The 72,089-nt window shown below is 39.4% G+C and overlaps 2 protein-coding genes and 1 pseudogene across 4 annotated transcripts in view; 1 reads left to right on the top strand and 2 right to left on the bottom strand.

The window, feature by feature from the left end:
* Nucleotides 1-225: 225 nt before the first annotated feature.
* EFNB2 (ephrin B2) lies at nucleotides 226-45,007 on the bottom strand. The gene is made up of 5 exons (XM_017501607.1): nucleotides 44,162-45,007; nucleotides 22,281-22,564; nucleotides 6,160-6,252; nucleotides 5,321-5,434; nucleotides 226-3,912 (listed from the first exon to the last, which is right to left on the bottom strand). The coding sequence occupies exons 1-5, from the start codon at nucleotides 44,281-44,283 to the stop codon at nucleotides 3,527-3,529; spliced, it is 999 nt and encodes a 332-aa protein (XP_017357096.1). The 5' UTR covers nucleotides 44,284-45,007; the 3' UTR covers nucleotides 226-3,526.
* Nucleotides 45,008-46,266: 1,259 nt separating this feature from the next.
* Nucleotides 46,267-46,424, top strand: LOC119467585 (annotated as a pseudogene).
* Nucleotides 46,425-51,899: 5,475 nt separating this feature from the next.
* Nucleotides 51,900-72,089, bottom strand: part of ARGLU1 (arginine and glutamate rich 1) — a 24,047-nt gene continuing 3,857 nt past the window's right edge. The window contains exons 2-4 of one of the 3 annotated variants that reach the window (XR_001817319.2): nucleotides 65,633-67,726; nucleotides 65,122-65,205; nucleotides 51,900-52,735 (exon numbers count right to left, since the gene is read on the bottom strand). Coding sequence is in view for 1 of the 3 variants with exons in the window: in XM_017501621.2 (XP_017357110.1) it covers nucleotides 52,571-52,735; nucleotides 65,122-65,205; nucleotides 67,501-67,726 (475 nt within the window). In the remaining 2 variants the exon portion in view is untranslated. Of the gene's footprint in view, nucleotides 52,736-65,121; nucleotides 67,727-72,089 lie in introns of all 3 variants that reach the window. The other 2 variants (XM_017501621.2, XR_001817318.2) reach the window with 2 other exon arrangements.

A 72,089-nucleotide genomic window follows, 5' to 3' on the forward strand; every position in this document is an offset into this window, starting at 1 on the left:
TGAGTTCAGTGGCTTTATGGGGAAACTACTGAGCTCACATCTCTTAGCAAAATTATTATTTCTGTTATGTGCACATCCTGATTTGAAAAGTGGGCATACGTGTCCATGGACAGAAGTCTCTGGATTACTGTAATTTTGGGGGAAATAGAGTAAAAGAAGGCAAATTAAAATAACAAACAAAAAGAAAAAACTGAAAAGAAAAGAAGAAAAGTACTTTAAAGGCACTTTTTCCATAGGAAAAAAATATTTTATTTTTTTAAGAACAAATTCAGTTTGAAACAGATGTGGAATGTGATTTCACGGATTTCATTTTCTGGGGCTAACTGCAATGTGGAAATAAAGCAGATTTAAAACTTATGACGGCTATTAAAATAAAACAAAGAAAGAAAAAATATTTATAACTCAAGCATAATACTGTGTTACTTACAAATTGGACAACGAAATTTTAAATAAATATTCATGGTACATAATTACGGCACAAATATGCAGCAATTTGGCAACCTTTTATACCATTTTTTCCTCATTACAGTGCAAAGGGGAATGACACTGCCGTTAAACAAGCTGTAGCTAAATACATTGCAAAATTCAGATTTTATACAAAACATCTTGCTTAGACTTTATAAAAAACCAACATTGCTCTATGTACACAATCTGGGTAAGAAAAGCCATTTCTGTCTTGATTTCATGTGTATTTTTATTAAAAAGGTGAATAAGGCTACTGTAACACCCCAAATCCATAGACAGTAAAATCTGAACCTATTTACAGCATCTTCACTTAAACATGATGGTGCAAATTCCAAAGTCGGGTGACCAGGGATGATCATACAAGCAAGGCATTTACAGTAACTTTCCAAAGCTAAACCAACTTCAAATAAAGGGACAGTTGGTAGATTGTCATATTCTGCACCAGACACAAAACAGACGCACAGAACACTTTTCAATTGGTTGCAGGGAACTCTTTTATCAATTCATCTGATTTTTCACAGTTTAGCATAGAACCAAAACGTAGCCAACTGATGATACATACATTTGATTTCATTAAAATCAGACAATTTCCCATTTTCCCCTTTTTGCCCCTCTCCCCCATCCTAAAAGTAACTTCTGATGGCTTACAAGAAACTCTTGTATGAATGCACAGAAAGGAGAGGTTGGGGTGATGGAAAGAATTACATATGTACTGTGGCTGGTTACCATGGCAACCCTCCACAGAAATATGATATAGATATATATAATATATATTGTAGATATATATTATACATATATGTACACATGTATTATACCACACACCCACTCACACATACACACACGCACTTTGGACCAACATCATTTCCAGGTTCAGGAAATAGGGAATCATAATTTCTGTGACAACTCATTTTTGCAGGTACTCACTGGAGGTCTGAGAACCTTAAAATGCTGTCGCTACATTTTTTTCCCTTCCAATTCAGAAAGCAAAGTGTTACCATAGTAACAGGACTATGTTAAAGATGTCTATTTGCATAGCACATAAAAAGTAGGTTTCCTGTTTACTCTTCTTGTTTCCCAGAAGGGAGGGGGTGTGGGGGAGGACAGGAGGAGGGAGCCAGAGCTAAATTGTCACCTGAAGCCCCCAATGTGACCTGCTGGAATCTAGAGAACACTTCAGCCCATAAGGCAAGGGAAAACCCAACGCAGAAAATAGATGCCGGAACATTTTGTCACCGTTAAATACATGATGCAGTCACATCGATTTCCTGGAATTTGGGGCTTGTACTTCCTAGTCTACGGTTCCGTGAGGTGCCTTTGGAGGACTTGGTTATTTTTGTATTTGCTCTCATTATTGTTCTTTTTGGAATGATCTTGTTTTTCCCAGAAGTAGCTGTCCAATTTGTTTTCTTAAGCACTGAGCATTGGGACCACTTAATTGCCACAAATGAATTTCACATCTTCTGGTGTGTACTGTGTGCAACCTTAAAATATATATTAGTAAAAAATCTTTCATTTTATATCCCTTGTGTTCTATATACCTATTATAAATACGTCCTATCTTCCTCCTCCCCCTGGACATCATCAGTTATTTCCATCTTAAGGACCCTAAGAAGTCTGCCATGTGTGCTTCACTGTGACACAGAGCACCAGGCGCTGCAGCCTCCATCAGTACCGACCCTGCAGCCCTTGCACCAGACAGCACTGCCAGAAACCGAAGTGTCTGTCGTAAGGCTCAATCAGGAGGGGAGGGGGGGGCCTGGGGGGAGGGGATCTGACCTACCTTTTATAGATGAGAATTCTTTAATAACGACAATGGTGATGGAATTGCAGCCTGTTTGACCTTTGGCTTTTCAACTTTTAGGTCAGATTTGGCTCTCTGCTATTCTCCCAAATGCTTTCCCTGTGTTTAATAAAATGTGATAAGTATAGCAGCTGAGTCTGCTTAAAAAATCATCCAAAGCAGACCGACTCTCCTACAGCTCGGAGCTGTATATCTTATTGCCAGTACCACAACAGTCCTGCCCGAATATATCATCAGCGGCCTACTTTCTCCCTCCCTCCAAGCCTGCTCCCTTCCCAACAATCCCCGTCTTTGTTCCCCAGAATGAAGAGGGGCTCTTTTTCCTGCACGTTGCTATTTGATAACAGTGACTGCCTCCCAGGCACTGAAATCCACTGTGTGTGCTGTTGTGTCTCCTACTTGCCTCTTAAATCTTAGCAAAACCAAAGTGCTGCGCTACCTAATTGGTTTTTTTTTTCTTTTTTCCTTTCCAACTTTCTGTTTCAGAGGCAGCAGCAGTGAGCTGCAATTGCAGCCAGCCCTTCCCCCAGCCCCACCCCCTTCTACAAACTCCCAGCCTTCCTTGCAGACAGCCTAGCGTCTGGCTAAAGGGCACCGTGTTAGCAAACACAATTTCTAGGAGCAGATCACCCCTGGACTGAAGCTGCTGCTGCAAATGGCTGGAGTGGGGGACTCCAGACACAAGTGTTCCATCACTGATGCGGACGTGAAGTGGAGGTCTCAGGTGAGGTGCTGCAGAGCCCTGGGTAACAGAACGAGTGACACAGTGAGGACTAAACGCTAGAGATCTTTGCAAACCTTAACTAGCCCGAGGTCCGTGTGACAAGTCCGGTACGTACTGCGGGGGAGACGCGCCCCAGGCAGAAGCCGGCCCTTCCAGACATGGCGTTCTGGGGCACCTGCCAGGATGCTCACAGCCCTCTCGCCCACAAACCACTGTCTTCCCTTGGCTTCCGCAGAGGCCTGAGTGACTGCAGCACATAGCTTCGAAGAGGAGACGTGGGCCGCGGCACAGCAGTCCGAATGGGCATCTTCTGCACAGTCTTCCAGCTTCCAGGGAGCATGTGTGTTCACCAAAGCCAAATGCTACAAGACTAGGTAAGCTGTCCAGCGCGACGGGCTCTTCCGAGAAGGAGTGTCCTTCTCCCCCACATGCTGCGCTTCAGTGAGTTCTCCAGCATGTGGGCTCTGAAACCCTCAAGGGAGGCATCGGGACAGTAGGTGTCCTCTGGGAAAGCGCAGGTACCGCCAGGGTCCCTCTCAGACCTTGTAGTAAATGTTTGCTGGGCTCTGGGGGGGCATCTCCTGGACGATGTACACTGGGTGCCCGTAGTCCCCGCTGACCTTCTCGTAGTGCGGACAGAAGACGCTGTCCGCAGTCCTTAGCGGGATGATAATGTCACTGGGCTCAGAGCCGTTGTTGTTGCCGCTGCGCTTGGGTGTGGCCAGCGTGCTGAGCGACAGCGTGGTCGTGTGCTGCGGCGAGTGCTTCCTATGTCTCCTTCGGTACTTCAGCAAGAGGACCACCAGCGTGATGATGATGACGATGAAAATGATGCATCCTGAAGCAATCCCTGCGAATAAGGCCACTTCGGAACCGAGGATGTTCCCCGAATGTCCGGCGCTGTTGCCGTCTGTGCTAGAACCTGCAGACGTGGAGAGAGAAAACGTCAGCGATGGTCACTGCTGTCCCAGTGCTGACGGACTGCTTTTATGACCCTTAAAACTGTGAAAAATAAGCCAGGCTTATTTGCCTGGCCAATACCTCATCGAAGAGCTCAACACAAGTAGAAACAAGAGGTATCTCTGGGGGCACTTTCATGCCCTCCCAGACACAGGGTTTCCTTTGTGTGTATGTACCATTATCCAGCAAGAACACAGACTGTGGGTGGCAGCCAGCCCTTGATCTTGCTTCATCTTCTAACCCGCGTTAGCCAGCCTGGGGCAGCCGCAGGGAAGAAAAAAGGAAGTGGCCAATTCCCCAGGTCAGCAAAGCGCGTTCACGTGGCATGGCTCTTCTGCCTCCTTTCATGCGAACCTTCAAAGGGCCTGCCTTCTAAAGAAGAGCCCTGCCTCCTGGCAGAACAGCTGGGAACGCGGAAGGAGTGAGGGGGCCTGGGAAAATGTTCAGCTTGTAATTCGTTTGTATTATTTGATTTACACCTAAAATATATTTGGAACGCAGCAGAAACTCTCACACTGAACAGACTGCCAGCCCAAATGTTAAGCACTAAAAAATTGCCTGGCATCATTATATTATCCATTTATCAGTTTGTCACAAGAATTTGACACATCTTGTCATTGAAAGTTAGAAATAACAACTTCCCTCCTTGACTCTTGGAAAGAGACGGAATATTGCTGCAGATGATAAACTCACACAACTACCAACCAAGCACACAGATCCCTAATACAAAACTGCTGATGTCTGCTCAACAGCTCCTCTATGAAACATTCATTAGCATGGTAACAAATACAGAGCTATTTATTTCAAGACTGTTAAGAAAACGAAGGTCAATGACGGGCAATTTTATCTGGTGCTCTACACTTTTGTCAGTGACCTGTTTACTTTTACATGGAAAATGTAAAACAAAATAACGATAACCACCTGAAAAAATACTATTATGCGATATTTTAAAACGTTACCATCTAAAATTTAGAAGAGGATCAATTAGGCCCTCAGTGAATTAGATATAATTAGATGAGGGATTAGCACATTAATTACATATACATTAAAAGCAGCTTTAAGCTGGTGTTGACAACCAGCTTGATAAAATGTCAGCCAATGAAACCTTTGGCCTGACAGAGTAATTCTAATAACTGGCATTTACAGCTCATGAATTCTCCTCTTTTGAATGTATGACTTTCACTGGAATGAGTTTTTGTTCTTAGTGAGTGTAATTAATTGTGAGTCACTGAGAGCAAAGACTCCTGATCACTGTAACGACCAGCTAATCCTAACTGGTAAGAAGTCCTCGGACTCTGCCCTACCTTTTGAGATACTACTAAGAATGCGGTACCCACAGGCCTCCACACACACAGATCACGCTGCTATACCTGGATTTGGTTTTACAAAGGGACTTGTTGTGGAACTTCGTCCGTTTGTACCAGCTTCTAGTTCTGGACGTCTTGTTGGATCATTATTCCTGGTTGATCCAGCAGAACTTGCATCTATATGAAAAACAAATGATTAATTACGGCACAGACATCTGACAAGATCTAGCTTTAGGAGCTGTGTATTTATTTCAACAGGCATGAATAGCAATGAACATAAGAGTCTTTATGCAAAGTACTGTGAAATACAAGAATATAATTTTTCTTTTAAAACAAAATGGTTATACTAGTTATTTCAGAGGTTTAGATCGTGAGGCCATCTGTGGAAACTATAGGGATTCTTGCATTTGGCAGGCAAAGCATTGCAGATGACATTTCAATTTAACTGAGCAATTTGATTGACTACTATACCAATTTTTAATTAGAAGAATAATTATTTCTTTCTGCACAATAGGTTATCTATATTGGAAAAGGCACAATGAACAAAACTCTTCTGTAGCCAAGATTCAGAAATGAGCAAAACTGCACAAGCTTTTAGTTTTCATTCTGGGTATTTTGATTCTGAACCAAAGAGGTGTTTTGTTTTTTAAAAAGAAATATCTATCTATCTACATATGGCAATAGACATTCTACCTTGCTGACCTTAACTCTTAGAGAGATCTCCAATAAAAGCTTAGTACATTGACTTGAGGAAATCTGTCAGTGGCTCAAAGTGCAGAAGGATTTGCTTGGAAAACTAAAGAGAAGAGCGAATGAAGGTGAGTGTCGGCCACATTAGCACCACACTAGCTGGGGGCTACACCAGGTCACAGTGGCGTCATGAAGCAGCAGATGGTCTTTACCTTGTCCAACTTTCATGAGGATCTTCATGGCTCTTGTCTGGCACACCCCTCCCTCCTGGTTATCCAGGCCCTCCAAAGACCCATTTGATGTAGCTGATTAAAAATAAAATGGACAAAACAAAAAAATAAAGAAAAATCAGGAAATCAATAAGCCAAGTTTACATGAACATGAAATGTCTGAAAACAATTTGAAAAATAAGAATTCAGTCTTAGTCACAAGTTTTCTGAAAGTATGGGGATGCTGAAAGCCAAAAAGAAAAAGAAAAAGAAAGAAAGAAAAATGGATATCGGAAACACTGCCGCATGTACGCTATCTGGTTCCAAATTTATTTAGGCACTTTCTCCTTCCTTCACAAATGGCTGATTTAATATTAGTCTATAAATAAAAGGGATGGCATCTTTTAAAAAGTCTACTGACTCTTTGGGGGCCAAACTCAAAGAGCAAAATAGTTAATGCAGCCATTGCCAAATGTGGTAATCATCCCACGACACCTGCTTCCTCCACTGCAGATTTCCTGCTTCAAGAACAATTAGCTTGACGCTCTGTTTGTCAAGCATCCAAGTTCTGTAAACACTAGAACAGGAGCCTCCCACAACCCTTGTCTTCTTTAAGAAGTAGACTAGAATTCAGGTCTTCAAAACCTCCCCTTTTTCCTCCAACATATGCATTATTACTGCCAATGTCAACCTTAGTCAACCTCTTCAACCAAGCTACCTGTCGTGGGAAAACTCTGGCTGAATGAAGGGTTAACACACATGCCCACTACTCATTCTGGGTCCTGTGGCAGCCCTGGAGAGAAAGTAGGGACTTTTACCAGTCACTTGCTGGTGTTCGGCAACAGAATTCCCTTTCTACCTCAGGAGTGGAAGGAAGGACAGAATTATTTTACCCTTTTCTGTATTTTTTTTTAACAGCCTATGCTCTACTCTATTTAAGCACATCCTTGTTCTGTCTCTTTAGACCAGCGAGGTCTCTGAATAGCTTTCTAACTAAAGCTGTGAAGTGATAGGCTGCCAGGTACTTTAATGAGAAACCGGCTTTGAATTACAGTTCGAGTTCCAGGAGAGAAAAGAAGGTGGAGAGTGCTAGACATTTTCATTCCCCTCAAGTTCAAGGGGCAAGGAACAAAAGTGTTTCATATACATTTCTGCAACTTTAATCCATTTTCTACTTGATTATCAAAGTTCTGTCTTGTAACATTGTACTTTGCAAGGGACTGAAAAAAGGATTGATTTTCTGGTAAAAATAAATCCCAATGACATTCTTTTAATGGGACTGTTTTTTTTCCAAATAGTAGGTCAGCAAACAAGTTCTATGTGCATTTACAGTAGAAATATGCATTCCATGGAAATTATATTAACTACAAAAATAAGGCACTTATTTACTTGTCTTTGTGGTCTTGAATTAACTTTTACTTTAACTGTTTCCCTCCAAACAAAGGCTGCCTCCTCTGTGCATCAATATCACTGTGCTTCTCTGAGTGCTTGCTTCAACTTTACAGTCTCACAGTTGCATCTCATTCTTTCATTACTGTGGATATTACATTTTTCCTGGGAACCTGAGCAGTAGTTGCCTTAATAATGATAGTTTTGGAAGGGTAGTGAGAAGCAGACAGTATCTGTTTGTAGATACAGATATTGAAGACTAGTAAGAAAATGTTTGGCAGACAGGTTAAAAAAAGAAAGATACCTAAAAACTCTGTACACGTTTGTGAATCTAAAAAAATCTTTTTTTTTTTTCAGTGATTCATTTTGCTCTTTCCCTTTTCTCTCCTCCAAATATGTGCCTAAATTTCAAAGTATCCTTTCCTCCCAAAGCTTCAAACAGTATGGATTTCTATGAGCAGACCCTATTTCTGGACCTTTTCAGAGCAGTGCTATAATCTTCAACTATTTGTTGAGAATTTTCCTATTTGATTTTTTGAAAAAATTAGGATATGTCTGCATATAGAAAAAGTTAAAAATTAATGTCTCAATTTGGCTGATAGTTTAAAATGTTCGGTACTCAAGTGGAATCCCAATGTTTTTAAATTCACATGCACATAAATGAACCTAGATGCAAAAGTACCCTCAAACTCAAAGTTAAAATGAGTTACTTTTTGTTGCTAAAAGTTTCAACACTAAGCTGAAAAATGACAAAATGAGATCTGAAGGGCAGTGCACAGAAAAGAAAGCGGAGGAATATGCCTTTATTTATTTTAATCTTGAGGGGAAAATAAAGTCAAAGATTCAGATCCAAAAGAAAAACAATTAAATGAATACCAGAAAGGGAAATACAGACACAGTAGGGCAGTTACTTGTAAACAGAATTCAGAACTGCATCTGCAGAGGGAGAAGCTACTGATGACTTCTACTTTGTCAAATTGGAAGCCCAAGAGGTGCACATTATTTGACTTTTTTTCTTTTAATTTGTAGGTCAATGCCTTTTCTGAATATCAATGCTTTTGTGTGGAGCTCCCTAGCTTTACCCAAAATGATGTCTTGACAACCACAAATGTACAATCTTTAGAGTATTAAAATCCAATTGCAATCTATAATTTAACATCCACAGACTACAAGACAGTAGGAGGAAGGCTGCGTTGCATAAGAATGGAACTGCTTTGCACTGTTAAGAGTGAAACTTTTTTTCTGGGTTTAAAAAAAAGGGTTGGGGGGAGGAAGGAAACTTTCAAGTCTTAGAGTTGAATAAGGAAAAATCGACAGACGCTGCCTTTGCAGGTTCTTTAGAAACCACCGGCTACTGCTTGTTGGAGGAGGGTGCTTGCAGGGTGGTGAGCAAGAGTGGGCTGAACAGTCTGAGTGAGGACAGTTTTTCTGCTACATTCGGGAGTTTGATTGTTTTCCTTTTAGGTCAACATGTACCTTGCAAAGGTTACTGAAGTTATTGAAAAATTCACTACTAATATTATAAAATAACTTCCATAATGCTTGGCTGCTTATAAAGGAGCATTTAAAATACTGTTACACGTTCCACCAGAAAAGATTTTTGCCATGAGTTAGAAGTAAGCTGAGTTGTCATGAAAACTGAGTTGTCATAAAACATTAAAACTCTGTTTTAACCAGTTAGTACGCTGGTACTAACAAACTCCAGAAGGTAAACTTCACAAGTATAACCTAATTCAAAATGACTTCAGTCTATTTTATACTTGACATAAGAATAACTTCCCATAGTGAAAATCACCTTTCCTCTCCCCTGCTACATTCTCATCATGGAGTGTAATTCTTATGCTGAGGTTCCAGTCCCCTCTCCTTGAACAATGACACAGGTTAAAAAAAAAAAAAAAAAAGTCTCTTATCCCAATTGTACCACCTTCCTGGCAGCGAACTCTGAAAGAAAACTGTAAGATTAATATTCTGATTTCTCCTGCAATAGTCGGTCACCAAGAAGCCTGGAAAGGCTTGGTGGCTTATTTTGAAAAATAACAAGAAATTGCTAATGCTTGGAAATAAATCTATTTCCATTTCAGGAGACAATTTTGCAATTATTTTCATTGTTCATTTGAATGTACTGGGAATTTTAAACTTAGAGAGAGAGTGAAAATAAATTGTTAGTTCATTATACTTAGTTTTTCTTTGTATCTCTCTATCAGCATTATCTAATGCAGCCACAATCATAGTATTGCTAAATAGATGAAATCACATTTAATCATTTAGAGACAGAAAAAATAACATTGTTATATCTAAGCTTTTAGTGCCCAGATATTTTTTTTCCCTTGACTCAGGAAAAAAATAGACTTTATAAATTTAAAAATTACTAGAAAAGTCTATCCAGTTGGAAAATTGGCTTAATAAAGATACATGGGCATTTTACAGCCTGCCTTAAAAGCTTTTGCTTCAGGGGTCTAATTGCATGTAGTAAGCATATAGAAGTCACTGTATTCTTTCCCCCAGGGCCTAATTTCCAGTGGGTAAAAATTACTGCTCAGCAAAAAAGTTCCTTTCACATCCTCTTAACAGTTCTGTAGCACATCTGAAACCACAGAGCCGACATCTGCGGTTTGCCATCTATTTGCACCTATACTTATCTGTAGCTCTCAGTCACTGGGAAGAGTATACTGGTTATCTGAGTAGGAAAAAAACCTGAGAACCAGTGAGTAACTGTAAAGCAGACTCAAAGGGCAAGAATATTTCTGGCTGTGCTTTTTAGCCCATCCCCACGGAGAGGAAGTAGTATTCCATCTTCACATGCCCTCATCTGATGATCACCGCTCTGCTCCCCAGGAGGCTAAGCTGCAGCCCCGCACCTTGGCTGTGTTTAGCCCACCACATCGGTAAGAGTGTGCTAATCAGATGGAGAATCAAACTTCTGGATTTGTGCCAATATACAGGTCTCATTGGCATAGAGATTTGAAACGGGAAGACACAAAGAATCCTACAAAATAATGGTAAGTAATTTTAAGTTCTTATGGAAAGAGAGACGCACCAAGAAATAAAAATACTATGGAGGGTATTTCAAATTATCTAAAAATGTAGCATATTTGTATGGGGCCAGGATGGAGTAGAGGGCCAATGGACACTTGAAAGCAAAGAAGTCCATCAGAGAGACATCTTCAGCATCCAGGTTCATGAAAACCACAGAGTCGTAAGACTAAAAACGTTGCCCTTATATACAGCGGCACTGGACACAATTCGCTCTCATGTGACCACAAAACAAACAGCATTTTATGAACATTCTGTCAATATCTGTGGGAACTATTCTTTTCCAGCATGTTCTCACATGCTAGGCTTGCTAATTTGGATTTCTTAGGCTAGTCTTCCTACACATCAGTTTCCTTAAGCTCGACACAGACTTCTGAAGATCGGAAGACTGTTATCTTGCCAAACTGAGGAACTAAAGAAAGCATAATCCAGTAACAACATGGAAAGCAAAGCGTGACTTTAAAATAAACATAAACACGACGACATACCAAACTGTATTACTGCTTTATTCTACCAAGGGCTATCAAATCTTTGAGTGTCAAAATAAAATGAATAAGGTAAGTTGAAAAATAAGAAGGCTGATAACAAAAATAGTTAATTAATGTGAATAAACAAGCCAGGAAGCTAAGATTTATCTATTTAACACCATGACATCAATTCAAAGTATGTACTCTAGAAACAAGAATTCAATTTCTGAAACTCAAATTAACGTAGTTGAATGCCTTGTTTCACAGTTATCTTTTATGATGCTAACTTAGATGAAAAGTTCTAAACATAGAAATGATAAATGTTCACTGAATGCCAAAAATAAATGACTGTTTCTTTAAAGTTAATTAATAAAATCTTCTGAAACAGAAACATCTATTTAATTTGCCAACAGGAAAAAGAGAATTTCATTCATCTTTTTCTAACTTCTTACTTTTTATGTGTTTTTTGCTGTAGCTTTAAAATGAGAGAAATGAGAAACATAATCATGACTTTCCAAGGGCCTCATTATTCTTGTTTAGCTTAATATATTTAAAAGTTTCAGCATTACTTCAGATCACATAGCACTTCATCTTATAATACCAAATTTGCCTTATCTTAGAGCAAAAGTTTTATGGTATACTTCCTTAAATGGCCTCACTTGAAGAAAGAAAAATACAAAGGAAATTATTTTCAAGCAGAAATATACACTTAGCAAAGTTAATTTAAATAAAACAAAATAAGCCCTCTACTTGATGAGACAGTTCTCATTAACCTTTCATTAACTCTGATTTTGCATGTAGGAAGCCACAGCTAAAACACTGTATCAACTATCAGTGATGTAGGATATGTTGAGTTTTTCACCTGTGAAAACACTGTTTAATATGATAGGAAAAATCACTTGAATTAATACCACATTGCTATGGTTGTGTTTTGAAAATTTAAAGCAGTAAATCATGCATTGAGAAGTAATAACTGGCCTCAGTGACTTTTCTATGCAACACAATTAATTAGTTTTCTGCACTAAACAGAATAATTTGGAAAAAGTAGATTCTAAAATAGAATCACAATTTAGACCTCCCCTCCTGTTTGCTAGCATTGAAATATGCCTGAAAATGTACCAAGTACAAATGGATGCTCTTAAAGAAAATGGTACAGCTTTATTTCCTAATTTCAAATATTCATCATGAACAATAATAGGATATTCTACCAAGAGTTCAGGAATAAGAGGAGTGTTAAAAATGGAACAACTTTGAAACACTTTGGTAAGTTGTTTTTGTTTGTATGTGCACTTAAACGGCTTTGATGACATCTATTACTTAATTACTTCTACTTGGGAAGAGAAAGGATACCAGGATACAGAACTGAGTTTACAGATGCCACCATGCCAGGTGAGGCTTGGACACTGGGGGAGGTGGTCAATCTACTGAGAGAACAGTCACAAAGTAAAGCAATAAACATCACATCTAGAACAGGAGAAATTCTATCACAGCTTTTGCATATGGCCTTTTAACTATTAAAAACCAGATGAATGTCAAGTAATCATCAGTGAAGACACTCAGGGCCATAGGTATTGTTGACAATACAGACCTGAAAAGTTACTGACTACAGACACCCAGAGTGAAAAGACAGAGCAGAAAGCAGTAATGGTAGGTGCACATGTAGGTGCGTCTACCTGTGTATGTGCAAGCAGGTGTACATGCACATACCCTCCAGGCTCAGTGACGCACACTGACACTTTTCTGAGAAAGATCAGACAGTACTGGTGATAAATTTCACTTCCTCCAATCACCCCCCTGCCACCCGCTTTTTTTTTTTCCAGCTAGAGATGTTTTTAACCACGTAAGATTATTTATGGAGTTGTTTATTTCACTTCCCCTCAAAATATTACTTGTAACACCTTGGAGTCTTAAGTTTTAATGAATTCTGTTGAGGATAAACATCACTTTCTAAATCTAAGATCTTATTGTTAAAAGTTACGACGATTTATGCAGGAGAAATTTCTCAGTTTAAAAAGACTTCAACATGATTTCAAAAAAAATGAGAAAAAGGCTTTTCTAGTATACTTTAAGGGATTGTTTCTTATTGCCACAGTAATTCAGAAAAACTTAACATAGTGGGAACATGAGAGTCAATGGTAAAAGAATAAATAATTTCACATAAAAAAGCCAGACTTTAGACACATCTGAATGTGTGCCCCGAGCTAGGAAATCTGGGAGTGGCCAACCTGGAGAGTCATTCTTTATCTATGAGGAACATCTGAGCGCTCGTTCCATCCTGTGGAACGTGGACTGTACAGGGACTAAGGTCGTAAGTCTGGAGTAAATGAAGGTTGCCACATGGAAGGCGTTAGAATGATGGTGTTAAGTGAAAATGCTATAGCTGGCCAGGCGTGGTGGCTCATGCCTGTAATCCCAGCACTTTGGGAGTCTGAGGCAGGTGGATCATGAGGTCAGGAGATCGAGACCATCCTGACCAACATGGTGAAACCCTGTCTTCACTAAAATACAAAAAATTAGCTGTGTGTGATGGCACGCGCCTGCAGTCACAGCTACTCAGGAGGCTGAGGCAGGGGAATTGCTTGGAGCCGGGAGGCGGAGGTTGCCTTGAGCCAAGATCGCGCCACTGCACTCCAGCCTGGGTGATGAAGCGAGACTGTCTCAAAAAAAAAAAAGAAAAAAAAAAAAAAAAAAAAAAAGCTATAGATAAACTACATGCTGTTTGCAAGCAGTTACGGTCTTCCTGCCCAGCTCACTGTTTCAGGGCCATGCGGATATTTGCCCAGCCCACTGCCACTGGACTCTTTCTCTCCTATATATAAGCCCCCAATAAAACCCCATGTCTCAAACAAACAAACAAACAAACAAAAAAGAGTCTGCCTTAATATAACATGGACCAAAGTCTACTAAGAAAGAGGAATTGTGTTTTAAAAATAGGTGGCCAGATGACCACTTCAATAGCAATGACTAAGCTCATATTTTTAATGAAAAGAATAATGTAAGAGTTCCAAAGATAAAACATAATTCCCTATTGTCTATATTAGCTATACTTAAGCATCAGATTTTTAAAAATGAAACTTCCCAGGGAAAGGATAGTGATAATATCTAATGAAAATATTCTGAACCACGAAGAAGCATGTGTTTGAGTGAATTATTTCCAGCACATCATCCAGTGCCTGCTCTAAAGATTTTAACAGTCTCAATCATTAAAATAGCCTTGCCAAGATATGAAAAGGTCTAGCTAGGAAACGGTCAGAGTAAAAAGTTCATGGAGGGGAGGGTGCACATCCCACAACACTCTAGCTCATTCTACTGTCACTAATTGCATGCAATGATATTAATGACCTAGTAATTCCAAGACAAGTAGCACTGAAGTGGAAAACAACCAGTGGAGGCAGAGTTCATCTCTAGGTGGTTGGACTTCAGTAGCGACCAAATTAATGTCTGCTGACAGTTTCGAATATAACACTGCCGATGAGAAAATGTGCCACTCTCATGGCACCATGGTTTGGATGGGCATGTTGTTTGCTTTGACCACTCAGAGACCAGCAGTAACCCCAATAAGGTGCCCCTATCTAAATTTGCCCTACACAGGAACCTTATTCTGTTCAGGGGACATGTTCTATACTCTTTAGAATCCAGAGCAATTTCCCACATGTTTGCTCCAATAAAAGAATACCTTCATCTCCTGTTTAACACCAGGAACAACAAAACGGGCTACTTCACCAGTGCAAAAAGCCACTTGCAAAGCAGAACTGTCACCCAGCCTGGCTCCTCTGTAATGAGATCAATTACACTCCAGCTTGAGGGTCTGCCAATCCATCAGTCCAGCCAGCCAGCCAACAAAACTGTAGCACTTATACTGGGCTGAGAAAATTTGAAGTCTAATACTACCTCTACTTGTATGTTTGAGAGATTTTTATTTTTAATAACTACATTATGTGGCAATTTTCTATTCAGGGGCTCAAAATACTTGCTAACACAAAAACACAAAATAGTATGGACTTAATAAAAAATTGGAATTAAGAGTATGTCTTAAAAAAAAAAAAGAAAATTAATAAGATCTAACAAATTGCCATCATAACCACCTTTCCCAATGGCCTTCCTTTCCTACTACCCTGTAGGAATTTCTGAGTTTAACTTTGGGGTCAGACGATTGCAAGTTAGTTATTTGCTACACAATACATGACAAAGTGTCAGTACCAAAATGCCTGATACAAGCATTGAGTCCTTCCTTTATAGTTCATGAGCTTCTCTGCTGTTGTTATATATGCAACATGTGTGTATGTACACTCCCTTTGCTGTCGCTACATGTGTGCTACGTATGCATGCATACTACCTTTACGATTGCTACATGTGCACTTAGATGTCTGGACCCAGGAGGCACTGTTGTAAACTAATGATGCCAGTCTAAGGGTCCAGTGGCCCTGGATTGAGTTTGTCTCTGATACTTGGTGGCCAACTAAATTGTACTAAGGTACACATACTCTCCAAGTTTTGGCTTTCTCACAGTGATAAAAATTGCTCTAGGATGTGTGTTTCTAGACTTCAAAGTGAGACAAGTATATGTGAAGGTCACAACACTTCCCAGACTGAGATTTTGAAACTTCAGGAACAAATGTGTATCTCTTAAGAACTATATAAATAAGTTTTCTCAAAGTAATATTTGTTATGTTTGTCTATACATCTTGGCTATTTTCATGTGTTTTGCTTTGCTTTAAAGTTTTATCTGCTTGATGAATGTTTAAATGTTACTAAGAAATAAATTTGTCCTCTTTCATACTTGTACTAGGTCTCTAGTACTGTCCAACTATTTGTAAATCCCAGTGAACTTTTAAAAAGCCATAAATACAGGTGCTAAAGATACTAGGATATTTTATGAAATAATGAAGGTAGTTTTATTCTGGGCAATTCCTAAATAATTACTGCTGTCACGATGGCTTAGGTGATGTCATCTAATGTGTGAGCAGAGTCTCCATCCACAATAGCCTTTTCCTCTTACACACTGAGCCACCCAGGACAAGCATCCCCATGGTCATGACTCCATTATACCTGAGAGCCAGAAGTTTCTCAGTACAATCTCAAGTTAAGCAGAAGCTGAGACTTTATTCCTCAAGTGTAAAGAGTTTATCTGTATTCATATTAAATTCAATAAGGAGCCTCACTGATACACACTGGAAAAACCTTGAATACGGCCAGAAAGGGAGCTCACATGATGTTAAGAAATAACAGAAACAACGCTTCTAATTATCAGACTAATGGACTGATCTACTTTCCCAGCTAGCCTCAGAGATAACGCAACTCTGACACATTTTCTTCTCTGGAGGACCATTTATACCACATTAGGATGCTGCTAAAATTATCAATAAAGACACAGCATTTTCTTTCTGTAACAGGGAACTGAGAAAAAGTCCTGGCAAGGCTGGTGACATGGAAACTAGGAAAAATGATTATATGTATCTGAAGACTCCTCCCCTGTCTGTCTCTTTCGGGTCTTACAAAGGATCTGCTAACAAGCTTGGGCAATTCCAGGAACAAAAAAGATACATAAATGCATGTTTCTTGGTAAAAGAAGCTCAAGGACAAAAGAGCTTTTATAACACTCAAAGAAGACCGAGAGAAGATCTTATAATTAAGTTATGCAGCATGACTGAAACATGTAAGCTCTTTGGAGTTCCATCTTATGGATGGACTTCAAATCGGTGAAGCTTTTGTGGGCCCACCCTCCCCAGCTTGCAGCCAGCACAGGTCTGCCTCCAGCCTGCAGCCTCATACTTCCTCCCTGCTCCAGAGTTAACTCTTGGTTGTACGTATCTGGTGTCAAGGGTGGAAGTACACATTTTATATCTCCCACTCCACTGGACTCCCATCAACCCTGTGAAGCAGATGCTACCATTATTCCACTTTACAGATGAAGAGACTGAGGCAGAGACAGGTTAAGTCACTTGCTGAAGGGCACTCAGGAACTTGGGTCTTCCAGACCCTGAACTCTCAACCTATGATGTTGATCTGTTTCTCTTGGACTGGGGGAGGGGTGATGGTGCTGTATCCCCCAAGCACCCAAATGCACAGTCTCGGGCAAGATTCTGATGAATATCCTCTTACAAAGATGACAGCTGTAGGTTAAAAATAAAAGTGTGTTTAAGTGCTTGAACTCGGCCATTATGCACAAGGTATCAAACATAAATCCTCACCCCACAGTCAGAAGACCCAAGTGACAGGCTGATGTTGCTGTATCACCAAATGGGATTACATTTAATGATGGAAATGTGGCTTTTGCTACATTTACCATACATAAATAATTCATCAAATAAAGCACATAATCGCTTTATACAGCCCACACATTATTCTATATTCTAAAAGCAATCCATAGGTAAGAGGACATTTGAAAGCTCCTGTAACTATTTTGCTAGAGAAAGAACAGTGCACTCAGTACATTTCAGTGCTACTTGCCAAACCTACTCCCTGGAAATAAGTAAATCAAAGACAGAAAAAATAAGAAAACAAATATATGCTCAACAACATAAGCAATAGACTCTAAAGTTCTTCTGTTTTGATTCTTTAAGAATACTGTTTCTTTATATTTGTGCAAGCATTTTACTTTATTTTGTGATTTTCCTTAGAAGTGGAGTATATGTCTAAAAAAATAGCAAAGCTGTTTGTAGAGCCTTCCAATTTTACATGCTCTTTATTAAAAAAAAAAAAAAAAAAAAAAGCTACAGAAGACTAAACCAATGAGGGCCCTAAGAAATAGTAGCTTCTCCAGACTCATTCAGTGTCTCAAGGAAGACTTTGCCAAGGCATGGAGAGTGAGGGAGGCCTCCAAGAGGGATGCTGTGAACACCACAGGGTGGATCTCACTCAACAACTTTTAATCAAATAGTCCTTAGTAAAGATGACTTATGGACTATGCCACAAGACGTGTCTTAGCTCTCTGGATTTGCAGCAAAATAATGCAAAGGCCATTATGAAGCTAAACTGGGAGGTGCTTCATTAATATGGTTTTCTTTGTCTAACGGCTCTGCTATAGCTACTGTTCACTTGAAAAGTATGAACACAATGGCACTCACTTTTCATCTACCTCTGACTCACATGATTTTGGTAGTGTGATGGAAACCTCTTTGTGGGTATTTTGCATGGTTTTATGCTAAGGTCGAAGAACCAGCCCACAGAACCTTGCTTGGTAAGGACAGCTGTTGCAAAGGGCCAACACACCAAACCTGCCAACAACTCCTTCAGCTCTGGGTGTCACCTTTGAAAAGAAACTGAAGCAGGCACAGAAAGTGCTGCAAAGAAGATTCTGTGGATAAAGGCTAACAAGAAGGCTTTTCCAATATCAACTAAGAGAATTTAGTAAGTCAAAGACAAAGCTTCCCTTGAAAATGGGCAATTTCATAACAGACAGTTATTTACTGAACATTAAAAAAATCTTTAAAAACATAATAAAAATAACTATAGGTTATGTAAAATACCTACTCTTTTTTTAAGGCAGTTAAAGATCTAAACATAATAAAGAAAAGGTCTCTTCAGACCACATGGCCATAGTATCTCCATCTTTGGATCACTTGAAGATAAGAAGATTTCATTATGCAAATTAGGTCCATGGCTGATTACTGAAATAGGTCACTTGAAAAAGTCAATTCTAAACAAGAAGAAAAACCCATATGCATATGCTCCTTGACTTAGGTGGGACTATATCTTGATACTTAATAAGCACAAGGTAAGCTAAAAATACCATTAAATTGAAAATGCATTTAATACTCCAATAAATCCATCAGAAAGTTGAAGAATTTAAGTTGAACCATTGTAAGTTGGTGACCATTTGTATATAATTTTGCCACAAGTTAAAAAGCAAATAACCATCTATGAGAAGAATTAATGAGGATGCATACCAGTTTGCCACATCATCTCCTAAGCAGATTTAGTGAATACTTAGGTTTAAAAAATATAGTTCAAATTAAAAATTAATATTCACTTCTGAAACTCAAAAGTGTGATGACTATATTTTAAAGCAGGTAACACCACAAATCAAGTTAAATGTTTTTAAAGAATTTACAGAGGATCCTGTCCATTTGAAATCACACTAACAAGTGATCCTACATAGGATTTGTATGCCCAACCATAAGATGGCTTGAAATTGGAGAAGACCTCCATCATTAGCAAGAAAAATGACAATACCGGAAGTGTTTTTTAGAGAAGTAAATTAAAGTTTAAAGAAATAAAGTGACTTTCTCATTAAGCTCAGACAGCAGGACTAGCAAGTAAGACTCGAGGTTCATGTACGGTGCTCCCCAAAGCAAGTCAGTCCCTTTGGACTGCTCCTCATTGGGTAAAGTCAAGCATGCCTCCAAAGCATCAGATCTTTTTTTCCTTTCCATGGAAAGAAATCAGCACACAATAACATAATATTTATTATAACACTGCTCATTGTAAAGGCACTTATCAACTAGACACTCAGATTTAGGGTTAAACCCATGTAACACTTATTAAAGCAACTCAAATGCCAATATTATTTACTGTCTCAGAGTGAACCAATGATTTAAAGTGTTAAAAATATACATGTAAATTTTAATACTTTCCATCAAGCTACCTAGCACTATTTGTAAATGTACTAATATAAAAATTGCTAACTTCAAAAACTTTCCATCTTAAAAAAACCAGTACAGAGCTTGACTGTGTATATGCACGTGCATTTGTCTGATATACAAAGTAGCGACTTTTTAAAATCCATTAATTATTTTGGTGTCTTTGGACTTTTGAAGAAGCAATACAAAGCCAATGTTAGTTTGTAAAACTATTTTAACATTTGTTCTCTGCATTTCTCATTTCCTTTCTAGGGAAACTTGTAGATCAATAAGCTTTGCTGTAGGGTGGGTGAGAAACTGGCTTCTATATTTTCCCAAGTATCTGAAACACCTTCCTCTGCCTACGCCATCGTGGATGTCTTTCAACTCTGCCGAAAGTCTCAACAGGACTTCCTGGCACACTTCTAAGCCCTGAGTCCTTCACCCACCCCTTATGACAATGCCCCAAAACAACATCCAAATAGCCTCTCATAGTTTCAAACTTGAGACCCGCAACTCTATATTAAGAAAGATTCATTTATCCTAGATTACCATATGCTTTTGCACGGTAAATCTTAACTCTAAGGAGAGCTCTGATGGCCAGAGTAGCACAGTAACTGCAATGAACCTGTTAGTGTGGTATGAAGAGTTTCCAAAAAAAGAAAGTAAGGGATGCCATTATTGTGTAGATTAATATTATAATTACAAATTAAACTGTGCTTCTAAATACAAATCTCTCATGTATCGATAAAAAACAATTATTAAATGTTCACCACATTAAGCAAAGCGATGTTGGTAAACCATTTCTTTATTTGCATATCTTGCCTATTATTTCACACTAAAAGTTAAACTCTCAATGTTTACTAAAATTCCACTTTCGCTCAGTGGGGACTTAGAATTTGCACAGCATTCCTTATGAAGTCCTAAGCTAAAATAAGGGGAGAGACCCTGGGTCTGTTGGCTTATCAGTGGACCTGGGCTGCATCCACGGGGTAGGCACATGCAGTCACTGCCCTAGAGCATCTAATCTCTAGTGTGTCCACTCTTCCGGTACCACTACCTTCTTTCTCCCGCCCCACCCAGGAGCATTCACTTTCTTCATAAATTCATCTGATCAGTTTCAATTCCCTGTAGATGTCATGCTAAATAGTAGCTTTCACTGAAAAAGTCTTACTTTAAAAGTCTTTACTAATATAAACACATTGTTAGACTTCCAAAAGCTTAAAGTTTCCATTTATTGTTTCTGATAATTATTTTACATTTTCAAATTTCCCTATTATTCTGTATACGTGACCACCCCCACCTAACTGTTTCATTTCAGAATGCTTTTATTTTTATTTTATAATAATCATTCCTTTATTAAGTATATACTCTACCACTCTTTTTTTTTTTGTTGTTACTAATTCTTGGTAAGCTACTCTATGTATCAAGTTGGCTTTAAAAATAGGTTTTGGTTCTGTGCTTTAAAGTACAGCTCTCCAGCTGGGTGCGGTGGCACATGCCTGTGGTCCCAGCTACTACTTGGAGGCTGAGGTGGGAGGATCACTTGAGCCCTGGAGTTCAAGGCTACAGTGAGCTGTGATTCCGCCACTGCACTCTAGCCTCAGCAACAAAGCTAGACCTCGTCTCTAAAAAAATAAAATAACAATAAAGTGCAGCTCATAGGTTGAGCTGCAAGAATTTCAGTTTCATCACCAAGAGTCTCCTACCTAAAGTTCTAAGAGTCCACCTTGGGGCAAATAATAAACCAGTGGCAGACAGCAGTTCCCTAATAAACGGGAGTCTACGGTAACCAAGCAAATGGAAAATTCAACACAATTATAATTTTAAACCAAGGAGATTAAGAAAAAAGACTTCATTGCTTGAATGATACGAACAGCTGTCTAAGTCACCTAGACTTTAACAACATCTGGGGCCCTGGGAAATCATGATACTGGCCTCGTGCCAGCGAGGGATCTGCACATAGTAGGTGTGGGCTCCGAATGTGCTCATCAGCCAACTTCACGTCCTTATGAGTTAGCCTCAGATATGACCCAAAGGATACGTACCACCTATTCCCGAAACAGTGTGTCAAACTATTTTATATATATATAGGAAAAAAAAAGAGTAATTCACTGAGCAAACCAAGTTTTGTCTTTTTCTTCTGAATCTGGTTTTAATGTGACCTTTGCCTGTCATCCCCATCCTTTCTGGATTGGTAACTTCTTGAGGAAAGCATGCTGTTATACTACTTTGTTCACTGCTGAATCCCTAGCATTTACGCACAGTCTCTGCCACAGAATAAATACGAAATGAATGAGTGAATGAATGGATGGATGGGTGAAGAGAAAAGGCATTGCACAAGATTTACCTATCAAAATCCACCAATGGTCCTTAAAAATGGTTTTGTCAGTAGAGATGCTGAACATATTCATATAATACATTTATTTCAATACTATGAGAATTCTAGGAGTTTTTTTTCTCTTTGGGGATGTATACTTAATGAATACTGGTAGCACAGGGTCCCAAATTCAATGAAGGTTTCTTTGGGAAAAAAAAAAGGGGGGGGGACAATTTTTCAGCAAAGATTCTCACCAAATTATTTGCCACAATAATTTTAAGGAAACAAAAATTGATACAAACCTATACAGATTATCCTAATTTCTATAAAATAAACGAATAAAATTATACTTACATATAATGTAATAATCCTTGTTCTTCTGAAATTCTAGACCCCAGAGGTTAGGGCTGAATTCTTGAAACTTGATGGTGAATTTTACGTCTTGGTCTGGTTTGGCACAGTTGAGGAGAGGGGTATTTTCCTTCTTAATAGTGCATCTGTCTGCTTGGTCTTTATCAACCATATAAACTTTATAATATTCATACTGGCCAACAGTTTTAGAGTCCACTTTGGGGCAAATAATATCCAATTTGTCTCCTATCTGTGGGTATAGTACCAGTCCTTGTCCAGGTAGAAATCTAAAAGCATAAAAAAAAAAGCCATTGAGTTGATTAAAAATTAACAGTATTAATGATAGTTACCATACAGCCAGCCAATGCCAATAATCCCAAACTACAAATTTTCAGATTCACGCTTTTATTTACCAAAAGTCTCTTAGTTCAGATCAATATGGGATGAATGCATTTTGGAATTAAGCTTTAAAAGAAAAAGGAAAGAGAGAAAGAAACCACGTTGCTTACTCTACGCCATAGGATTGGGCTACCTGCTGACATTTCTTCACCACCCCCTCACTTGCAGTATTTCAGTACTCCTTTGTGTAACTTTACAATTAACTTTTCCTCCACGGTGAGTCACATGTTCCCACATGTTTGTTATTTTTTAACCACTGGCAGCTTTAGTTTATTGGGCATGCCACAGAGAGATCTCATCAATTGGAGGGAACAGTGAATCCACTAATACTTTGTTGTCCTGTTAGTTTCCATTTGCTGTTGATGTTAATTAAGACAAGTTTCATCAAGAATGTTTCAAATTACTTATCATAATTAGTCACTGATCAAACAATGGGTTTTTTATTACACTGAACAAAAGAAATGTCTGACAAACCCATAAAAGATAACCAGAAATAATTAGTTGTAGTATTGATTCAGCTGCAGAATGAAGAGTCCTCTACTTGCAAGGACAACAACCACTGTCCCTGCTCTACAAATCTTTTTTTTCTTCCCTTAAGATGTATTTGCTCCAATTAATTCTTAGAAGCAAATCTTTAGAACTAAGACTACTGATACAATATCCCCTTAATGCTCATAGCTAAAAGCCTCCCTCCTCCCTTTCCTCTTTCTTGCTAGTCATGCTGCTGAAAGCTCTTTCTTAATGGGGAGTTTCTCTGAAAAACTGAAACAAGAACTTCCTAATGAACATCCTACAAGTGCTAACACTAACAACACACTTAGAAATCCCAGCTCCGTTCCTAAGCAGCCAAGCCTGCAGGCTCATTAAAATATTAGAGCCTGAGAACAAAGAATCGCCTCTGAATCCTTCCAGTCCAACCCTTTCTTTAACCAGAGACGCCCACCAGCCATGATGACTACAGGGTCACAATTCACTGAAAGATAAAGCAAAGATGATAGGGCACCTCCAATTTTAAACCTATATCAAGGTAATAGCTTATGATTTATGCTAATGAATGGTATTAATTTTCTGAAAAGTGCATGATGAGCGTGGTTATGAAGCAGCACAAAACATAAGAGAAATCATATTATGGATTCATATTAAAAGCCTGCACTCTTTATTGGCAGGAAAAATGTATGTGGCTGTTACCTCTTTCTTAGCCATGTGTTACTAGACAACCCCCAAAAGAGGGGTGGTCCCTTTCTTTTTAATTGAGCTCCTTTAGCAAGGACATATGTCATTCATCCATTCAAAAAAAAAATCTTTCTGTGAAACAGAACTCAAAATGAATTTTTATAACAATGATATATTTAAAACCACCATGTGTGTACTGTTGAAGAATTCTCTAGAACTTCTGACAAATGCAGATCAGTGAGAGCCTCTCCGTGGTATCCCCTCAAACCTTCTGAATGTCAGTGTATTGTCTCTAGACAATGTCATCTTCTTTATGGACAAAACACAATTCAGTTTCTCAAGTAACAGGCCGAATCAGAATGTTTTTAGATGAGGCTAATTTCTTTACCTCCCCCAAGCCCTCCAACACACATACAGTAATTCTGATGTGCTGCTGAGGTCACAAACCTCAGGCAAGATGCCAGGCAGTAGGCGCAAACTCAACTCCATGATTAAATTGATCATCTTCCTGACATTTCCTTTTTCTCCTGTCTTATTCCTTGATCTTTTTTGGACATCTTTAAGGTTTACAAACACCAGGGGTCAGTTCCTGCCTAGGGTTTCTCACACCACTCCAAACATTTTCTATCCTGAATCTGCTCCTTTTGTAACATGCACAGACAGCACTATATAAGTGTTAGCTACTGTTAGAAGTATTCCTAAATTACAAGCCCTTGGGGCTTCCCAGGCTTCAGAGATCAGGATTCTTACCAAGCCAGATGTACCCATTTCCTCAACCATTCATTTAGCTCTTTTAAGAAAATGCATCACACCCCCTCCCAAGCTGTACATCACTGCAAATCTTAGAACTCTCCCACATTACACCCTATGTCTCAAGTTTGGCTCACTAAGCACTTTCTTCATTCAAAATGCTCCCAAGATCCTGTATCCTTCATGAGGATTTTTTTTTCTCCTGCTTAACTGAAGACTCACAGGAGGTTTCCTCCCTGGCCATGCAAGTCACTCCTCTTGACTCTCATCACTCACTGATGCGGTGAGGTTGAGAGCACGCGACACAGGGGTCGGTGGTGCTTCAGGGATCTCTGCCTTTGAGATCATACTTTCAGGAGGCATAAGTCACATAAATAATTTAATGAGCCTTTTAATTCATTTTACAAACAAGCCAGGTCTTCCTTGATGTAAAGTTTTCGTTCAGCATGTACTGTCCAACTTTGTTAAAAATCTGTAACGGTCAGTGAAGGCAACCCAGGAGAAGGCTTATCAAAACAGAAGTTTGGCAGAGAGGCTCACATTTCAATACACATATTTAATATGCAAATCCCGGTAAAACTCATCATTCCTGATGCTTCCAAAAGCATTAATTCACCTTTCAGAACACATTGTGGCAAAACATGAGGCAAGAATTTGATCCTCGGCTCTTCAAAAGTAATTGTTTCTAGAGCTCATTAAAACAATGATTGCTTCTTTAATTAAATCAATACAAAAGGCCCCAATACTTGAGTGCTTTAGTAGCTTACTTTTTAAGCATATACCTAAACAGCCATAGCACGCCAGTCCCTTTAACTGATGAGGTTATGGCTTCTCAGTGGACAGAGTGCAGTTGAGCTGAGAGCCTGAACCACATTCTCCTGGCCACGTGTTCACGATGTACAGTCTGCGTTACTGACTCTGCCTCCCGGGAACTCTCACACTTCCTAAAGCACTGTGGCAGCAAACAAGAGTGCTGTGACTGTAACAACTACATATTTTGTGCCAGACGTTGTGAGTGACAGAAAAGTAGAGATCACTGATCATTAGGAATTTATAGTCTAGCTCCCTGAGGGCAGGCAAGTCCCACATGTGACTAATTCAGCATTAAATGCCCAAGGGGCTGACACAGACTATAAGCTCTATAAATAATGTATTAGTTGAAAAAAAAATAGGAATGAACAAATAGAAGCTAACATTTATACAAACTGAAGTCAAATTAAGTACCACTATTTGCAGATCACAGGCATGATAAGAATTCTGAAGATAGAACCACTTAGAGTCAGGGCAGGACACACCGAGGAGGAGAGACTGGATTTCCGCAGATGCTGTGCCAGGCACAGTGGTGTTCCTGGAGAGCAAGGGGCCCTGCAGATGGAGTTTCTGACCCTTCCGCTCAGAAAAAGTTGTAAGTATCGGCACTCTTCTACACTCCCTCTCTACTTAAAATGCAAGGCAATCAGCCACTTCCAGAACCACTAATAATACAAACACAGCTGCTTTGAAGCACTTGTTGGCTCAGCACTGTCCAAAGCCCCTTACATCCCATGTTCTTCATTTAAGCATGACACATGGACCTAACACACAAAGCAGGTGAAGACATGCTGCTGTCCAATGAGCCATGACAGGAAAAGTCCCCTTTCTCTGCATACTTTTCAGTTCTCACTGCAGCACATTAAATTATAACTCTGGCCTTGGAAAACTCCCCCACCACCCCCAAATAAAGCTGTTCAGAGATAAGCCATGAAGTTAAGGGAAATCGAGAAAAAGCTAATACACACGCACATGTGAGCATCACATGGAGAGCCAGAGGTCTAGCTCCACGCCAAGCACACATCAGTGGTGCCTAAAAAGAAGAGGCTTCTTCCGAGGAGGTCATCTGAGACCATGGCTCAGATATGCAACCCTTCCCCAGGAGGCCAGGAACTAAAAGGTGAGGAAGAAACATATCAGCTACATGGAATTTCAGTTTTACATTTAATATTACAGATGGACTCTGGACAATTATGCAAACAGCAGACTACAGATGAAAAGCAAATGGACTTTCCTAATACTATCATTTTTTAATGGAAAACAATGAGTTCCATATGTTACAATCAAGTCAGTAAATGGAGTTCCTATTTTTGAAGCGATGGGGTTTGTATCTGAATCGTCACTTTCGATTGCTTAGGCACATTAAAATCAAACTACACAGCACATCTATCCATGCCCTAAGTATTTTGTAATATTCAACAATATACTTATCCTATGCTGACTTTGAAAGTGTTAAAAAGAATTATGATGATGACAACTGGCTAATTTTAAATTACTAAACTGACTTTCCATTGTGGATGCCAAATATAGATTTCTTTTTGTGTGTTCCGATAATGTTCATCTCGTAACCAAAAACAGCAGAGGAAAACCACCACAGTTACCACCCATAACGCATGGGGAGAGGCTGTTCTTGTTAAACTTCGCCCAGACAGAAAGTGGTTAGAGAGAGGTCTCATTTAATAAAGTCTGCTGATTTCTAATCCCAAATAAAAAGCAAAGACCACCAAAAGTGATTCATGTCTCACACAGGAGAGAGGACTGAGCCAGACTAGTCCCATCTCTGAGCAAAGTCAGAGCAGGCTCTCTACTGTCTTCCTGGGAGGGGAAAGCTGCCTCTTCCTTTCCATCAAGAGAATGTCCAGGTTCAGGACTGCTTCCCACGCCATGGCTTGTGGCTTGATGCATTTTCACTGTAGGGCCTTCCTGGGAGCCATGGGAAGCCGCTCTAAGAGTGGGGGCAAAATGGGTGGAAACAGGCAACTCCTCCAACGGTTTTCCCCAGTGAATCAGTCCCAAGCAAGACAATAGATGCCCTGCCTTTGAATCGAATACAGAGACAATATAATGTGGAAAAAACTGGAAACACTCAAGTAGGGCCTCCAAACTTAACATGCCTCTGGTGAAATGATCTGATATTAGAATCTATTTTTACTCTTGAATTACCTATTTAACTTAATCCAAGCTTTTACAAATTTTTCACTAATCTGGACTCTTAATATTTCTACATGTATACTTTGGCTAAGTCTAATAATCTCAATTAGGCATGAATATTTAGTAATCTAAACTAGATCTCTAATAATTTAAATTAGACATTTCAACTTCACAGTCATAATTATAAGATCTTTAAAAAACAGTCATTATGCAACACAATATTCTTTAATATTAATAGACTGGAACATAGCACAATTAATGAAGACAGCAGAAAGTTTTAACCTTCGCTATGAGCACATGCTTTTTAAAACACAGGCCTGAAACACTGAAAACATAAACCAGCCACTTAGAGATCAGAAGTCACAAAAAATAATTAATTAATTAAAAAAGATCAGAGGTCACCACATGTGATTTTCGTTCACAGACCAGACCACGGCACGTTGGGATGTCAAGTCTGGACTTTTCTGCTGACCAGTATTGCATTATCAGGTCTCACAGGGTGCCTGGGAAGGAGACAGAGGCAGTAGTTGCCTGATCTATTTCTGCACTTTGCCCAGTGTAATAGGAAGATCTGTGGGAAGCCAGCAGTAGAGATGTTTATGGAGAGCTGTGTAGTGAACCTGAAATTGCACTGCCTGCTCCCCCTCTCACCCACAGCTACTCCATTTTCCCTGCTTCTTTCTTCCCCTGACCACACTACATGCACCTTAGCACAAACATCTGATGCTTTCATACAAGTTTCCTCAAGGTTGGCCAAAGCAGTAGATTAACCGAGAAGAAAACCCAAATCGCTGGGGGGCCACTTGACGCTAGTGCGGTCTCTGGAAATACACACGAAATGTGTGAAAATATACCTGGTGGCTCTCCTGAGGGAAGCCACAGATCCACAGAGGGAAAGGAAGAAGGATGAGTTAATATGTCAGTAACTCACTGCAAGAATATTAAGCTGACACAGAATAAAGAGATCAGAACAAAAAGATACAAACAGGAACTACCAGTTTCTATGTCCAGACAGATAACTAGGCCAGGTAAACTCCAAATCTAGACAGATACGATGACAGTGCTTGGAAATGCTGTGGGAAAGCTTCTATTTAAAAAGCATCAGATCAGATCCAGAGCCACTTCTACCTAGTATTATACACATACAAATCTATTTAAATAAAATATTGAGTATCTGTGTGTAATTATGGCAGGTATCATGCCCTTGAGAAACAGGGCCACATGACTCACATAACAGGACAAGGTGTGTCCCGACATGGATGCTGGTACACCTGCAAGTGGAATAAATGCAGGTCGGGGGACAGGACCCTACATAAAGCTCTTCTACCTCTGGAGCAAACTGCCCAGCAGTCAATTCGCAGTACTTTCCACAAAGAATTTTTATGTTTCTTTTCATTTCAAAATTATATCATTAGTGTATATGATCATTGTAAGTAGACGGCTAATTTCAGTTGAAAGCATACACATCAATAATATATGGTATGTTGTTCTGTTTATTTTGCTGACTACATGGAGACAACCATAAACAAATGGTCACACATACCGCCTTTACCTGAGACCACTTTGGGCTACTGAATGGTGGACTTAGAATGATTTTTAGCTTTCTGTGTTTTCTTTGCAATAAATAGTCAATGCTTTTGTGATTAAGACATTATTTTTTATGGAGCTTCAGAAAAACTTTGTACTATCTTTCATAACTGACTTTAAAAATAAGCATTTAAAATATTTAATGCCTATAGACTTCCTAGCGAGCAAATAAATAAAAGTATCCTAGTTGAAGTCGTGGCCTGATTAATACATACATCTTTGAGTCCACAGAAGCTGTAGTAACAAACTTGTTTACTCAAATAAGTGAAAAGTAGGGAATACATACAATTTATGCTTAATCATTGAACTGTACAAACATTTCAAATATTCTAAACCCCAGCTTTAGAAAGTGGCTCAGCCTCTTGTTACAAACCAAAAGTCCTATGATAAAAGTTTACTCTCAAGCCAGTAATCTGTATGAAGTACACTTTGAATTTACCCCATTTTGGAAAACAAGTACTTTTTCCATGAAAGGCTTTAATTTTTATTTTAATTAAATGCCAAAGCCTACAATGAAGAAGAGAAGTCAGAGTACAAACCGGTTTGTCTGCAATTCCGAATGCGGATGAACAGTCTGCAGCTCTGCTGTAATTGGCTGGTGTTTCCAGTCAGCTCCTGACAAAGGATGCATGCTGCTCTGGATAAGCCCAAACCCTTGACCCTTCACCCCACCATGTACTTTGGGCCTGCCATGTCTATATGGAGCTAGAAGACCATTAACACCAAAGACCGAGGCTCCTTTCCGAAGTGCTCTGTGCACCTGGGAATGCAAGTACTCCCAAAGAATGACTCTGCATCATGAGTGTGTGAATGTGATGGCACACTTCATAAACAGGCAGGATCTTCAGTCCTGCATGGCTTCCATTTAATGCTAGATTGCTACTACAGCTTATTAAGCTATTCTCTCAATGGCCCTAAAAGAAGAGCTTTGTTATAAAAGGAATAAATAAAGGCAAGGCCTAAGAAAGACACAAGCAGTAATAAGAAATACTTGGACATTTTTTTCCCGTTTTTGTGGATAGCACTTTACTGCCCCCTTTTGCACTTTAACATCAGAACAAGTTTCTGCACAGACTTATTCTGAAACCAGAGAAATATTGGGGTGTAGTGATAGGATATCAGGTTTATATGGAATTAGGTTACCAGATACCACTGCTTAGAGTAAAAAGTAATTACCTTGAAACTTCCAGCGAGTGCGCCACTATCTTCTCAGTGGCTTTAAACCTCCAAGAAATAAGGTAGTAATTGGAGGCTTTAATTGACATTTTCTGCCTTAATTTGAATGTGTATGTGTGTTGGAACAACTGCCTGTTTTCACAGGTGCCCCTTCTTTCACACTTTCCTCAAACAAGTATCATCTGCAACATGAACCTGATTTATTCAAGGCAAAGAAAAGGGGTCTAAGAGCAGCCTATACAATTTGGAACCCTTAAAGTGTTATAAATCTGAGAGCAAAGACTAGGTGGGGTGGGGGTGGGGGGTGCAATTCACACCAATGACAAGCAAAAGCTTTTCAAGAAAAGGAAAGATGAGAAGCACAGAAATTCAAACACAGGGTGAGCTGATAGGCATACAAACCAGTTTAGCAACTCTTCAAGGTATTTGTGCCTCTTCATCATGCATACCTTTGACAAAAAGTAATTAAACTGCAGTCTAAAGGAAGGTTCTATTTGTCAAATCTGAACTGCAATAACAGAGCTAGAGGGTCCCCAGTCCCTGGCCCAAAGACCTCAATCTGCATTTGACAGAGCTGCAGGTGATGCTGTGTATACTTTCATTTAAACGTAATCCATTTTCCTCTGTCATTTTACAATTAGCATATGAGTCAAAATAATATTAAATTTCACAGCCTACAGTGCTGCACAATTGAATGAAAACTGACTCCTTTTGATGTTAATCTTGTTTTTTATTTGCGATATAATGCTCAAAATCCTGGTGGCTAAATTTTATTTTAAAACGCTTAAAGACGGTATTCTCACGGTTTAAGCATTTTTTTCAAAAAAATAACAGAAGTATTTCTTTCATTTTTATCTGTGCCATGATTTTCACTGTCATAAAAGCCTCCAATTCACAGAGGGGCAAACCTGTAACAGGCTGAGGCTGAAAAATCATCTACTTTTGTATTAATCATCTATAACTCAAACTTTAAGAGTGTGATCCCCAAATATCATTGTCTTATCTTTTCAAAAGTTAAAAGACTAGTTAAATCTCTGCCATGAAATTAAACACAAAACCCAACCACCTACCTCAAAATAAAAAAAAACAGGTCTTTACTTACCAAAAAAAAAAAAAAAAGAAAAAGAAAAACCCACACACACATACACCAAAAATGGCCCCATGAATTTTGAAGCTAGATAAGACAAAATGTGGAGATTTGAAGAGTAAGGCTGGGATGCTCTGCAGGGTGGGCAGGTGAGAAGGGGTGTGATCTCACAAATGCCAGATTTCATCCTGCTGGCTTGACCAGGCCGGCTCCATTACTAAAAGGAGGATTTCATAACCCTCAGAGACAAGATGCACCACAGGCTTCTTTCCCAACTGTAATTTGTTGCACCTGTACGGTCTTGTTCCAAACCACGCTTTTACCAAGAGTCTACATAGGAAGGTGGAACTCCTGTTATTTATAGGTGAGGCACCCGAAAGAAAAATGGTTTTCATAGGGAAAGAAATTCAAAGGGCATTTCCAGCTGGTTCTCTCTTGTTTTAGATATGAGCTTTCAAATCCATTTGCTCATTTACCTGAGTGGGAAAAGTTGCAGAGATGAAAGGCTCACATAAATCATATAGGGAATGCCTTGGCATTTAAAAAACTCTGAGAAATTGAATTAAGATACAGTGAAATGCAGAACAATATTACAATCTAGATTTAGGGAGAGTATATATTTCATTTCAACCCTCTCCCCATCCCTTTCCTTGCTACCATCGCATTTTTTAACTACAAAGAATTTTGCCTATTTACAAAAATGATTCACCCATGTTTTATTAAAGTGAAACCCTTCCCTTTTGGTGGGGCCAACAGCCCGGCAAGGGACGGCCATTCCTGCTCCTCCAGGATTGAGTGTTTTGTTTACCATGGGACCCTCCCCCCTGCCCCCACCAACCACCAGGTTCCTTACATAAATAGGTGTCTGTGTAATTAGAGAACGAACAAATTAATAAGGCATAAGATGAGACACCACTCTCCCAAGTTCTCTCTTGCTGTAAGATTCGCCTTGCCAGTCAAGCATAATCAGCCTAGTAACACAGTTTACAAGGCTGTGTGCAACTGCTTGACAAGCAGCTAAATGGCTGCCTCACAGATTCCTCCTTCCTGGGCTCCAGAGGAGGGTCAGGGCTGGGTCTGCCGTGGGCGTATGACAGAGACATTTTCCTGCACGTCTCAGGGCTTTGCCACAGCCAGTGAAGTTGGGGAAGAGAAGGAAGAAAAACAAAGCAGACTACAAAACAACCAGGTCTATACTGCTAACATCAAAAAGGAGCAAAGTCAGACGGGGTTCCTGACTTCCATACAGATCACCCCCACAACTGTGTACCTTGGGAAAATGGAAACAACGCTCCACTGTACCTCTGTGGATGATCCATTTATTTCCTGCTTAGTCACCACATCCAGCCTGGAATTACCTTGACCAAAACCCAAAAACACCCCAGAAGTTAAATATTGTAAGTGATTCAAACAAGCAGCTACTGAGAACTGCATGAAAGGAACTGGACGAGGAGGGGGAAGGAAGATATGCTGGGGCCTGCGTTCTGAAAGGCATGAAAATGTGGTTGTGGAGACCTCTGGCCGGCAGCTGCATGCTCTCCAGGTAGGCAGATGCTAAGCATGGTGAAAATGCAAACCAAGAGGCACCACTTGGAATCAAGAGAACCCCAGGCCCACCAATATTCACCGCCTGGCTTCCTTAAACAAATGGCTCCAAACTTGCAGAACATCAAAAGCCAGATGGGCTGTACTGAATGAATCCACAGGCAAGAAGCCAGAATCCCAGTTTGCTGTAGAAATAGGCCTGGACTTGATTTGAGTCTTCTCAGCTCTGACAAGCTGGAAGCTGGCATGGATCCCAAAATCCAAAATAAAATGGCATTTAATTGTGACTAGACTCTAAAAAAGATGTCATACTATCTCCTTAGCTTGACATACACTCAGCATCTCACCAAATGGATCTCCCCTCAAAAATCTGACCTCTTTTTCTCCCCACAAGGAACCATCAAATGTTTAAACTTTTAAAAAGAAAATGTTAACAGTCAAAGGAATAATAATATACGCATGACCATTATATATTGTAATAACTCTCTAGTCATCCTTTAAATGGGCTGATCATTATTCTGTTCCATTGGGTATAACCTTATTATACCCAAGATTTGATATAACCTTATTATATCAAAGATTCAAAGGCTCCATTTAAAACTACACGACCATCATAAGAAAGTGACTATAAATCAAAATGGATAATGAAAGAATTATACCAATTATACCCCAAACTTTTTTATCCATCATGTATGCACTGCTTTAAGCAAATGAATGCTTAATTTAGATATATGATGATGAATACTCCCTGCAACAGCATAAGCAGGAGAGGCAGAGGATTAAGAAGAGGGCCCCAGAGTAGCTGGGTTTAAATCCACTTATTAGCTCAGTATGACTTTGGCTAAGTTAATTAACCAATTTGGCCGCAGTCTCCCCCTTGGTATTATGGACATAATAAAAGTACTTTCCTCACTCATATGGTTACCATGAAGGTTTCAGGAGTATTTGTCAGGCAGTTAGAAAAGCAGCTGTCGTATAGTGAGTGCTATAAACAAAATGCTGTTACATAAAACAACGTCCACCAGTTAAGCAGTTTTCTAAATAAGAAATATCATGAATATCAATGTAAAAAATGCAACACTGCCCATCCCTACAGGTTGAATTCATGTATTCATTCAACAACCCAACTGCTCACAGTACCTGTACTAGAATACACAAAACGAATTCAGACAGAGCCTCATCTCCATCCATAGTTGCACAGCTGAATGAGAAAGTCCAGGGTTATAAGTGTTATAACAAAGCACCAAAGGTAGAGAAGTATAGAGGAGATGAGGAGACAGAACCTAATTTAGCAGGACAAAAGAAATACAAAGGCTGCTTCACTTAGCAGATATAAGGAATGAGTAGAAGTTTGGCAGGTAAACAAAATAAATTAACATCAAAGAGTTTAAGGTGGAAGTATTATGCTACAGTCTTTATTAACAGAGTATTTTAATTTTTTCCTTGTAAACAAAGGCAAATTGAACCACAACCAGGCACACAGTACATTCAATTGATTTTTATTGGTAACAACTGGTATTGTATTGCAAGGTTCATTGTGCCAATCACAGAGCGTAGCTCCTTACGTACGCTTAATGTTGACCAAAATTTTGTTACTCTTTTATTCAGCACCATTATGTCACTGTCCCTATTTTAGAGATGGGACAAGTGAGAGACACTAAGGATGCTGCTCCTAAAGCTACACAGCTAATAAATGGCTAAACTAGGACTGAACTCACACAGCCAAACTCTAAAGCATGTGCCCTTAAACTACAATGGCACTTGCCCTACTGTCTTTGCGAAACTGAATTGCTTCACTAAGCCATGATCATACTCATTTTGAAAAGCAGTAGGTACTGACAATTCTCACATGAAAAGGTAGCTGAATACAGTGGCTTAGCTGTCCCTGTGTGGGATCTGTCTTTGAGCAATGGCCTGATGTAGGGAATCCTGGAGCAAGTTTGCAGGTGGACGTGATAGGCACACACTGCCCTTGGCTGAAATACTGTTTCTTTGGCATGCTTACTATTTTATTTATTTCAGCTGTCTACTATGACTTTGCTTAGAGATGCCCACAGTCTTTCAACACTCAAGCTCCTCCTCCCCTGGGCTGTTTCCAGACCCTCCAGGGGTGAATCCCATTCCCTTCTTCCGTGTCCCCACCGTGCACCAGGCACCCACCTCTAAATGTGCTTGCTCCCACCTGGGCTTCTCTCTACTGCCTTAGACTTATAATCTAGAGGGTAGAGGTCACTCTGCCTTGTATTCTTAGAGCCAAGTAACAGGCCTAACACTTAATAGTTGCGTGTTAAATAAACAACAAATTCTCCACCATCAATGGTTTAGATCCCTGATGATCCCTGATGTTCAAGAGCAAGAATGGAGACCACAAGTCAAGGACCAGAGATTTCTTCAGAGATCCCAAACAGCTTTTAATGTTACGCTGTTTTCCCAGAAAGGCTGGTGTAGGGTGAGGATTCTCAGTGTGGCCTTGAGGCAGCAGTGCCAGCGTCACCTGAGAGCTTGTTAAACTGTCCATCTTCAAGCCCCACCCCAGACCTTGGGGGGGGTGGGGGTAGGGGAGGGCAGAAACCCCTGTTTTCTCAAGCCCTGCAGGGGATTCTGGTGCCCTAAATTTCAAGAGCCACGGACGGACCTCTGAGCCGTCCCATTGTCTCAGGTCTCATCCATCTCTAGTAGCAGAAGGATGACAGTTAAGACAGGGTAAGCTGCCATTAACACAAATCTGGGTTGCCTGTCCATTCCACTAATACTGGATGCCAGTGCTGGCCAGAAGTAGGGACTGACGAAATGAAGAAGGTGTGTCCCTGACTTTTAGGACAGGGAGAGTCGTGAAGACTTACATATCAATCATGATGTACTGTGTATATGGTTCTTTCTATGTATGAGGCATCTAAGTACAAAGTGCTGTGGGATTATGGAGTGACTTAAAGAGGTCATAAAGAGAGAGAACATGTCTAGGAGAAATTATGAATTCCATTATAATAATGATCCTTTTCCCAGAGAAAGGGAGGATTCAAGGCCTACAAGAGCTTGCTTTTTTAACAAAATCTAAAATGTACCCCAAATACAGTTCTGGTAGGTAAGTAAAACGTGGCATTTTCTAACTTCTTCTGCAGCTAGGTACAGTCTTAGCTGGTCTTGAACATGATTTGCCCTACCCTCCTCACTTATTAGGCAATTCTGATTCTGGGCAAATGTTTCGGGGCCACGGTAAGCCAGGTAAAGGTGTGGAAAGAGCAAGGATTATAATTCATCAGCTATAACCCAAGGCTGGAAGAGATCAATTGAGAAACAGTTCTGGCTCTGAAGGTCAGAAATTCTTCGCTATGTACACAGGTTAGGTGCCCTGCAGGGAGTGTGGACTGGGAACAAGGGTAAAATAGGCAGACGGTAAGGAGTTGCGCCCACCCCATTTACACACACACCCCTGTCAAAAACGCAAAGGCCTTACTGGCTTTCCTTAAACACAAATATGTTGACTCTACTGGTTTCAAAAGTCTGGGGAGCACTCACAGTTACTCTGGGGTCATACGAGAGTGTACGTGGAAGACATGGATTAAGGCCTCCGTGGCAACAGGGACGCAGGTAGCAAGTATTGGAAGACAGACACAAATACTGTAATAAAAACTGGATGCAATATATTTAAATTGAAAAACCAAACTAGTAATATAAATAATTATAATAACATAAAACAATAAAATAATAAAACTAATAACATAAATTAATTAATAAAGGCAGAACACCAGTGGTTAATTGCCAGCACTCTAATTGTATGCCCACCACAAAGGAGTCTGAACGCTTACCTATTCATGCTTCAGAGAATGAAAAGAGCACACCATTACTACTTCACTACTCCCCGCTTTTTCTTCCTATTTTGTTTAGAGAATTACTAAAGGCAGAAACAACTTGTTTAACAGAGCTTTCCCTTGCTATGTTTTCTTATTTGAAATCAGCAAGTATGTACTTAGCAACCACAGAATGCTTTGGACTAGAATTACATATTTGAATTTATACATGAAAGGAAAATATGTTAATAGTCTAGAGCCACTGCTGATTCTCTGCTGCAATAACAGAAATAGGCTCACCTGGCATTTGATGTGCATGGCAAGCACTTTATAACTGGTCATCTACTCCTTCCACTAGTTTTCTAGGTCCTCCTTCCTTATCTCTAATACTTGTGAAACATCTCCCAGGTAGACTGCAAAGCTAAATGTTGGCTGAAGGTTAGTAAACAAATGGCAGGGCTTTCTTGAATGACTCCCCTAATCACTTTAACCCTGTTCCTGACAGAAAGCTGGAGGCCAGGGCAATTCAGCTTTTTCTTTTGTCATTTGCCTGCCATAAATATGCACCAGTCTGCGTTTCAAAAGCTAAAGGAGGCAGCAAGCTTGCTGGACATTTATCATGCTCGGTTCCCTGTTAACAAGCAAATACTTTAGTTGAATGGGCCATTAGCAATCATTGTCAAGTGTAGAATGCAAGGTGCATGGATGTGACTAGCTTGTAAATCAGGGGTATCCCTTCTCTGATGAAGCTAGACAAATGAAATGGATCTATTGATACAGACTGCTGAATTAAGTTAGGAAAAGAAGGTAAAGTAGCAGGCGCTGGATATGGCCAGCCTATGTGCAATACTTTAAAAATGTTTTTAATCTATGAAAGCTACATAGTAATGACTGTCACAATTACCATAGTAATGAGAAAAACAGGCAACAAAGGCAATGTATCCATAGCCCCAAACAGATGGTTAAGTCAGTTGAGAATTTGGAATAAAATCAGTGAAATGGGTCCACAATATAATATTTATGATTAACGACCCTTTTCCGTCAGACACTTAGAATCCAAGAGTCTAGAAGGGCCCATGTTGCTGTTAAGAAAAAACAAACAAAAAAAAAGCATTGAATTCCCCTTTGTAAAACACACCCAAGACCCACTCCATCAAGAAAGAGACTTAGGGTGTTTGCAGCCTTTGGCATTTTCAATGTCTTGAGAGTTCAGACTCTCCCGAAGAAGTGCTGAGACTTTCCTGTAATGCCGAATAGGGGGGCAATCCAAGTATTTCCTTCTGGCTTGACCCAATTGTGGATGTCAACTCTGCATGGAACCCAATCATGGTTTCAATGGCTTATTTTGTTTAATGACTGAAATGGAAAGCGTGGAAGGCAAAAACAAAAGTCTAGCTTATTTACAAGGTTGTTCAGGACAGAGGGCGGTAAGAGTCGAGAGCACAGAGATTTTTTTTGTTTTTGACTTTAAGGCTAGGCACCACTAATGTTTTTATAATCCTGTAACTCACGCTAAGGTAGCCTATCCCATTCAACTCAAAGGTTAAGACTCACATTTATGAGTAAAATTATATCTAGGTAGAGCTCACTGTTTTTGGCATATTGGATTAATACTCATTTGAATTAAAACTAAATTCCCCCTGCCCCTTTTAAAAATTTTATTCTATCTCTTTTTTTCCGGGGTGGGAAAGACAGAACTCACGGAAGAGCTCTGTGGCTGAGGGAGAGGGACAATGTGTCCTGTTTACCTTTGCTTCTCCCATGCAGCGGGAGAGGGAGCTGGGTCTGAAAAGATGGCTGAAATCAAAAGGTCTCTGTTTTCTTTTCAGATAACCCCAGCCCTACCTATCCCCTCTACTCTGCTCCTTCCCAGCATGTCCCTGTCTGAAGCCCAAATAGATTAAGGCAACAAACGCGAAGTGCAGTTAATCCTACAGAACGGCTGCCGCTGTTAGGCCAGGAGTTAAAAAGGAAAATCTCCCAGGCCCTAACAACTGCAGTGATCTGAAGTTTTAATCAGCCCCAATCTCAATCTATCAAAAAGGCAGTCAATGAAATCTACCTTTGCCATATTATCCACCACCAATGAGCAAGAACTGAGCAGCTTTTCTTTACCGCCTCAGCCATCCCAGGCCACAAGTAGAGCTTTCATACTTCCTAATCCCAGTTTCCAAGTCTGTGTGGTTCTCACATAATGCCCAACAGCCTGGAGGCAAGGGCCTTCGTCCCGCGCCCTTTTCAGAGACGTGTCATTTCTAACATCAAGCTAATCTATATGTTGCCATGGCTTCACCCTTCATCTGCCTTTACATCTTATGAACTGCATGGATTTACCACATTATTTTTATCTGAAAGACAGAAAATGGTGGTTTTATTGCCATACAATCAGATTACTACTGCTAGTTTCTCTATGCCTTTTTACCATACTTCAATCAAAAGGGATCAGTTTCTTTATACTCTGCCCTTGATTTACATCACATCTGTAAAGACCTAGTCTGAGTTGTAATCCCCTTATTAACTATGACCAGGGTTGATTTGCCTAAAAATAAAAGCAAATTGTGTCAGACCCTTTCACTTTGTTTTTGATTCGGAACTACAAAATGGATTACTAAAGAAATCTTCGGAGTTCACACGGCTAGTATCGTGCTGAATTTAAAATGAGAATTAAACAAGTTAAACAGGGGAGGCATGTCAACGGTTTACATCTTCCATCATGGGAGAAGGGCTGAATTGCTTATGTCTTTGTATTCTTTGGCTTTATAGAGACAATGAAGCCACAGGAGTTTTTCCAAGCTGTTCGGAACACGTCCCATTTGCTCTCCTTCCTTCTTTGCTGTTCTTATATTCCTCCCCCAGCCCCTTTCTAATTCCCCCCTTAAAAAGAAGGGGGGAGCTCTTCTCTGAAAGAGCTAATTCCTGACTAGAAGCTTATAGTTCTATGGGTCTGCATATTTTAATCAAAATATTTTAAACAGTTGAACACTTCTCTTTAAGGCTCTACTCTGCTACACAAAGGGTGAGCTCATAAGCAAATCTATGTAGATATATAATAAGTGACCTGAAAAACAGGTTCTTTATGTCAGCAGCAAAGGCAGGCAGAGATTAGGCTGATAGGAGGACCAGTTTCATCATCTTCCTTAGAAGAGCGCTTCTTTTTGTCTAATTTGCAATTAAGTATTTTAAGAATGAAGTTTTCATAAAATGTTAAAAGCAGTATCTTTCCTAAACGTTTCTGTTTTAGGGTCTACAATCTCTGTCTCCTTTCTCCCTGCCACTCCCATTCCTATGACGCATTACTGCAGTCACGCTGGGATCTCAAATAGTTTCCCATTAGGTGAACGCACTCTAAAACGTTGCTGGAAGTTAGGTGTCACATTGAAGCTCTCAGGAGCTACCTGGAAGATTCTGGTGGAAGTAAAGACAGCAAGGATTTAGCTGCTCCAGTTGCAATGTCCATCTGAAGGCAATTATCTCACTGATCCACCAGCCGAAGGATACACCTCAGTAAGTTTACGGACAAGAGATTTTATGAGAATTAATAGAAATCTACCAGTTGTTCTTCAGCTGACTCTGTATGGAGAAACCATTCAAACATGCAGTTTTTAGCTAGTCTCCAGGCCGATGGCTAATTCACCTGTCCACATACTTTAGCTTAAGTCAGAAACCTTTAGAAATGTTGGAGTCATTTGCATTTCTTTGCATCGGCAGAACAAATGTCAACAGCTTATGCTTTGTAAAAGATTTAGAACCAAGAGCTTAACAAATCATCTTAACCTCCAGCTCCTGTTTCTGGGGCTTGAGGCTGTAATTGTTGAGGTCAAGATGTGCAGTCCCTAGACACATGATTCTCAAATAAATTCTCATCTGAAAAGAAGGCTACCAAGCATGTTGTGAGGTATCGCTTTAGCTTGGTCTTTGTGCTCTGCCTGGCTCACTTGTCCTGTAGAACAACGACAGTCCATTACCTACAGTTTATCATCCTGACAAAATGTGAGGAATGTGGATGTGAAAGCACTAACAATTCCACCCCTGGTGCTTGGAGCTTTTTTCTCTCTATATTAAAACCGACAAGATTAACCCAAAGGCAAACTGTGGAGCACAGTTCAAGGGGCTATTCAATCAGTGCTGAATGTGCATTTGTTTACCTACAAAAATAAGAATTTCAGACACAATGGAAGGCAGGCTGGCTTATATATGTTATTGAATGGGCTGTTTAAACAGCACTATCCATTGTAGTTTATTTTATCAATCTCTGGCAGGTCTGTATTTATGCAGAGCCTGATTGTGGTGAAGCCCATGTATTATATGTTATCTGGATATTATCCAGCCATTCTTTTGTATCAAGTCAATTAGTATCAGAAATCCAGTATTATTATATAGGAAAAAAAATTACATAGGAAAAGCAAAATGCTTTGTTAACTAACTAGTATGTGATGCACAGGGAATGGTAACCCCCAGACATAAGGTACTAGTACTCGAAATTTTCAACAAAGTCAGTGTTATACATTCCAGAACACCAGACGAATACAGATTTGCTCACATTAAAGTACAATTAATACTTTTTCTTTTTTTTTAAAGAGCCCACCACTTTAAGTAAAAATATCTCTCTTGGAAAAAAATGTTCTACTAAAGTGTTAAAAATGGAAGCTAGGCATTGCTGTTCTCTGCTGAATTTTTTTCTTAAAAAAGAACAACTTTAAACAACCAAAATGGCTACAATGGACCCAACTCTACCAGAACGTATCAAAGCAATGTGAATACCCGAGCAGGGCAGCTACTGTTCGGAGCTCGCAAGACTTCTTTCCATTATTACATACAGTCAGGAATGGCAGAGTCAACAATGTGATTAAAGTAGTTACTGAGACGCTGAATTTACAAAGGGGTTTCTGGACCCTGTATCCAAACAGCTGCCACATGCTCCCTGTGTCGACCACCTGCTAAAAAAGCTGACCTCTGAATGAAACAAATCTAATTACTGATGGCGGCTTCATTACAAATGAATTGTTCCACAGTTCATAAGAACTGATGTGAAACTTCAATGCATTTGATTACCTTCCTGCCACATCATATTTATCTACTGAAACTTCCCCCTGGAAATAAATATACGACTTCCCCAAGAAAAGCGACCCCCTAGCATCAGGAGGTTATATGCATCATCGAAAACTTAGAGAGGGGTCTTTCCTGTGGCTCCTGCAGGAAGAAATGTTTCTCATCTCTAGAGCTAACATTCAGCTACAAAGGAGACCTTTTCCAGGGACACATTATCCAGTTCTCCAGGCAAGCCGTTATCAAGAGAATTTTAAAAGAAATGCTGCTGAGGAGGAGAAGGCAGCAGCAGCAATCCCAGCCGCGCAAAGGGCAAGCTTCCCGAAACGCAGGGCCCTCAAAGGTCTCCAAGTCTGGACACAGCTGGGAAAAACAGACCCATCATCATCATCAGGATGGTGAGTAAATACCTGTCATCTCCTCCCAGCACCCTCCCACCCCGACACATTACAAAAAGAAGTTATTAATGTCTACACCTTAGATTGAAATAACGGTTGTTCTACCTTTTTTTCCCTCAACTAGGTATTTCGAATTCTCCCACCGGATACACACAAACTACTAGTTAATAATAACGCAAAGATAAAGATACACAACACATACACACAGAACTAAACGCTAAGAGGCTAACGGAATTACTTTCAACTAGGTTTAAAGAGAAATATTAAATCCTCATAGGAAAAAAAAATCAGCCCTAAAGAGAGCCGGTCAGTGAAAGTGCAGAGAAGCTGGAGCAGGCGACCTGGGGGAGGGGCGAGGCCTGGCGCTCTGCGATTCCGCATGGAAGAGTGACCTCTGGAGGCACCCGGCGCACAACGGCGCCCGTGGGCTCCCCCGGTCGCCTCGCCCGCCCGCCTCTCCCAGAGTCCGGGGCCCGCGGCTGCGCGAGGTCCTAGCCCGGCTCCTTCCGGCTCCACCTGGCGCCTTCCGAGCCGGCTTCGAAGCAAAGATGCCGCCGCCAGTACTTCATCAGCAAATACAAGAATCTACATTAAAAATCAGATCCACGCAAGAGCAGACGAGGCTGCGCTAAGGAACTTCTCCATATGAGCGGCGTTGGAAGTGCCTTCTAGCATCATGCAAACATTTGTTTAAACCGATTGGTAACCAGCGTTTTTGCCCTTTTCGTGAAGGGATTCTTGGTTAACATGTTAGCGAATTTGAAATTTAACACTTTTAAGAGAATAGACACACTCCCTTAATTAAGACGTGATTTCTAAATCAGCCCCCCATTTCTTTTCTCCTAAAACCAGGCCCAACTTAGTCAACTTCAATTAGGCCATGGATTTTGCTTCTGATAGCAAACGTTTACTCCAGAAGCCAGCTAATGTCTGCACACTTCTCCAAGTTTCCCAAGACTACAATTCCATGATTCTGTAAAATATCTTTTGGCTGTGACTCGAAATAAGGTGATATGCAGTGCTGAATGTCCAGATGACGCCGAGTTTTGGCCACACAGATTTAGGGATGGCATTTTCTAAAATCTGAATGCACTCTGGTGGCCCAAACTGAAAGTTACTCTGCACAAAGCCCGGCTCGCTCCCGGCTGGGGCGTCCGATAAGAGCAAGTCTGATGATCCTAAGGATTCCATTCCTACCAGGGGTCCCCAGGGCTTCGGGACCAGTGTCGACTGGTCAGGGCCCCAAGCTTTTATAGAACGTGCCTTACAATTAGGCCGGCTACCGGCTTAGGAACAAAACGGGAGGCCGAAGTGCAGCGGGCCCTCCGAGAGAAGCCTAAGGCCGGTCTCCGGGGCGTGGAGGAGAGGGCTCGCCGCCCGAGTTCTCCTGAGAAGCAAGCGAGCTCCCCGCGCACCCTCGGGCTGGCGGCGCCGGGCCAAGGCGCACCGGCTCCAGGGCTCTGCAGTCAGCGCCGCGACTCCAGGCTCCCCTCTCCAGGACGCGCTCCGCGGCCCGCGTCCTGCCACCCCGGTCGCCCGCCCGCCTGCGGGGCCCGGACCGCGCTCCCCGCGAACGCAGCATCTCCGCCTCTCTCCAGAGCCAGCCAGTCCCTGCGCGCCCGCCAGCCTAGATTGTGGCCATGTCCTTCGTCTCGAAAACAGAAGAGGGTCAGGTATCGCCATCGGACACCTTCCCGGACGTGACACCCGAGCTGCTAGGAGCTTTTAGCACCCGGGAGCGCTCGGAAGAGGAAAGGCGGAGAGGCAGTTCCTTTTCCATCCCCGGCGCTCGGGTTCGAAGGCCGAGCGAGGAGTCTCCACCTAGCGAAATGAGGCGGGGGATGGGAGTGGGGGACGACAGAGACAGAGGTTCCAGAAAAAGGCTCCGAGGCCCCGCGGACTGACCCCTCCTCCCGCCCAGACGGCGCGGCGGACCCGGGGCGGGGACCCAAGGGGATCGCGGACGCCACTTACTTGGAGTTCGAGGAATTCCAATAGATAGGCTCTAAAACTATCGATTTGGAAATCGCAGTTCTGCATAAAACCATCAAAACTCCCCAGCAGTACTTCCACACGGAGTCCCTCCTCACAGCCATGGCGAAGCCACTCCCAGCTCCGCGCACTCCGGACCAAGAAGGGACGGACGGGACGCAGGCCGGGACCCCCAATCCTCCGGGGCAGACAGGCGGGGAAGGCGGCAGGCGCCCGCAGGCAGCTCCGGGGCGCGCTACGCAGCTCCAGGGGTCGCCCGGCCAGGTGCGCTCGCCCTCGGGGGCCCTCAGGGCGCGGGGCAGGAGCGCACGCGCGGGGCGCAGCGGCGCGGCGGACTGGGGGCTCCCGGGCGCCGCGCCGGACGCAGCTCGGACGGCCGACTCCCGTGCCGCTCCAGGGTGCCGGGCCGGCCGCTGCGGGCGGGTGGGCGAGGGGCGGCGGGGCGGGAGCGGGGTGGGACACAAAGACCCGGAGCGGAGACGGCCGGCGCGGGCGGCGGGCGCTGCGCCCCGAGCGGGGCCGCCTGTGACTATAGATCCAGTGCAGCGGGCAGCGGCCCGAGCGCGCGGGCGCCGCGTCGGCGCGGTTCCATGTCCCAAAGCGCGGCGCGGAGAAGGGCGCCTCCGGGCGCGCAGGAGCCTCCTCACTCCGCGGCTCCCGGACCTCAGGGCAGGCAGGAGGGAGCTCTGTCCCCGCCGCGGACTCCGGACGCGCGCGGGCCTTTGTGTGCGGGGAGGGCGCCGGGACCCGCTGCGTGCGCAGCTCCTCGCTCCGGCCGGCGCCGCGGTCCCTGCCGAGGAGAGTCAGCGCGGCCAGCGCGCTGTCAGAGCGCTATAAACACGGGGCCCCGCCCCACAGCGCGAAGCCCATTGGCCCGCCGCTCAGCAGCCGCGCGCTGGTTGGGCCGCTGGTCCGTCCGTCCGCCTTCCCCGCCCGACATTGGGCGCCGGGAGGCGGGGCTCGGGCTGACAGGTGAGCCCCGCCCCCGGCCCCCGCGAGCCGCGGGAGCAGAGCAGACGCCGGGCAGGAGAAGCTCCCGGCGCGTGCACAGGGCGCCCCCCGGGCGGCGAGAGGCGGCCTCGGCGCAGTGCAGATGTGGAAACAGCGACGGCCGAGTAGCGGGCCACCTGTCCCAGCGCCCGGCGGCGCCTTCCTCCTCGGCGGAGTCAGAAGGCGCGGCTGTCCCTCGCGCGGTGCGGAAGGCAACAGGCTCCGCTCGGCGTCCTCCGTCGGCCGACGCAGCACTGCCCCGGTGCAGGACTCGCACTCCGCGCGCACCCTTCGCGCTCCCGGTTTCTGCGCGCTTCTCCCAACGCCTCTCGGCGAGGGCTCCCCACTTGATTTTGGTACCAGGAGGCTCCGGCTCAGCTTCAGTGAGTGGGTCCGGGAATTGCAGGACGATTCCCGCGACGCGGCGCCGGAATTTGCTGCTGTAATCAGGGCCTGAGCGTCGTCGCCTCCCGCCTTCTCCGCGGGCGTCTCCTTTGCCTCCTGGCCTCCCGGGAAGGCGGTGCCCCCCAGCTTTCCCTGCGTGTCGCCCGCACAGAGACGCCCACGGAGACCGTCTCTCTAGCCTCTAGGAGACACGCGCGCTTCCGAAAGTGACCAGAGATTTAGAGGGTGTGAGATGGAAAAGTCAAGGCTTGTGATTCTCACTCGGCGTCCGCAAGACCCCAGTGCAGAGCTGGCAGGAACTCCTCGCTACTTGCCGGCCGAGCGCCGGCGCTGACGCTCGTCCGGGGCTTCCACGGAGCCACAGCGCCCACTAGCGGCCAGCTTTGCTTCTCCGCATCTCGAGAGCGCAGCGGTCCACCTACCCGGATCCAGCATCCCCGCAGCATCGAATCGAGTCGCAATGAAAATCTTTTTACACGTTCAACCGCAGGAAGAACACGCTAGAAATAAGGCACAGTACAAATGTACGATTCAATATCAAAAATTAAACGGAATAAAGTATATCGTATGCCCATGTTTTTTAAATTTAATGACATCTCCAGGATTTGTTTCAAACTGAGGAGTAATTCTACAAATTACATGTATTTTAAACAAATTATCCACTATGCCAAATTTAAAAGAGAAAACATATGATCGCTTCTCGGCCTTTTGGCTAAGATCAAGTGGAGAAAATACGTATGGTAAAACATCTTGTTTTCACTCTTTTTAATAACTTCTGAAGATTTTCATGGTGCGTTGCTTTTAAGTATCCGTTTTTGAAAACATTAGTCTAAGTTACGGTATATCTCAACTGGAGCGGTAAAAGCTTGTGAAGACTAGTTGAAGATCGAAAACACACTAAGGCATACAGAATACTGAATACACTCACTCTTCCGAACAGATCTTTGAGAGCAGAAAACTTTCATAATTTCTGGATTTTAAATAAGCCTTTAAACTGAGAAAAAAAAAATTGTAAAACAGGCTCCACCACGGTATACCGATTTGAACAGCTGATTCCCAGGAAGCACCAACAAACCAGGAAGGAGCAGGCACTATGACTCCTAACTTGACAAGGGTGGAAAAGGGCTAGTTAATATGCTAAAATATCATTTAAGGAACTCACTGAATATAAAGTTAGCTTAATGGTCTTTTAAAAGAACACTGAGTACTCAGTACCTTTGACAAACCTACATTGTGAAATTTAAGTTGTGACCTCTTGGCTCACTACATCCTCCTCTCCAAGTAAACTAGTGGAAATACAGGAAATTTGCATTGTCTGAAAATAGCCCAGCTTCCAAAAATAACATTTTCAGTAAATCAGTCTCACATCCAAAACTAAAGTTTTACCTTGGGACAAATGTAAATATATATTTTAAAATCGCTTCCTTTTCAAAACATACTGCATATTTAACTGAAAAGGAATCCTACACAAAAAATTATATGGTATAAAGTGTAAGAATACGCAGCTTAATTTCAGTCAACAGATTCAATGGAGACTATGTGAAAACCATTAGCAGTGGCAACTGTCTTCGAAGATGTCAGCATTCTACTATTTAATGGTAATTTTGGTAATTAAAAGCCCCACCAAAGGCATCACCTCAAAACTATTTGTATCTACTATTGTATAACATGCCAGGCAAAAAGTAGGTCATACTGGCATGTGCCAAGACAAAGTAGAATTTCCCAAGCATGCCAAACCAAGAACCAATCACATCAGTGTCATATCTCTTGGTATTTGGACTTCATTTTACAATTACATTCTTGGGAAAACTTGTTTTTTTCTTTACCACACCTTGAATCATGGTCAATATATTTCCAGAAATCTATCCTTATAGCAGGTGTATTTAATCCCACATCAAATGAGATTTTATTTCAGCAGAGGGTTACTTCACTTTTCTAGAGTTTAGGAGGAAGTTTTGAAAAGTCAAATAGGGATTTGGGAATCTCAAAGAATACCACAGTGAGCTATAAAAGTTAACACAAAGTTGAGTATGTAGAATGAGATAACAAATATAATAATCCCAGCTTAAAAAGAGTGGAATCAATTCTGGCCTTTCCCCAACTCCAATGAAAAATGCACCTAAGTTTTTATTTTTATGTTCCTACCCTTTTGAATTCCTGGGCATGTTTTGGTCGTTAGAACTCATTGTTACTTCTTATATATTCCTTATACAGTATTCCATCTATTCTAGGATATATTTCAAAAGATGTATGTAACAGAACTTCTACAAAAACAAAAGCTTATCTAACTACAACACTACACAAAAATAAATCTGGTATGTGTTGACTAAGTGTTGTTCAAGCCATAAATTTTCTATGTAGCTTCTGAGTCTCTCATAAAATCATACCCTTTGTTTCCTGGCATTGTATGCTGTTTATTTCATACAAGTCACTGACTTTTTAGGACTCTTTAGCAAATCTAATTTTCTCCATTTATCCTCGAGGAAAAGACCTAACAAAAGAAAATAAAACCCTTTCTTAAAATCAACTTTGTTAAACTCCCATCTCGCATCTGCTTCTGAAATTCAGATTGTTAAAACACTGAAACATTTTATATTAGAGTCTACTTGTTTGGCAGGAAAAATACATTAGGCTCTTGGTCAAAAGAAAATCATTCTTTTCTCTGATAAGTTTAGAGACAAATCATACCTTACAGACTGTCACATACTCCTTATGGATGAAAAAGACCCCATTTTCCACTAGTATCCATTTTAATCTGAAGCTCAACATCTAATTTATTTTACAGCATTATTAATGTAAAAACAGCACACATGGAAATACAAATGGCTCCAACTCATAGCATGTGCACCTGGCATGAAACGTCATCTCTTTATGTGCAAACCAAGTGTGGAGGACCAAACTCCATTCATCATTCCAAGCTGAATTAAGAGGTGTGATGGAGATAAAGGAGCAGGTAACAGCTAGCTGTGCACTCTGGATTGCATCACTAATATTTAACCTCTCTAAACAGGATTCCTCTTTTCAGACTGATTTGATACAGACATAACATATATGAAAATTTAAAAGTTGAATGCTACTGTTATAAGGAAAACTTCTGACAACAATCTTAACAGATCTCCTCTTCTGGGTCCATAAAATCATTTTTCGCCTTCTCTTCATACCACTTAATAAAAGCTTCAACAGCACTTATAACAAACTGCAATAATGTATCATTTTGTTCACTCTTATTCTACTTGTCAAGTCTGTAATCCAAAGTGAAAACCTAGAAAATGAGAATATATCATCCAAATGGCAAACAAACCCATTTTATTCTAACCCTAATGAACTTAGGTTTAGTAATCAAGAGTTGTAGCAATCTTAGAAAACTTACACTGGCCCTATTAAAAACATACACTTTTATAGCACTGATGCAAAAACAGTGATGAGAGAAAACAGCTGTATCATTGGAGTTATTGTCTAACGTACTGGCTCTTTAGGGACAGAGCAAAAAACAAGAAAAGTACAAAAATACAACTGTCCCAGCATCCTCTCATCAACCACTGGAGGTTCAGGAAAAGAGCAATCTTCGAGTATGACTTCCAATGAAGTTTTAATTTCTAAACCCAATGATGACTTAGGTATAAAAGCACTTATCATTCTATTTCTGGAACACTTGCATAGATGTAAAAGCAAGCATTCTGATTTGTATTACTTTGTAAAATCAGAAGAAAGTTCCAAAGAAATACTTAATGGAGCAAGAAGCTCATTCTTTCTCACACACCCACCCCTTAAATTTCTATTAGGTCTTCTGTATCTCCCACTTCTTCTGTTTTCCAGCACCAAATCAGTTACTCTGGAATCGACAGATAAATACAATCTATTCATCTTAAGGCTATATACGAAATGAACAGTGTAGTTTATCAGCAAATGCAAACCTTCTAGATTACTGCACCACTACATTTTCAATCATCATGGACAACTGAATGTTAGAAGCCAAAAATAACACGAGAGTAAACAAAAACGTTACAGACAACAAAGGTGAAAGAGTCAAGACCACTGTTGAATGGCAATTCAACAAATCAACAAAGTAGGGCCTACTGCTTGGGCTTCCACACTCATTCTAGACTTCTAGATTGAGGCCTTGTTTACCTTCAGCAGTCCCTCGAGGTCCTCTATTAACACTGCAGTGTGTGCTCACAAGGCTCTCCTGGAGGGGGGGGGGCGCCTCAAAAATGAAGCCTGTCTTCAGTATTTCTCATGCCCATTAATACAAAACAGATGAATGGTTTTGGGTGTAAAGATGCAGAAAATTGAGACAACTGAAAACAGATGCTCTAATGGATAGAAATAGCTTTGGAGAAATGTCAGTTAAGTGACAGTCTCCTTAGGATAAAATGGGGCATCAGAAATGATACGTAGAGTTCAACTAAGCCAGCATTCTATGCTTACTACACTTAGAAAATTTTAAAAATACAAACCATTGAAAATTCTTAAGATACTGCTAAACCTAGGACAGGTAGTGATACAAAAAAAGTTATGGACAAACACTAGCACAGTAAATGAATATGTAGATAACTGAGGATAGAAACAGTCTGATTTGCTGCATCTTCATAAGGGAAAATGAAGTAAGTAAAATCTCACACTACAAACCCCTTCCCCAATTTAAAGCATTAAAGAGTCCTCACACCAAGCTAATTTAAAGGTTTAGTTTATACAATTGATAATTCTGCAAACCACAATATAAATGTCAATAACTACATAAATACTGTAATAAAAATAAACAGTCATAGTTAATTCTATAATGCATCAAGAATAACCTTAAGCAAATTGTGAATGAAGGCATATTCAATAAATTAGGGAACATCTTAACTGCTAATAGACTGGGAGAAAATTTTAAGTTTTCTATGTACACAAAGGCAGTGGGAACAAATTAAAAAAAAAAAATTACTACATTGTTGCAGCACATTAAAGACGGGGTGGTGTATATTATTAACAATTACATCCTATTTCCCCTAGCCTGGAAGAGAAAAGGAGTCAGTTACCAAGCACAGAACAATTTCAACATCTCATCTGAGTCTCCAACAGCAAGCAGACACTGCAGTATGTCATTAAGCAACTTACTGTCATTTCACACCATATGTGGCAGTAAGAAACTTAAAAAAAATTAAAAGGCACGCATAAGCTGATTTCAAATATTTTAAGTCCAGGCTACTCTCTTTAGATACAATGTTTTGAACACTTGTATAGAACAATTTTTAAATAAACATTTCCAAAAACTTGAATACAGAACTTAGGAACCATGAATCTGCACCAAAAAAAAGTTACATTGGAAAAAAAAAAATCATGAAATAATTACAGCTAACCTGTATTTAGAGATTAAAAGATTTTTAGGCAACCTATATTCTTTAGGAAAATAAAATGTTTGATTTTAGAGTAGATAACATGTTTACTAAAAGTTCTCACTACAGTACATGCCTATTTAAAATTCTACCTTTAAAGATCTTTAAACTGATTTTATATTGTTCCTTACCACAATTAGACTCATTGAAGAGCTCAAAACTAAAGCAATAGCACTTTTCTTAGCATGCACACACAAAATAATCTACCATTTAGTCATCTCATTAACTTATGTTTTCAATTTTTAAGAATAACCAAACTGTCTCAAAAATATTGGGCAACACTTTCTCTACTTGATGACATGTCTATGCATCTCAGGTAGCATTTTTATATGAATATCCTTTTCTTCAATGTTTTAATACCAGTATACTTAAACATATGTAAGAGTAAATGAGGCAGATTTTACTGTATAAAATTAGTCATCCTTAAGATTCCACATGCAAAAAAAAAAAAAAAAAAAAATTTCATAAAGTTCAAATGTGTCTGTCCTAAAAATAAACGTGCAAGTACACTACACAATGAAGATGACTTGACCATCTTAGCCTTTGACAATACAAAGCTAAGTCATTTCTGATGGCCCACTCTGAAAATGATCTAAGATTCCATAATTTAAAAGCATTTTTCTAGTCTTTATTAAGTATAATTCATGGTGATAATACTTATATCCTAAAACAGAGGCACAGGTTTGAGAATTTAAATCTTCTGGGTGTTGTTAGTCTTTCTTAAAGGTCACACTGATGCCATTTCATCTATTAGCATAAAGTTGATATTTGTAAAAATAGCCATTAAATACTAATTCACAAGTATATTTAATGTACATATAAACCCTATGTTAAAATTATAAACAAGAGGAAATATAAGTTCTAAGACTTCTAAATCGTTGACCATCAAAAAGTGAACCACCCTCTTTAAGACTTAACATAACTTTAAAAAGAATTGCTTCAACATATGAATTTAAGACTTTACTTTATTCAGCAAAATCATTTATTTACACAATGGGGAATGCTGGTTTGATTTTGTCAATGAAATAAAAACAAACTGAACAGAGACAATACTGAACTGTATATATATTTTGTATCAGAGTTGACCAACTGTTTCCTTACCTGTATCAGGAACATCAAGAGCAACAGTATCACAAGGACACTGGTTTAACAATACACCACATAGGTCCAGTAATACCCTGGGAATTTCCCAATGCAATTACCAACTTTTTCTTTTTTTATAAATATATAAAAAAACAAAAAGTCAGAAAAACCAGCATTATGATGTAGCAAACAGAGTATAACTCTGAAGTCAGTGGGGTCAGTAAAAGCCTTATCAGACCATCCATAGTTTTACAAAGTGATCTGCTCTTCCTCAGACCACCAATATAGAATCCAAACAGGTGAAAAATATATCACTCTTTAGAAGACAACAATGATCTGATAAGGATTTGACTTAGTGGAAGAAAAAATAATAATAAAAGGGAATTGCAGAGCATAGCCCCTATTAGAACAAGCTAACTTTCCGGATTTTACAAATTAAAAAAAAACAAAAACAAAACCAAAAAAACCACTTCAACATGAAGCTACCATACAAAGTTTTTCCATTTTTCTTTGTAAAAAGTTCAGAGTTTGCAATTTAATCCTGGGTTTTTAATGAGAAGGACAGTTTTGGCCTGGACTTCCCCTTGCCCAGGATAATTTTTTGTTCTTCTTTTTGTTGACGTTGTCGTTCTTGTTCTAGTTTCATCCTTTCCTCATGAATCTTTCTTTGTTCTTCAACAATTCTCAACTGTTCTTCAGCCTGAAAGGTAAAGGTAAAAATTAATGATATGAATGTATTAAAAATTATCATGTGTACCTCCAGAACAGGCCTATCTTCTTATGTATCTACAAAAAAAGTGTTTAATGCAAAAAAAGGGGGTAAGAACAAGGACTTTCTATGAATTCCATGCCTTCTCGTTATTTTGGTTATCAAGTGACAACTTACAATGACATGTGTCATAAAATTTGACTAAGGTCACATAGTTTAAGTGGTAGACAAAAAAGAATTGAGAAAATTAAAAGAGAACCCTTTATTAATTGTATTTACAATTCCTACCTTTCATTTTTAATAAAAAATGAACAAATTATAGAAAAGCGCTTATACATTTTGGAAATGGAAATTAATTTTTACAAATCACATGTTGAGATCACAACAGATTTTGTTCTGTACCTATTTTTATCTCTAACTTCAATGTATCAGATTAACAGATTATCAATTATAAACCAAGGCATGGATTTATTGAAAGAGTAGGTTATCTACCAATTACTATATTTATAGTTAGAAGGACTTACAAAAAAAAAACCCCACACAAGGAAAAAAAAATCTCCATTTGGGCTTTTGTGTGGTCAAATCATGCTGAAAAAAAGGGACTATATTATAGTATCAGTAGACAACCAAGAAACACTATAGACCCAATTACCTGAAGAAAACAATTAGAAAAACCTTCTGAACCTGGCTAACTATAAAGTGCTACCTAATTTCAAAGAGACACTGGTATAATTGATTCCACTCCTGCAGTGCCTTCAATTCCTTCCATGTCAAGCAACTTCTTTCCTGCATTCTTCTACAGAAGATTTCCCCCTTTACCAAAGTAAGGCCCTTCTCATGCTTCCTAGAGATATCATACACACATCTTCAATTCTCAACCAAGCACAATTTTAACCTTCTCCCCAAGGGGACATTAAGCAGTGCACGGAGATGATTCTGGCTGCTGCAACTGGGGATGACTCCTTGCATCTAGTGGGTAGGAGATGGGACAATGCTACACATCCTACAATGCAGAAGACAGCACCCACAACAAAGATGGCCTAATCACTGCCAAAGTTGAGAAAGCCTGTTCTAACCCTTGAATTTTTAGTATCAATTATCATGATTTATCCTTTTTCCTCTCTTATCTGACAGTGATGCTAAAACACTCACTGCATCCTTTGAACTGCCTACCTATTCCCACTCAAAGTCAAATTTTAGGTCATTGCTTCCATCTCCATTATTCTACTAAAATTATCTTCTGGATGGTCAAAAACTATCAAAATAAGTGACTTTTTCTTTATTCAAATAAATTCTTCTGTTCACTATGATTTTCCACACAATCACTTCTTTTGTCTCCATTGAGAATTTTTTAAAAAAATAAAGTGCAATGTGACTAGATTATACGCTTTATGACAGACGAAAATGGAAAAGGTAACAGGCCTCTGGTATGCAACACAAAACGTTTACATTTTATCTTAAGTAGCAAAAAGGGAAGAACAAAAAGAGGTGTAGACAGCAATGTGGTGAAGACTAAAAGGTGTTGGAGCAAATCAAAGTCAGTCAAGTAAGGTCGGAGATAACAAAGATGAGAATTACAAACAGTGAGAGAATCTGGCAAGGTAAGCAAGGTGGAAAATGCAACAGAGAGCTAAAATGTATCTTAAAATACACCTCTCTAAAACCATTTTCCTATGCTACATTTATAATACCTGGCTACTGGACACACCCACCTGGGAGACCTAGGACTTGCTTCAAAATTTAACATGTTCAAGATTTAAAATTCTTCCACTTTCTCCCTAAAATAAATCTGCCTTTTACACTTTCCCTTCTGCCACTCAAATTCTATTGCTGTGTTTCATCTCTTCCTTATTCAGTCACGTTAATTCTTGTTTTACATTCTTTACCTAGAGTTTACTTTCTTTTGTCAGCATACCATTTAGGGCCACGTTATCTTTGGTACATCTAAAATGGTGCCCATTTCCAGTGTGTCCTTCAATCCATCCTACACGACACTGCCAGACTCACCTTTCTTGACCATTGCTCACTCTTTCTTGTCCTCAAATTTCCAATGATACCTACTATCCATGGCATATAGCTTAACTTCCTAAATTGGCATGTTTCCCTAAGACTTAACATTTTCTGTAACCTGGCTTCAGCTGTGGTCCTACTAGTCTTCTATCTGGCTCCCCTTCTTTTGCTCATGCCATTCTTTCCTCCTATGAAAATCCTACTTGTATATCAGAATCCATTTCAAATAGCCACTCTCTTCCTTAGACTTTCACTGATAAGTACAACAAAAAGAATTACCTGCTTCCAGTTGTCATTAGTGAATTCATATGCCAATCACTTTATCCAGTTTTAAGAAATCACATTTTTTAAAATAAATCACACATTTAGGGTTAAGAGCTTAGTGTGTGCAACTGAATCAAGATGTAGTAGAGGTTCTTTGCATGTGTGCATGTGCCTAAGAAACATTTTATCAATATAAACACCCAGACTCACTTTCTTCTAAGGTTCTAGCTCAACCCTAGGAAAGCATACTAGAACTCTGGAAGGTGAGGGGGAAAAGGACATAAAGTAGAACATCACAACCTTAATCCGTAAGAGAAATCTAATTAAAATTACAAAGATACCATTTTTTTACCCTCTAAGAAAGAAATTCAAATGTGTGACAGCACATTGCTGTGGTTTCAACATGTCCCCCAAAGTTCATTATTAGAAATTTAATTGGCATTGTAACAGTATTAAAATGTGGGGCATTTAAGCAGTGATGAGGCCATGAGGTGTTCATCCTCATGAATGGATTAATTCTATTATCACCCAGGTGGGGAGTGGGTTGGTTACTGTGCGGATGGGCTCCTGATAAAAAGGTTAGTCCGGCCACGATTTCTCTCCCTCTAGGGCCCTCTCTGTCTAGCTTGCTCGCCAAAGGATGTCTTCCACCATGTGAAGACCTCGCTAGATGCCTATGCCATGTTCTTAGGCTTCCCAGCTTCTACAACCCTGAGCCAAATAATTTTTATAAATTACCCAATATCTGTCACAGCAGCAAAAAAATGGACTAACACACATATGCTATCATATAAAGAGCATTTTGACACCATCAAAATTGTATCTTCATAATACTTTATGCCAGCAAGTACATTTTCTGGAATTCACCTTATTATATACTTGAACACCCATGCAAAATTAATAAATTTACAAGGTTACATTATTACGAAAGTTTATAGAAAGAAAAAAAAAAAGAAATGGAAAAAACCCCAAACGTACACCAATATGGATTCACTAATAAATTATGGAAGCTATATAAAGCAGAATATTGTACAGCTGCTAGAAACAAACAAGAAAGAGGAAAAAAGGAGGCCCCTATGTTCTGCAAAGGAAAAAATCTCCAAGTTACACTGTTAAGTGAATAAAAAGAAAGTTCCATATATACATGCTACTTTTGTGCAATAAAGGAAGAATTAAAATATTAACACATTTGTATCTACCAGAATATGCATTTACAGACATTCTGAAAAGATTTAAAAAACCCGTAACTGAATACACCTTTTGGAGATGGTGTTGGTGTGGGGACTGGGGATGCGAGAAGAAGGGTAAAGGGACTTCACTGTTTCTCTTCCCAAAAAAACACAAAATTTGAACCATGTGACCATTTTACCTAATTAAAAACAAGTAAAGCAACTTCCTTCAGAGAAAATACTAATTCTGTACTTTAGATTGGGTAAAGAATCAAGTTTCTTCATTTAGGTCTACAAATACAGTTTTGTGTATGCATGTACAGAAGGGTTGATTTTTCTCTGGGACTACAGCTCAACAAGGTTAATCCCCAGTTTAAGCATACAGTGCCTACTAGAAGTATTTAATGCAATGATTTAAAAATGGGAACGTGAATATCCTGTCTTTATATACAAATACTGGTATTTTGTTCTACTATGGCTTTAAACTACTTACTCAATTACACTTTGATGAAATAAAACTATTCAAACACCAACAGTCATCTCATTTAATATAGTGTCTCTCAAGTGATGAAAGTTGGTTTCCTGTTCATCCACCATCTGTAAGTGTGGTATGATTGTATACCTTACTTGATAGGCATTTTCTTAAACCCTACCCTCTCTGCAGTAACTTTTTCTTTCCTGATAACTTTACTTGTCATAGAATATAACCACTGCTCCTGTCCCTGCTTGTTTCACATTTATGCAGAAGAAAGCAGTATTTGGATTGGGGGGTTTGGGGATGCATATACGTATTTATACAGATGAGAAATACTAAGCTCACTAACAAGTATTATGTGGTGGACAGCTTGGAGGCCAACGGGAAAACTTAACAACCACAACACCAGAACCATTACACTGGGGCAGATCCTCCTAGCCATTAAGCCCATAACCCTGGTTCAATCTCACAAAGGTGCTTTCAACCTTATAGCCCAAGCTAAAGAGTGATTGGTAAGAAGAAATACACAAAAATAAAATGTCCCATTATACTTAAAAGGCCTACTTACCCCTCCCAGTAATCTCTACCCTACCTTCTTTAACCAGAGAATTTACTGATTTTATAAAGATTACTTTTCTAAGCATTCTCCTCCTTAAACTGTCTATAAATTTAATCAAGGTAATCCCTTAGCAACAATCCCTTTAGCAGAGATACTAAAACCTAATATAAAATATAAAATATTTATATTTATATTTTATATAAATATAAAAACCTATATTAAATATTCTATTTAAATATATATAACAATAAAAATTTAAAAATCCAAACATAGAAACATTTCTTATCGAGTGATTATAGAAATAGAAGAAATACAGCACAATCAGAAACTATGCCACTATTCAGAAATGTGGCTTTCTACATTTTAAACCTTCCAAGAGAGCCTTATCCGCTCTGCCATTTTTAATTTTAATTCCTTCATCTTCCCTTCCATAACTTTTATAATGTATATGCCACTTTAGATAACCAAGGAATAAAAAAATATTTGATATGATTAGTTCTGACACTTGGTAAACTATGTCAGTAAATTTTTCTAAGGTATTCCACATGCCAATGTTAAATAACAGAAGTGTAAAACACAAGGATCCCCTTCATCCCTGTGACAACATATTTATTCTGACACTTACCTCCTTAGGGTATCTAATATGCCAAAACATCATTGTGGAATACCATTAGCTACCATCTAAATTCATACCACCACCTACTTCTTAACTCCCCTCTTGTGACCTTTATAACGTTAAATCATTTTTGAAACTTCAACCTTAGATAACATTTCCTTGGATTTCAGTTACCTGAAGTGAAGACAACTGTTTCAAAAGGAGGAAGAGACTGAGGTTGAGCTTGTATGCAGTATTATGTACAAAAAGCACACTGACTGAGAGCTCTGGAGAGACTGCTCTATCATTTTGCCTAGGAAAATCTGATGCCTTCGGGATTTTCTTTATACTTTCTGCTCTAAAATTTCACAAAAATGGTATTATCTAGATGTGGCTCTTTTAATCTTCTGTATCCTACATTCTCTCTTTCCCCCAGTTCTTCTGTCTTGGTCATTCACTCTATTCTGTGCGCTAAGTTGTCCTTAAATGCTTGAGGATACCTGGCATGAGTGTATTAGGAAAGATTACATCAGGAGGATCTTTTCCGGTTCCTACAACAAACTCCCCCTCACTCATCCCACACCACTCTGGCTTTTCCATACCCCTTCACTCAACAAGTCTATCAGTTTTCCCTTACAGTTTCTAAGAACTGCTACTTTGGTGATACAAGGCTCCATCTTTTGACTGGCCTTCAGTGGCTTCGTGTTTCCAGTTTATGTCCTACAAACCCATCCTTCACAAAGCCAATACACTCACTAGTGTTCAGGAATTTATTGTTTAACTTACTGTCCGAAATACATTAACATAAGGTCTTAAACCAACTTTTAATCTTAACAATCAGGAACAAACCTGTCACTCTCTGAAAATCCTTACCTGACTTACTGAAATCTTCACTTCAAATTAAAACATTGACATTAACATTTGGTGCCTTATTTTTCCTAAGTACTGTGCCATTTCAACTTACATAAATGCTCACTCTACTATAAGATACCCTGGTTCTTTTTCCAACAATGTAATTTCCTGTGGCCACTGTAACTAATTACCACAGGTGGATGAAATTTTTCAGTATCACTGGAACAAAAATCAAACTGTTGGTAGGGATACACTTCCTCCAGAGGTTCTAGGGGAGAATCCACTCCTCGCCTCTTCCAGCTTCTGGTGACTGCCAAGGTTTCTTGGTGTGTGGACCCTACACTACAAGGTCAATATGCTCAAATCTCTGTGTTTGTCTTCACATCATCTTTTCCTATGTGCGTGGATTCTGTTAGGAGTCTGGACACCTTCCTTCATCATGTCATCTACCTTTTTCATTCCTAGTTGGCAGTTTCTGCTGATTCAACATTCTAAGAAACCTCGGAAGTCCCCTACATGTCACATCATTAAACATAGCTCTCCACAGATCTTTCCTGGATAATCCCATCTATTTCTGGGTTTTACTGAGATAGTATAGGAACCTATGAGTTACATGCACAGTCTCTTCAACACTAACAAAAGATTGTCTAGGAACACCCTTGGCCTTCTTTCCAGAACTAGCTTTTCTAACAGGGAACATCTTTTACCATCTGAATGGTCTGAGGTTTTCCCAACATCAAGTGCTGGTGGTTCTTGTTATACTTATCAGTTCATTCTTCAATTTAGCTCTTCTTGCCACTTTACTATCAACAGAAAGAAACCAGACTACACCTTCGAAACTTATTCAGAATTCTTCTCAGCAAAATATGAGAAAGTTTTAAGTTCTGTCTTACATACAACTTTAGGACCCAATTCAGCCAAGCTTTCTATTATTATATAAAAAGCATCTCTTTCCTCCAGTTTACAATATGTTCCTAATTTTCTTCTAAGCCCTAACCAGAAGCACCTTTAAAATACATATTTCTGCCAACAGCCTTAATGGCAATGTATGCATCTTCTATCATGTAACTCAAAATTGAAAACTCTACCCTCTACCCTACTGTCCAATTCCAAAACCACTTCTACATTTCCAGGTAACATATTACTACAAACTAAATAGCTCAAAATAAATTTATTCTGGAGGACAGAAGTCTGAAATCAGTATCCCTGGGTTGAAAGCAAGGTATCAGCAGGGTATCTTCGCTCCTTTTAGAGTCTTTAGGGGGAGTCTGTTCCTTGTCTCTTACAGCTTCTGGTGGCTGCCAGGATTCCTTGGCTTCAGCCTACATCACTTCAGTCTTTAAAGCCAACATTTTCAAATCTTTCTCTTCTGTCTTTACTTAGCTTTCTTCTCCTGTCTGTGCAATATGCTAAAATTTCCCTCTGCTTCTCTCGTAAGAACACATGCGATGGCATTTAGGGCCCACCAGGTCATCCAAAATAAACTCCCCACTGCAAGATACTTAATCGCGGCCGGGTGTGGTGGCTCACGCCTGTAATCCCAGCACTTTGGGAGGCGGAGGCAGGTGGATCACGAGGTCAAGAGATCGAGACCATCCTGGTCAACATGGTGAAACCCCGTCTCTACTAAAAATATAAAAAATTAGCTGGGCATGGTGGCGCGTGCCTGTAATCTCAGCTACTCAGGAGGCTGAGGCAGGAGAATTGCTTGAACCCAGGAGGCGGAGGTTGCGGTGAGCCGAGACCGTGCCATTGCACTCCAGCTTGGGTAACAAGAGCGAAACCCCGACTCCAAAAAAAAAGATACTTAATCGCATCTACAAAAGCCCTGCCCTGCTTGTCATATATGGGTACATTCAAACTCTAGGCATTGGAATATAGATTATTTTATATGGAGGGAGGACAGAAGGCATTTTTCAGCCTAACATACAAACTTATTTAAAATAAATCCCTGCTTACATTTTTCTAAGAACTCCTAGAGCCATCTCTCTATTGTAAAGCAAGCTCTGGTTTATTTTAAACTTACATATGTGATACATAAGCAACTTTCAAACAAGGCATTATTTTTTTCCTCTTTCAAACTGGTGAGACACAGAGTGGTATTTACCATGATGAATTTGGCAGGGGGTGACAAAGATATTATTTCATTAGTAAAGAGATCTGTAAATCTAGAAATTGATAACTTGTATATGCTTTAAAACCCCAAAGAACACCCCCGTCTCTCATCAAAAGTAATTTGTTCTTCCTTTGACCAATGTTACTTATAATTTGCATTGTTTATATTTTACCATCTTGACAAGGGAATCGACTGAAGGTTTGTTCATCCTGCTGACACAACCTTCTGGAAGAGTATTTTATTCTACAGCAAAATCTATTCCCAATTTTTAAGTCTGCTTCCCTCTCGAAAAAAGTAAAATTCATATACCTTTCAGAACAGTATCTGAGATCTTCCCAGGCACATCATAAAAACACGATGAAGAAGACTTCAAAAAATTTTAAGCACTATTTTTAACAAAGTAAGATTAAAATTTTCCATTGTATTAACAGCCCTTCGAATACCTGAAGATAGTTATATGTTGCCAACACTAACTCAAGAACAAGGAACAATCTGCCAAAAAGCCATGACAAGTCATACTTGGATGCTTTATCTTTGTAAATAAAGTATGTTTGTTGGTTGGGATGTTTTTTGTCTCTGCTGATAAATGAAATATCTTGGTACACAATGTGGAACTGAGGAAAAAAAAAAAAAAAAACTAACTACCCACGGACTACAGCACTTAATAATTTTCATATATGGGTGAGCTCATGTGGCCAGGCTAACACATTCCTTATTAGTTATTACAGGGTTCAATCTGTGAACTTCTGTCACAAAAGCCTACTTAAAAGTCAAAAGTATGGCTTAAATTTTATTTCTTTACTATTATGTGATCATAAAAATGATATACATTACTTGCAGAACATGGAGAAACTGAAGAAAAGTATAAAGTTACACATAAGCCTACCAATTAGAGATAACTATTTTTAGCATTTGGGTTATTTTTCTGTCTCTTAAGATGTGCAAGTACGTTTCCCCAAATAACAGGATCACATTGGATATATAAATTTTGTATTTAGCTACCTCCTATTTTGTATTCCCCTGAATTAGCAAATATTTTTTGGCCACAGAAAAATCCACTGTATAATAATAATAAATCCAACAACATGGACACTTCTATTTTAAATAATCTTAGTATATCTTTGTATGTAAATTCATTTGCATATGATTCTATTTCATGAGACAAATTCTTAGATGCAAAATTAAAGTTTTTTATATTTACTGATTTACTGTTATTTTCTGAAACTGTTATACCCGTTTAAACTCCCATGATTATCATGTAAAGAGGTCTCTTTGTATCACTGTGGGAAAACAATGGCTTTGGGGGAGTTCTGTTATGGAAAAAGACAAGAAGGGGAAATTTGCCTCTCGAATGAATTTGAGATAATTTTCAGAAATGTATTGTAGCTGCTTCTCATCCTACTTGTGTATAAATCTCATTTTCAATTAAGAAATTAGTCTTCTTTACTAATCTGTAGGATCATTGTATTATTTTTTCACAGTTAAAATGTTTAAGAAATCTCCCTCACCACTTTCAGGGCATTTTAATTATTAACGTGTCTTTTCTGAAATCCTCTTTCCACACAAACTTCTTACCACATGTAAGGTTGGATAACTACTACTTAACTACTTTTCCCAATATCTCATGCCCTTGCCTTTGTTTTATTCTACTTCCCCAAAGGCCTTTGCCGTGTTTCATTTCCTCACACTCTTGTCCGCCTCCTAATTCAATTTCCAACTATCCATCAGGGCCCAGTTCAAGGGACTACCCCTTCGAGGAAGGTTACCCAGGCCACCCAGAGCAATTATGTCATTATCTCTCATTACCTATACCACTTACCAAATACTTCCATAGTATTAGTAACCTTTTTGGAGTTGTTCTCATTTCCAAAATATGTTAAATTATTTAAAAGCATTTAATGGCTTGTCTAATTTTTTCATCAAGTTGCTTTTCTCAACATAGATTTTAGAAAACAGTTACACCTTTGATCATATTTCCTCATTGATCATTTTCTAGAGACCAGAATCCTTCCCATTCTTCTTGCTTTAAATGGTATCAAAAACAATGACCTGCCCACATTACAAGCAATACTTTAATAGGACTTTGAATATATTTTATATAATACTTCCCAATAAACATACATAGAGATTAAAGAATAGAGCTCAAAATTGAGAGGAAGGGGAGGGAAAAAGGCAATAAAAGTGCAAGTGGGCCTCAATGTGTATGTACCTTGCCATCTTTACACATTTTTTGTCTCCTCCGACACAACTAATATCCTACTTTCCCTGTCAGCATAGGACTACCAATAGAACCACATAAACACTTTTCTCCAGTAGCATCAATTTCTTATGCTTCCAACTCTATCGAACACTGTAAGCAGATGTGTTAAGTATGTTCAAATTCTTACTCAACTTTTTCAAATCCAAGCCTCTTTTTCCCTCAGATTATGTTTTTACTTAAGTTTATCAAAGACATGCCATCAGAATAGTCACTCTGGGCAGGGAGCGGTGGCACATACCCAGCACTTCAGGAGGCCGAGATGGGTGGAACACATGAAGTCAGTAGTTCAAGACCAGCCTGACCCACATGGTAAAACCCGTCTCTACTAAAATAGAAAAATTAGCCAGGCATGGTGGGAGGCACGTATAATCTTAGCTACTAGAGAGGCTGAGGGAGGAGAATCGCTGAATCCAGGAGGCGGAGGTTGCAATGAGCTGAGATCGCACCACTGCACTCCAACCTGGGCAACAAGAGTGAAACTCTGTCTCAAAAACAAACAAAACAAAAAGTTGTCACTCTGATCAAATCTAAATCTGTGTGATATAGAAGAATGCTAATGTTAAGCATGGCCCATAGACCACTTACGATCTACAAACTAATCAATCCCCAATCAGGACAGATCAATAATAAGTCTTAACTGTATTTTGCAAAAGTAGAAATCTGAAACAAACTGGGATTAAAAAATAAAAACTGGCCATTTACTACCATTTGAGAAGTATCAGATTATGATTACCAATATTTTTTCCAGTAATCACACACCGAAAGTCTTACTTTTATTTTCATGGGGGCAAATCGAAGACTTTAAGGATAATGTAAGAAGGTCAAGCCATCCCTAGCTACCACAGGGTCAGAAGGGTTCAAGATCTTGGCAAGGCACACTAAGCTTCCAGGCCACCCACAAACTGAAGCCACCAGAACTATCTCTTTAACATGTCCTAAAAGGAGGTATAGTTCTATCTGGTCAGTAATTTTGCTTCAATGATTTAACTGTCATACTTTTTTCCTCTCTTCTGAAACATCCATGCCTCACAAAAAAGAGTGTATTTACCCTTCGAAGCTCAACCTTCTAATCTCAAATTCAGATTCATACTTTTCCTCTTTTTCCTATCTGCACTGAGATTCTCTCCTTACATAAAATCACTAACAAAACAAAAAAAATTATCAGATACTTATTCATAAGCATGTAGTAATATAACTTATAATGATTCATCCATTTCACATTCCTATTGCTTTTGCCACCTTAGCAAATTTTAAGATTTTCTTTGGAAAAGCAGATTAGAGCTTTCCAATAGATTTCATTATGGTCTCCACAAACACCAGGTGATATTTACCAAGAATCCATTGTGCCATGCTCACTAAGTTATCTGGAATATTTCTAGCATTATCTGTTACCTGGAGTGCACTATCTTTCAGAAGATGATACTCTAGAAACGACTGTCCCACATTAACTTTTTACATTCCTATTATTTATGGTACCCCTTCACCACCACTCTCAATGGGGTCCACTGTTAACTAATTAGACCCTCTCAGATGTTTTTCTGTGCATTTATAACCACAAAATTTCTTTATACCATGTAATTGGAGCTTACAACTTGCTTTTTCCCCAACTTTCTATATTATGTATTACCAAACACTCTGTTGTATTTCTTGACAGATTACAAAGTAGGGATAGGAAATTATTCTGGTGCACTCACTATCAAAATGTACTATCCACTCCTGGTAACAAGCCAACGAATATGATTTAAATACACCTTCAAGCTTTTGTTGTTGTTTCTATTAGTTTTTTTGGCATAGGAGAAATGTGAATGAGGTTAGGAAAGAAAAAACTGGGGATAGAGAACAAAACAATTTCCCCAGAAAACCTGTTTTTTAAAATCACTGCAAATTTTGGATTTCTGTCCAGACTGGAAGTAAAAATCTACTCAATTATTCCTAACGTTGCCTCAAAAAGCCTTTAAAGTTAGTCCAGAGAATCGCCTCAAAATAAGTCAAATTACAGAGCGCAAAAATCAACCCACAAAATCTGAAAAAAATAAAGCAAAATACAAAACACTCTTCATATACGCTTTATACTTACCAGTTTGGCTTGTGCTTCTGCAATTTTTCGGTTATTCTCTTCCAGTATTCGCTCTAGTTCCTCACGTTTTGCACGTTCTTCCTCCTAAAGGGGAGGATATGTTAAGATGTTAGAAAAACAAAATGTTTATTTTTACTGATAAATATTTACTAATCTTCCTCTGAACTTTTTTGATATGACTTACGGGGTAGCTTTATAGCTACCTTCTGTCTGATAAATGATAAACTGTGCAGCCACTAAAATTGGTTTCTAGCACTAAATTTAAATCATCCCTCCCAGTCCAAACAGCAACCAACTAAACCCTCCCTAATGATAGTTTCCTGGCAATTATTACTAATACTTTAATATCACACAAATCAACAAGGACAACTACAAAACTGGATAGTATTTACCAAATTAAAAAAATAATATATAAAATATAAATAAAGTGAATATTTGTCTCACCAATTATGTATACCTACGTATTCTTTACCTATACTCCTTTAATCAGCATTAAAAGTTGAATATTTACTGTCTTGTCCAGTGTCCTGCAGAGTGTGCTCCTCGGCTGCCATACGCGCCAGCTTCCTCTTTAAAATGATTTGTACTGTTAGCTTGGCAATACCTGCATCAGCAGCTCAACCATTTATAAAGAAACAACATACAAGGAAGGCTGAGCTGAGGAATGCAGATGTTTATGGTAAGAAGGAACAAAAAATGTAATTCATCATTCCTAAGGCAAACAATTAATAAGAAAAATACATTTACTGTTAGTGAAAAATACAAATGGTAATCCATACTTCATGGAACTACGGGCTTCTTCCATGGGGAAAATGGACTTAACATTCAGATGTTGACAATTTCGGAAGGCAGCTTATATTGTCATCTACAATCTGAACTGAAACTCAGAAATCCAGGGGATGCATGGTCAGGAAATAAAATTCTTCAACTTATTTTTTCTTGGAGAATTTAATGAGATTTTATAATGCAAACTGTATGAAGACTGCTTGATGGTTTGGGCAGTGTTCAGATCACAGCATACATATTCAAATGATTTTAATATTTGGAAAGACTGTCAGAGGGTTGTGTCCGTGTAAAAAAAAAATTGTTAATATGAAACAAAAAAGCAAATGAAGAGAAAAAAATCTTACTATGATTAATAACTCGCTACAAGACAGCACCATTACTCCAAAAAATCTTCGTTAAAAGCACTGTTATAAATAAAAATTTCATACATTCATTTTTATAGTCCGTGAAACCCGCTATAAATATAAGCATGTATATCTAGTTAAAGACAGGACAAAGGAAAATGCGTTTTAAAAGCTAAGCTTATCAGAAAGCAAAGAGATTTAGTATGTCAATTGTCCATAATGCAAAGATGAAAAATGACCATGAGTCATCATTATTTTGAGTCAAATATTTCAGTTCAAGAAAATACAACTACAGGATTTCCTATGTCACACACCAATGGAATTCATATTCATTATGCAAACCATGGTGATAGACACTCAGGGGTGTAAAGTAATTTGCCTTGAGTGTTTCAGTGACTTTCACCAAGTTTTTGGATCCTGGAGTAATCAGTGCAAACAAGCTATAAAGCTTCAGTAGCAAATTACTGTCTCACAGAAAGACATTTTCAACTTCTGCTCCAGCTGCTGATAAAACAAATCATGTGTTTAGCTTGACTCCAGACAAGGACAACCTGTTCCTTCATAACTCTCTAGAGAAAAAAAGGAGTTGTTAGTAGATACTAAAAAAAGTGGATGAATAATCTGGATATTTTTCCTCAAAAGATTCCTTGAAACACATTAGGAAAATGGAGGGCCTTATGATCAGAATGCTAGAATTAGTCCATTGTGCTGAAGCAGGATTTAGGGGAGGGAGTGAGGGATAAAAGAAGGAAAAAAAGAAGAGTGAGAAAACCTATTTATCAAAGCAGGTGCTATCACTCAATGTTAGGCCCTGCTCTTTTTAATCTGACTGAAGGCAAAAGCCTCTCACAGTCTAGGTAACAGAGTGACAGAATAGAAGAATATACATCCACAGGTGGATTTTTAACCTTTTCCCTTTACCACTCCCTGTCTCCCCACCGTCCTCCCAAGAAAGAATGTAAGTCCTGCAGCCATGGCAAAAGTTTCAAACACTTCTCAAATAGACAGCCAGTTCCATTAAATCAAAAAGTATCCTTGAATATGTTTTATAAAAGCTTCCAACTTTTAAGTTATCAGTCAGCACTTCTGAATAGGCTAAAAAATTAACTTTCGCAGCAATGTTAAGTTTAGACGAGAAAGGAATTAGATAGTCTGTATTCCATCTCTTTCTGAACTGAGCAGGAGGCAGAACCCAACACTGAAAGTTTTGCCATGGACTGTCTCTACTTTCCAAACGACCGAGCGTTACCTCTCTAGCTTTTTGTGCTGCAAGCTCAGCTTGTCTCTGTCGCTCGAGTTCTTCGAGCAACTGCTTTTCCATGATGCGCTTGGCTTCCTCCACCCTTCGGAGAACTTCTCGTTCAATTTCATCCTTCCTTTTCTCCAGTTCTTCCTCCACCCTTTTTGCCACCAATTCTTCCACTCTTCGTGCTGTTTCTTCCTCGATGAGTTTTTCTTCTATTTCCTGCTGTCGTCTAGCAAACAAAGAGGAAAAAATGAGTTAGACGTTTATTTTTAAAACTCTCTGTTTAAACAAAACTAGTTTTAAGTCTATCAAGCCATTGAGCCTGATATTATTCAGTGATTTTTAGAATTCATTTTCATGTCACATTTAAGGAAATGGCAGATACCAAGATGTTAACTGATACAGAAATTCAAATGAATATAAAATCTTTTTCTCCTTTATCATATTCTGAATACAGGAAGGCAGGTATATACAAAGAGCCTAATTCATAAGTTCTAATTTAGAAATGATTAATCTGAAACAGAAAATCTACTTCTGTTATTGACTTTATAATCAGAGGACACGCTGTCAAAATATATGGATTTGTTCATTTTCTTTTGGTCTGGGGCTGAGCTAACGAGAAGTAAGGAGAAATTATGTAGCAGGCAACTGAGACTGGCTAAATTCATTTCCCACTAAGCAAAAAGAGAATAAACGGATCGAAGAGATTCAGACTGCTGGAGCAATAAGTGCAGAGTTTTTACTGAAAATATGACCAACTTAAGTTTTGAAATGATGTAAGAGCTTCATAGTTCCTCACTGTTTTTTCTTCCTTTTGTTAATTTTCAATTAAAACCTCCTCTAGAAATGGGAAAGTGGGTAAAAGAATATTTTTATTACCAGAAAAAGTTCAACAAAGCATGCTACTACAGTTTTAATTACTCCAATCCCATTTTGATATTATAAACCAATTTACTCAAAATAAAATTTTGTACTGAAATTACTGACATTTATCAAGGCACCACTGTGGAAATCCTGCACATTTTATACCAATGATGTTCAGAGATAGCCACTAATTGAAAATTAGTATGAAGAAAAAGAATATAAGTGATGATCTCCTGTTTTGGTGTGTTAAAAATGATATTTTGCATAAACTATATACTAAAATTAATTTCACTGGTTTCTAACATGACTACTAGAAAGTTCTATATTGCATTTATTGTTCATATTACTTCTACTAAATAGCACTCTGAGACAATAATTTGTGCAGAATGAATAAAGTCTGAGGCTCTTCCAGTATATCTAAATCTTAAGAAGCCAACTCATGTTCCAACTTTCTCACAACCCTGAAAATTAAATAAAATCTGCAAGCTTTATCTTTTGATGACTCATTTGACATACATATGAGAGTCATTTAATTTATATGTTTAGTAAAGACTTTACAGCTTCTAAGTAACCTTTTAACACCCCAGTCCACTTCAACTCAACTCTATTCTTGGGGATGATTCAATTCTCACCCAAGGGTTCTCAAATTCCTGTTACTTATTCACAGTGATAACACACTAACATCAATGTGTCTTAAACAGTTTGATGCATTTCAGTTTCTACACTCTTCTGTCAAGGAGACAGTAGGTACTTGAGAAAGTGTATTTTCCTTTAAGGGCCTAGATGTTTGCAATACTCATTCTCAGGAATCTGTTGTTTGTTTCTTAAATACTTCCCTTTCCCCTCCCAAAACTAAGTTTTAAAAAAGATATGAAAGCCTAAGACTTACTATGCCCCTTTTCCTTAACTTCCAATTAAATACAGTACAAGAGTGGTTTCAATAAGGCTTTATCTACAGCAGCTCAGTATGAAAGCAGATATCCTTCCCACTACAAAAATAAAAAATCAAATCACCAAGAACACATAAAAGGAAATCAGACAACAATTTCAACAGAAATTAAACTACATTTCAATATAAAATGTTGTTTCTCTACTTCATCCAAAGGGAAAGAGAACTAATAAATGAAACAAGGCTGACTAATATTGAATCTGGATAATGGGTATACAAGAATGATGATAAAAATCATCATCATCATCTACCTTTGTGTATATGTAAATTTTTCATAATAGTTTAAAATGTATATATATACTCACTCTTGCTAGTTGGTTCTTCTGAAATTAGTAAATGTAGAAAAACCTAAGAAGAAACTTAATATTTAAAATTTCAAAACCAGTACTGTACAATGTGACTTTTAATTAGCAATGCTAAGTGGATTATAGTACTATTAAAAAAAAAAAGATAATGTAACACAGTTCCAATTAAAACTCCACACAAAGTAGAAAGAAGGCCCTAGGAGTAGAAAGTTGCCATCTTAACTTAGGAAAAAAGACCTGATACTCAGGGTTATTTTTCTGACAGCTAAGCCCATCCCTAGGCAAAAGCACAATGGCTACAGTGCCTCATTCACAGATTTGGTCAGTAAGGAGAAAATGAGCCAAATAAATTTACTTACAGCAAAAGTCAAATCAGAATGGTGTCAGCTCCCTGCTTCTATTGCCATTGATTACACCAAATCAGAGGGCCCAGATAACAAGCAATACAGGCAGGCTGTGGGTTGCTCTGTTGTTAAGGAGTCAACTCTAACTACATCTCAGTGACTTTATAGCCCAAAGGGTGGGCAAGTGGAAAGTCCCATGCGCAAATGAAACACTGGAGAATGAAAAATGACCTAGTGTGGTTTCACACAAGGCTGCTTATCTCCCTTTGTTCCTGGAGGAACTGCAAGGCATCTCATCCATTCAACAGGCAGGCTTCAGGGTACCAGAGCAAAACTGCCTACAAGTGTTAGCAAGAATATAATTTTTGCTGTTTTTCTTGGTAAAACTAAAAATGCTACTTCAGTAATCAGAAAAATTTTAAATCACATTTTAGAACCAGTGCTGAAGGAAAGCTCAATTTTATCCCCTGACCAAACACTTAATTCAGCAAACCAATGAGCACATATACAACCGAATTAAGCATGTATTCATCTTTACTAATGGCAAATTCATCATCATAATCAATGATAAAACCACTATTACACCTACTCTCATAAAAGGCACTGGAATGTTCTTGAGTGGGTCATTAGTGTCTTGCAAAATAGATGTCATCTAATATCTAACAGTCTATTCACTCCTTAAAACCCTTGCTATAGTAGTTGTCACCCTCATGATGCTCTTTTCTCTAATCTTTTCCTCATGCTCCTCTGATGAATATCCATTCCCCTGCCAATAATACGTGATACTGATGAAAAGCGTTAAAACAAGATCTTCAAGGTTTTAAGTGGAAATGGTCCATTAATACTAGGTCCCATTTTCTTCATGCTCTCAGGTATTTTAAAAACACTACTCACAATAACTTTAAAATGGAAACTATTAAAAACAAAACAGCAAGACTCCAGCACTCCAGCACTTAACAGAGTATTACTCCATACAGAGTGACTGACACCATTAGTTAAAAACATCTTTAAAATGTGGGAACTCAATACAAAGGGCTTACTTCTAGGAATCGCATAATAATTATTAGCAAACAGTATTTACTTGTGTAGTGTAGGTAACAAATAATATTGAGCCAAAAGCTTTACATATCATGTCATCATTTAAATCACATAATTATTTCTATGCAGTGGGTATGTACCTCATTTTTACTGAGGAAACTAAAAACAAGGAGCTTAAGTTTCTGGACTCAAGCACACTGGATGTTGCTGAGCTGTTTCTCTGAACCTAGGTAAATATCAAAGCTAATGATCTCAAGCAAGCACTTATATACCACCCTACACTAGTTTCTGCAGGACAAATGAGAGAAGCAAAGACAAGTGCATAGAATTAACCACCAAAATAATAATAACAACAAAAGAAGAAGAAGAATTTTAAAAAAAAGTATAGGCTGGGTATGGTGGCTCACACCTGTAATCCCAGCACTTTGAAAGGCTGAGGTAGAAGGATTACTTGAGGTCAGTTCAAGATCAGCCTGGGAAACACAGTGAGACTCTGTCTCTACAAAAAATAATAAATACATAAATACATACATATTCGTAACATCAGCTAGGCCTTATAATGTTCTGTCAGAGCCTTAATCTCCAAAAATATGCGGTCCCATATACTCAATTTGTTCCTAAAAGCTCTTCTTTGCTCTCACAGTGAGCTGTCCTCATATTCTATTTCTAAGAATCACTCGTATAGATCCCAGTTCAGTGTAGATACTCTAATCTAGAAGGCTGTTAATCTGTCATGTAGTTGAACACTGAGGATATTCTAACTAAGGATATCACAGGCTAGAGTTAAGTTACTATGCCACTGACATTTTCCTGATTTGCTGCAAGTCACTATCAGCTATTTTTTCAACAGTTAATACAACATGCATGCAGACATCTCAAAAGAGCAGTTAAGAAAATGGTGCTACTGGTGTAGGGGAGGGGTGAGAAGAACACGGCGAACGGCTGGGACACGGAGATGAGAGGGAGATCTTTTGAACTGAATTTTGAACCATGTGAACTGCCTATTCAAAATTGAGGGCAACAGTGTTCAAAAATGTAAAGGCCTACCTTTTAAGAATTAAGATTACCACTCTTAAGATCGTGTCTTAGTTC

This window comes from Cebus imitator, unplaced genomic scaffold, assembly GCF_001604975.1.
Source record: "Cebus imitator isolate Cc_AM_T3 unplaced genomic scaffold, Cebus_imitator-1.0 Scaffold14, whole genome shotgun sequence".
Classification (NCBI taxonomy): Eukaryota; Metazoa; Chordata; class Mammalia; order Primates; family Cebidae; genus Cebus; species Cebus imitator.

Excerpts from the sequence above, each read along its gene's own strand:
- EFNB2 (XM_017501607.1), bottom strand. The coding sequence starts at position 44,283 with ATGGCTGTGAGGAGGGACTCCGTGTGGAAGTACTGCTGGGGAGTTTTG. Across the intron at positions 5,435-6,159 it reads CCTCATGAAAGTTGGACAAG|ATGCAAGTTCTGCTGGATCA; the intron begins GTAAAGACCATC and ends TTTTTCATATAG. Across the intron at positions 3,913-5,320 it reads CTTTGTAAAACCAAATCCAG|GTTCTAGCACAGACGGCAAC; the intron begins GTATAGCAGCGT and ends CCACGTCTGCAG.